This window comes from Lissotriton vulgaris, chromosome 9, assembly GCF_964263255.1.
Source record: "Lissotriton vulgaris chromosome 9, aLisVul1.2, whole genome shotgun sequence".
NCBI classification, from domain to species: Eukaryota; Metazoa; Chordata; class Amphibia; order Caudata; family Salamandridae; genus Lissotriton; species Lissotriton vulgaris.
In genome coordinates, this window is record NC_141697.1 from 8,616,447 (window position 1) to 8,688,535 (window position 72,089).

General features: G+C 53.5%; 1 protein-coding gene across 1 annotated transcript; it reads right to left on the reverse strand.

Moving 5' to 3' along the window:
* Positions 1-565: 565 nt before the first annotated feature.
* On the reverse strand, positions 566-52,698 carry CLEC14A (C-type lectin domain containing 14A). Its single transcript, XM_086936915.1, has 2 exons — positions 51,181-52,698; positions 566-1,401 (listed from the first exon to the last, which is right to left on the reverse strand). Exons 1-2 carry the CDS (start codon positions 52,592-52,594, stop codon positions 1,394-1,396), a joined length of 1,422 nt encoding a protein of 473 aa, XP_086793041.1. The 5' UTR covers positions 52,595-52,698; the 3' UTR covers positions 566-1,393.
* Positions 52,699-72,089: the final 19,391 nt, after the last annotated feature.

Consider the following 72,089-nt stretch of genomic DNA (forward strand, 5'->3'; position numbering starts at 1 on the left):
AAAGATGCAGCTCAGTAATAGATGCAGCTCAGTAAATGATGCAGCTTAGTACATGATGCAGCTCAGTAAATGATGCAGCTCATAAAATGATGCATCTCAGTAAAAGATGCAGCTTAGCAATAGATGCAGCTCAGTAAATGATGCAGCTCATAAAATGATGCAGCTCAGTAAATGATGCAGCTCAGTAATAGATGCAGCTCAGTAAAATACGCAGCTCCGTAAAAGATGCAGCTCAGTCCTTGATGCAGCTCAGTAAATGATGCAGCTCGGTAATAGATGCAGCTCAGTACATGATGCAGCTCAGTAATGGATACAGCTCAGTAGAAGATGCAGCTCAGTAAATGGTGCAGCTCAGTAAAAGATGCAGCTCAGTAAATGATGCAGCTCAGTAAAAGATGCAGCTCAGTAATAGATGCAGCTCAGTAATAGATGCAGCTCAGTAAAAGATGCAGCTCAGTACATGATGCAGTTCAGTAAATGATGCAGCTCAGTAAAAGATACAGAACAGTAAAAAATGCAGCTCAGTAAATGATGCAGTTCAGTAAATGATGCAGCTCAGTACATGATGAATGCAACTGGTTTAATGTCTAGATTTTATTCATTATGTTGGCATTGACACTTGACGAGGGTTTATTCCCTCACCCACACCGTGGTTGAATTACTCCGATGAGAAGTGTTTCCGGAGACATTCCTTCTCTGTAAATACTTTTGTGTAGCCCTAGTTCTGGATAACATTTCCACGTGCAGTTACTTCGGTGATTAATGATTTCTGGTCACTCAATCCAGCAAAAAATCATTCAGCTGCAGGTACTAAATCGAAAAATACTTTGGAAGCAGTCACTTCGGGAGAAGTTTTTTGATGCAATGATACTCCCAGTTCAGTCACTTCCTCATACACTACTCCAGTGAGAAGAACTCCAGGTGCGGTTACATCAGCAGAAACTACTCCAGTCCAGAACAGAGACTTGTTTGGGTGTGAATCTGCCATGGGGCAGACTGAGGGGTCCTTCCTCGGGCCCTACGCCTGGTTCAGGCGCTTCCTTCGCTCCTGCAGCTAGGGCAGCAGGTCCATGAGTCATACTCCTGGTGCAGTTCATTCCATCGGTCTACTCTTGGTTCTCATTCTACTGACCATACTCCTGAGACAGTTTATTTCCTTGGTCTTACTCCTGCCTCAGCTCCTTCCTTTAGTCTTACTCCAAGTGCAAGTTATGTCCTTGGTCTTAATCCTGGTGTAGATATTTTGCTTGGTCTTGCTCCTGGTGTACTTCATTCCTCTGGCCGTTCTCCAGGTGCAGTTCATTCTCTTGGTCTCCCTCCTGCTGTAGTTCCTTCCCTTGGTTTTCCTCCTCCTGCGGGCTGTTTCCAGGGCTGCGCTTCTGGTGAGTGTGCGTTAAAGACCTGAAACAACAGGACATCTTTCAGTTAATAACATTTGGGCCGATTCCCAAAAGTAATCTGAGACAAAATCCTAGGAGTATTAGGATTCTTACCTTTACTACAGCTACACTGGGACAAAAGCCTAACTTAACGTCTTTCAGTGTTCACAAAAGGCATTTAGGACTCCTAAAGTTAGGAATCCTAACCTTACTACTCCTAAATGCCTTTTGTGAACACCAAAAGTCGAAAAGTTAGGATTTTGTCTCAGATCAGTTCTGTGAATTGCGCCCATAGATTGCACTTTAGCACCGAACAGGAACGCAGTAACACTGGACACATTGAGTCTACTTGCCTCTCACTAGAGGTGGCACAGGACCCACGTTTGGGCATACTTAGGGTGACAAATGCAAAAAGAACAATTGTTAGGCAGAATGCCGCACAATGTCAAGCATTCACCCCAGTACAGAGATCTGGCCCTAAATCCATAAGCAGGGTCAAGACTGATTTGGATACGGGGTGGCCAAACTGGGTGGCATGGTGAGCAAAGAAAATAAGGGGCAGATTTACAAGCCCGCTACGCCACCAATTCATCACTTTTTGTGACGTACTGGTGGCGTATTTCACAGCTCCATATTTACAAGGACATAAAAAGCCACCCAGTGTGGCTTTTGCTGTCCTTGTAGATACAGTCCCTTTACACGCAGCACTTTGCATGAAAGTGGAGTTCCATGGGTTTTGCTGTGGGTGTTCCCAGGCAACACCCATGGAACCAGACACATTTCCAGATTTACGAGGAATCGTAAATCAGGAAATGCGTGTGAATGCTACCCCTCCACAGGGGAGGCGCAACGAGGAGTAATGTTTTCATTTCTACTCGATTGTTCCTCTTTCAATGCGTGCCGCATCCTACAGCAGCATTGAAAGAGGAAAATGCCTTTAGTGATTGTTTTCGTGCAGGAAGGGGCTCCCTCTGTGTATCATCTTTTTGTGTTACTAAAGTCACCGTAAGTGGGAAGGGTATGCCAAGACGAACTAACTCCAGCATGCCAGTGTGAGTAATTTGTCACAGGTGTCTCTCATGGAAAGAATTGCTGAACGTGCGCTGGTGCCAGAATCTTTCCCTGATACCTCTAGAGAACAGTCATTGCCTCCAGACAAGCTCACAAGCATCACATCCCATTCTGGCTCACACTGACGTTCACTCACACACTCATTCTCTCACTCACTCTCATTCATTCTTTCTCACTCGCACTCACATCCACTTACATTCAGTCTTATTCATTCTCACTCGCTTACGTTAGTCTTAATCTCACTCCTTCTCACTCACACTTACTGACACTCAGGCCCGGGTTTACTGATGCTTTGCACAGTCTTTGTGTCACGGCGCCAGGTCTTACGGTTGAATTTTCGATCCGGCGCAAATCCTGATTTGCTTTGGATAGAATCCGAAAATTACACCAAATTGTGCAATGTGCTTTGTGTTATTTTGAGTCAAGGGGGCATGGTGTACGGGTGTTCCATGGGCGTTCCAAGGGTGGTGCGTGGGCGTTTCAATGCAACCAACCATGGGTCTCTGTCCACAAACAGTGGTTGACAGGAATTTGCACCAAAATCATACAACTCCTCAAGGCAAGCAAAACGAGGACATTTTTTCTCCTACATGTGTGCTGCATTGTACCACACACATACAAACTGTGATAAGCCTTTAAAAAAAGTCTTTTTTACGCAAAGGGTCCCCTTCCAGCACAAAACTAATGCTTCAGAGAACGCACACACCCTCAAACTATGGCGCAATGTGTGTGTTGGCGCATGATTGTGTTAAAAACTAGATTACGATGTGAACATTATCGGCGCCATCTGTCCGACTTAGGCCTCTACGAGCGCGTAAGCGGCAGCCATTTTAAGATACCGTGGCCATCTCGTGCATTGCCAATCACCTACACGTCTCCCTGACCTCGCTATCATCCCCCACGCGCTGGCAACCCCCCTCCAAACACACATGCTAGAGTCAAAAAGCATCCTCAGCGCGACCCTGCCCCAGAGCCACTTCCCGTGCCAAACCCACATGCCCTTTCATCCCTTGCGCACGAATAGGCCCCTTTGATAACTTCTTCCCCTGCACCTGGTTTTTCGATCCGATCCCAGGCCATAACCAACCCCTGTGGATACAGTTTATTGCCCCCGTACAGTAGGATCTCACCTCCCATCAAAGGAGCCGGAATTAATCAATGCCACGACCCCATGAGATCCGACTGATTGCGCATATTTCAGCTCCTGCCGGAATGTCCAGCTACGAGATAGCCATCACCTGTTGAGATTGGGGTGAGAGACATTTACTGTTTGACTATGTGTGGAAACAAGCCTAAAGCGGGGATTCCAAAAATGTTTAACATACATCAAAGTGATGTCAGGAATGTATTACACTGCAATAAAGAGTCAAGATTGTGTATATAAGGCGAGGCCACAGAGATGCAGTTAGAGCACCTCGAGACAACATACTGCTTGTCTAATCTGATGTGCTTTCCTCTGGAGAAAATAAATCCGTTCCTTGCTTTCCAGTTTCCAGCGCCCGCCTCTTTATTTGATAATTACTGAGTGAATTAGAGGCGACTAACGCCAAGCAGTGCTTGAGGATACCTGGGGAAAATATGCTTCTTCAACAATTGGCGTCCCAACGCGGGGCCCATCAGCGACACGTGGGTCCGGTAGAGAGGGCCTAACGACGGGGTTAACATCTAAAAACTATTGGAGTATACCTGCCTTGAGAGGACCCTCGTCTGGCTGCCGATCAAATTAGTTTCACCGGTTTCGAGTGGACCTCTCTCGAGTGATCCACGGTCCTGACTGGGATCCCACAGGAGTGCCGCGGCAATAACGGAGAATAGAGGACGATCGGGCGCTGGAAGTGGAAGACAAGAAACAGTCCATACAGTCCGGGTAAGGTAGTGGTACACGACTATTGAATTGTTTGATTGATTGATTGATTGTTTGGTTCGGAAAATACTGGTATTACTCATTGATTGGTTCGTTTAGCCTTGTTTGCTACTCAAAATATTGGTTCTTTTTGAGATATTCTCTGTTTGCAAACAACAAAGAATAGAAATATTCCCTCTCTCTTTGCAGACAGTGAAGGATAGGTAGTGCAGACCTTTGTCCACCATTATTTGAGATCTTCACTTGTCCGATTATACGTCATTCCTATCTTCTCCCCACTGATTGGTAATTGGCTTAACCCGGATCCTTTATTAGAGGTAGATCATCCGGCTCCACCGGAGGGCACCCCTAATAAGGACATGTATATAAAGTATTGACTAGTCGCCGTAGCTTATAGTAAACTATGGCATACAAATATCAAGAAAGATCGAGAAATTCAGTGGCCACTGATGGGATCTTTTGACCTTGCTAAAATCGAAGCACTAGAAATAGCCCTTCGCAAAAAGAAAACTACGCCAACCATGCTCGATAGTCTCAGCATGTGGCAAAAAGAAGCAATGCCACGGAAAAAGAAAGACGAAGCGAGAATAGATAAGGAACTACGAAAATCAGCTTACGTAGCTGGTAAAAAGTTAGAAGAAGAAATTAGGGAAAGAGAAAAAGCTAGAAAAGAACGAGAATCAGAAATCTCAGGCCAATGCCCTGTCAGAACACCCTCCACGCTTTACCCTGAGCTACCATCGAAGCAAAAGATAGACGATGATCAACTCCTAGGTCCACTGATCATCTATATGCCCCCTCCTTATGCCCCTGCTCATCCTCTAGTACAACACCTAGAACCCCAGAACATAGCTGAAGGTAGCACCAGGGCCTCGGTACCCACGGCCTCCTCGCCGACCGAGCCTCTCGTGCTGAACACCTTGTCAAAAGATACCTCAGAACGGATCGTAGCAAAAGAGAAAGAACCGTCCAGAATCCCTCGTTTGAGCAAGAATGAGTGAGCCGGCATAGAGAAAATAGTTAAGACCCTGGTAGACAGGAAAGAAACGGAAGAGTGCATCACAGATACATGTAACTCCTACGTTGGCAATCACAAGTGATACTTCGTCGTGCGTTTTTGTTACCACACCCCCACAGCTTATGAAGACAAATACAAGAATGTAGGACCTGATCGACTCATGACTCTATATAGAAAGGTGGACACGGGAGTGAATGTGACGTAGCAAAACTCTTCTCCTACACCTTAGAAGTCTTCAGCCACCTCATAGAACAGAGGCGAACAGTCAAAGCGCCACCCCTGTAGTAGTCAAACCCCCGATAGAAAAATTAGACAACATGATGCCCATAAAGGAAGCTGCCCCCTACTGGGTCCCCCCTAGAGGACAGGGAACTCATGATGACATTAACCACCAGGACACCAAAGGAAGAGTAGTATACAACTGGGTGTATCAACCCTGGGATGGACAGGACATCCTGACGTTCTGCAAATCCTTGCCGGACTTGCGAAAGAATCCCACCGCGTTCTATACGGAGTTAGGTATCACTTTAGGATCGACAATCATGACCCTTGCCGACATTGATTTATTCTTTGGGGTATGTCTGCCAGCTGATGTGTGGAAGCAAATCCGGAAAGTCAACCACACTGACCTGCTTGGACATACCTGGGAACAACTCGATATGCTAGATAAGCAACGAAACACTGGACAGAAACCCCTGAAAGCCATACTAGACCTCCCAGATAAGATCGTGCAAAAAGTGAAGTCCCTAATCCCCCAGAAAAAGGTAGACTGGTCTATTGTAACAGCTTGCCGCCAGAAACCCCAAGAAGACGTCTCCGAATACTTCTCCCGGTTTGAAAAGGTGTTCTCCGATTATAGTGGACAAGACATAACCACTGCAACCGGACATCACTTGTTTGTACAGAATTATGTTAAAGGTCTGTTGCCGGAAGTATCGCAGAAACTACAGACTAGTGAAAGCAGTTGGGCTGCCTCAAAGCCAGCGACCATCCTCCAGATGGCCCAGTATTACAAACACAAGAAAAATGAAAGCGATACAGCTTCTGAAAGGAAAAAGAAAGATTTAAAAGAAAAAGTTATGATAGTGCAGCTACAAGGAGTAAATATAGGAAAAGAGCAATACAAGGGAGGTTATCAACAGAATACTCCTAGGAACCCACCGCCTAGAAGCAATGCACCCGCACCCTACGCTGGACGTAGAGACTTAGGAGAGAATCAGAGTGCATTTTGTAAAGAGTACGGACATTGGAAGTATCAATGCCTGGTCCTCATAGAAATGAGTAGAAACAAAGAGACAAGAGAATTAGCGAATGGACTAAGAAATAGAGGACGCAGACGAGGGTACACAAATGACGCTAGTGACGAGAGGCCAGGTAGAGCAAATACATTTGACCGTCCCTGACAGAATCAGTACCAGCAATCTGACTTCGACAATGCATACGACTATGCATAGGACTGCCAAGGGCAAGATCCAGTCGAGCTCTATGTTGACCAGCAAGGCCCTTATGTTACCGCAAAGGTCCTGGGCATGAAGACTCCATTTCTGGTAGACACTGGAGCAACACATAGTGCATTATCCAAACGACTGATTCCAAGGGCACCCTTGTCTTGCTCACACGTGACATCAATAGGATTTGATCGTATGCCCTCCACCAACCCCTTGTCCAAACCGATCCCTTTCGATCTTGAAGACAATATCATTGACACAACATTCCTACTCTCCTCCTATACCCCAGACGCCATTATGGGTCTTGACTTGCTGAAATATTTTTGGGCAACTATCAGGTGCTCGCCCGACGGAGTCCGAGTCATCCTATATGACAACCCCAACCAACTCAGACCTCGCACATCCTGACACATGTACCCCATTACTGAAGCAGACGTGTCCCTACTTGATATTTTGCCATCACACTTATGGGCGAAAGCTGACTCGGACGTAGGTCGAATGATGATAGACCCAGTGCATGTGACTATACGACAGGACGCGACCTTACCGAAAGTACCCGAGTACAAGATATCACCAGAAGGCGAGAAAGCATTGATAGAAATACTACAGTCACTAGTAGACGCAGGAGTGGTAGAGGAAGTAGTAAGCAATGTCTGTAACAGCTCAATTCTACCAATCATCAAAAGACAAGGAGAGGGAGATGAGAAAGCATACCGCTTCATAATCGACCTACGAGAGATCAACAAGATAGTTGTGCCACAGTACCCCTTAGTCTCTGATATCACCACCATCCTGACCCTGATCCCGTCCACTGCCACCACTTTCACTGCCATTGACCTAAAAAATGCCTTCTTTTCCATACCTATCCATCCAGACAGCCGCTACCTTTTCGGATTCACCCTAAGATCCTGCTGGTATAGATTTTGTCGAGCACACCAGGGGTACACCGAAAGCCCGAGTATCTATAGTCAGGCGCTCAAGAGACAGCTAGATGAAGTTCAGTTACCAGATGGGGTGGTGTTGATACAGTATGTAGACGATATCCTTCTAGCACAGACACCACCTCACTAGCAGTCACAGCCACCATCCAGCTCCTACACTTTCTTGCAGAGAATGGTCACAAAGTTTCCCGAAAGAAGTTGCAGTTTTGTAAACCCCAAGTGACTTATCTAGGACACCTCTTATCGAAGGAAGGGAGGAAACTCACACCTGACCGAATTCAGACCAATTTAGACACTCCCGTCCCTAAGAACCAGAAGCAAGTCCTCTCACTGGTGGGCCTCACCTCATTCTGTCGACAGTGGTTGCCGAACTTTAGCCTCATTGTCAAACCCCTACTTTCCCTTCTAGCCAAAGACGGTCCCTTCCCACTCCTGATGACTTCCTAACGCCAGACCGCGTTAAAAGAATTGCGAGACGCCCTTTGTTCGGCACCCGTTTTAGGAACCACAGACTACTCCAAGCCATTCTCCCTCTACACACACGAAAGAGAGGGATGTGCATCGTCCGTTCTGACACAATCGATTGGTCCCAAACAACGCCCCTGTGCTTATTTCCCAGCCACCCTTGACCCTGTAGCCAGAGCATTACCCACATGCCGACGTGCTGTAGCAGCTGCAGCAGAATAAATACGCCAGAGTGAGGGGATAGTACTCTCCAACCCCCTTACAGTGTTAGTACCCCATGCTGTTGACACCCTCTTGAATCACACTAAGACCCAACACCTGATTAGTGCACGACTGGCTGGATACAAGCTGACCCTATTAGCACCACACATTACTCTGAAACGATGCACCACTCTGAACCCATCTACATTGTTGCCACTGCCTGAAAACGACCCTAATATGACTCCCCTGCATGACTGTGTGACCCTCACTGACGAACAGACAAAGAGCAGAGTAGACCTCCGAGACACCGCTTTCCCAGAGCCTGACGGGGAACTATGGGTAGATGGCTCATGCATCAAACTACCGGATGGCACCACCTCAGCTGCGTATGCCGTCACCACAGTCTGAAACATTATTGAAACAGACCGAATTGCCCAACGATCCGCACAAGCGGCAGAACTGATTGCTCTCACGCGAGCATGTATTTTAGCAGCAGGGATGACAGTAAACATATACACGGACAGCCAGTATGCCTTCGGGGTAGTCCACCATTCTGGGCTCCTCTGGAGAGAAAGAGGGTTCTTGACCTCACACGACACACCCATCCTACATGGAAATCTAGTCTCCACCCTGACTGAAGCAGTCCTCCTCCCCAAGCAGCTAGCAGTAATCAAATGCCAGGCACATAAGAAAGTAACTGACATTATTGGACAGGGAAATGCATTAGCTGACTTTACTGCCCGAGCCACAGCTGAAAACAGAACAACAACACGAATGTATGAGACCAGATCACAGGAAGAGAAATGGACAGACGCTAGGACCACTATAAGAGATATCCAACTACCGAGTACACAACACGAACTGACTGAATGGGCTCGGTTAGGACTAAAAGACGACGAAGGCTGCTGGAGGACGAAAGACAGAGACAAATGGCTGCTACCTAACGCTTATCTGATCCCCATACTGACCATGGCACACTTACCCGCACACATAGGATCCGCTCCCATGACCGAACTGATTACTAGGGTATGGCATAATGACAAGATAGCAGATTCAGCAAAACGCCTAGTACAACAATGCATGGTATGCCTACAACACAACCCGGGGAAAGGGACAGTAGTACCTCGAGGAGGGTTTGGAGTTCCTGACCATCCCTTTGAGATCCTCCAAATGGATTACATTCAGTTAGAAAGGTGCCATGGTCTGAAATACGTCCTAGTTATTGTGTGCGCCTTCAGGAAATAGGTGGAAGCATACCCCACTCGTGAAAACACCTCCACTACCACTGCAAAGGTGTTGTTGAAAGAGTTTTCCCCCACTATGGCCTTTGTAGAGTTTTATGGAGCGACAATGGCCCCCACTTCGTAGCCGAAGTTATCCAACACATATTGAAAGGGTTGGGGGTAAAGCAAAAGTTTCACGCAGTTTTTCACCCCCAATCTGTAGGCCTGGTAGAGAGACACAATGCCACACTGAAACTAAAACTAGCAAAGGTAGTCGCCACCACTGGACTGAAGTGGCCTGATGCCCTCCCACTGGCATTGCTATCAATGTGCTCCACCCCAAACAGACACCACTTGACTCCGTATGAGGTTGTCTTTGGCCGGTCTATGAACATTTGGGCCGCGCCAAAGCCAACTTCCATCCATGATGTCCCAAACATACTAATGTCTGATTATTTGCACAAACTGACAACTGAACTAACTGTTTTCTACCAACAGGTGCAGCAAGCCATACCAGACGCATCCAGGGGCCCCGGACATGACATCCATCCTGGCGAGTTCGTTTTGATTCAGAACTTCCAGAGATCTAAGAGTCTGGAACCCAGGTGGACGGGGCCCTGGCAAGTCTTGATCACCACCCGAACTGCACTTCGAGTAGAAGGAAAGAAGAATTGGCTGCATACACATCATTGCAAGAAATATCCCCAACACTGACAACGAAAGAAGACGTGGACACCCAAGAAGAGCTCCTGACCAAGGATCGACCAGCCCTGAGTTGTTACCCAGAAACAGAGACACTTGAACTGTCAGAATTTCCTGATCCCACTGTGCCATTCAGAAAAGGGTACAACTTGCGATGAAAGGAGAGTGCCTCGACAAAGCAGACCACTAACTGAGTCAAAAGTCTCAGTCTCACACTACAAAGGGTACCAGGAGAAACGCTAGACAAAGTATGTGGTCCTGCCAGTCACCTAGCCTCTTGAAGATGATGGAAGATCCCGGACAACCGAAGACCCATCACAAAGACTCCAAGACTGCCAACCTGCATAGTTCAAAGACAATTGTACTTTTCATTGCATCCCTCATCTGCCTCTTGCTAATGGTCACAGTCTGGATCATGGAAGAGAGTGCCCCCGCTCACAGGACAATGTCACCCACAATGCAGCCCTCTACCAAGAAAGAACATTATCTGGTGTCACTGTCACCCAATCTTCGAGAACAACGCAAGGAGTGCTGGAACAACTCCTTTGTACAGCTACTGCATCAGCACAAACTTGCTGCCAATGCCACAAGCTGTTGGATTTGTGGTCTGCTACCACACGCAACTGAACATTCTATTCCCTTCATCTCTTCACCTTTCTCTGTTCATGGGTCCTGCCTTGCAAGTCAAGTCAAGTCAAGTCAAGATTTGTATAGCGCACTACTCACCCAGAGGGTCTCAAGGCGCTTGAGGGAGGGGGGGGGGTGTTCGCTACTTATCAAATAGCCAGGTTTTGAGTTGTTTTCTGAAGGAGAGGCAGTTCTGTGTAAGGGGGAGGTGGGTGGGGAGAGAGTTCCAGGTCTTGGCCGCTAAGTAGGAGAAAGATCTTCCTCCCATGGTAGCTCTTCGAATGCGTGGAAACGCGGCGAGGGCTTGATTGGACGATCGGAGTTGGCGGGTGGGGGTGTAAAAGGTCAGGCGCGTGTTGAGGTATTTGGGTCCTAGGTCGTAGAAAGCTTTGTGTGTGTGGGTGAGGAGACGGAATGTTATTCTCTTGTTTACAGGGAGGCAGTGGAGGTTTCTCAGGTGATCGGATATGTGATTGTGGCGGGGTATGTCTAGGATGAGTCGGGGGGAGGGTTTCTGAATGTGTTGGAGTTTTTTCTGTAATTTGGCTGTGGTTCCGGCGTAGAGGATGTTTCCGTAGTCCAGTCGGCTTGTGACAAGTGCTTGGGTGACTGTCTTTCTTGTTTCGGTGGGGATTCAGCGGAAGATCTTTCTGAGCATACGTAATATGTTAAAGCATGATGATGAGACGACATTGACTTGTCTGGTCATTGAGAGGGAGGAGTCTAGGATGAATCCCAGGTTGCGAGCATGGTCCGTTGGTTTGGGTGCGAAGCCAGTGCCTGTGGCCACCACGAGACGTCCCATGTGGAGGGGGATGATCCTAGGATGAGGACTTCCGTCTTGTCAGAATTCAGTTTTAAGCGGTTGTTCTTCATCCATTCGGCTACGTCTTTCATCCCTTCGTGTAGGTTGGTTTTGGCGGTGTTTGGGCCTTTGGTGAGGGAGAGGATCAGCTGTGTGTCGTCAGCGTTGGAGATGATGTTGAGGTTGTGCTGGCATGCGATGGGTGCGAGGGGGCTCATGTAGACGTTGAAGAGGGTGGGGCTGAGCGAAGATCCTTGTGGAACGCCGTATATGACTTCGGAGGCCTCTGATCTGAAAGGGGGGAGGCGGACTCTCTGGGTTCTTCCGGCGAGGGACGAAATAATCCAATCCGATGCTTTTCCTTGTATCCCGGCGTTGCTGAGGCGTTGTACTAGGGTGCTATGACAGACCGTGTCAAACGCTGCGGATTGGTCCAGGAGGATGAGGGCAGCTGTTTCCCCGTTGTCTAATAGTGTTCGGATGTCGTCTGTGGCTGCGATGAGGGCGGTCTCGGTGCTATGTTTGGCTCGGAATCCGGACTGTGAGGGGTCAAGGGAGCCGTTGGGCTCGAGGAAGGCGGCAAGCTGATTGTTGACGGCCTTCTCTATGACTTTGGCAGGGAAAGGGAGGAGCGAGATGGGGCGGTAGTTCTTACGTTCGGTGGGGTCTGCTGTAGGTTTCTTCAGGAGGGCACTAAGTTCGGCATGTTTCCAGCTTTCCAGGAAGGTAGCGATGTTGAGGGAGCAGTTGATGATATCTCGGAGATAGGGTGCTATGATGGAGTCGGCCTTGTTGAAGATGTAGTGGGGGCATGGGTCGGTTGGTGATCCGGAGTGAATGGAGTTCATCAGGCGGATGGTGTCTTTGGTGCTGATCGGGTTCCAGGCGCAAAGGGTGGTGGTGGGGGGCTTTAGTTCGGTGGTAAGGGGGGTGGTCTGGTCGCCGAAGCTGTTATGTATGTCAGCGATTTTGCTGTGGAAGAATGAGGCTAGAGAGTTGTAGAGGTCTTGAGAGGGAGTGATGTCGTTGGTGATGGCGCTGGGATTGGTAAACTGTTTGACGATGCTGAAGAGTTCTTTACTGTTGTGGGCGTTGTTGTCAATTCGATCCTTGAATGCTGATTTCTTGTAGGATCGGATCAGCTGGCGGGTGGCATCCTTGAGGGCGGACATGTTGCCTGTGGTTGGTTTTATTCGCAAGGTTTTCTCGAGGGTGCGGCAGTTCTTTTAGGTGTTCTTGAGGTCGTCATTGAACCAGGAGGCTTTTTTGCTACCTTGGTTGTTGTGATGGTTTTTCAGGGGTGCTAATTGGTCAGCGGAGTGGGTGATCCATTTTGCGAGATTGATGGATGCTTGATTTGGGTCCGATGATTTGGCTGGAGGGTTTTCGTTCGTCTGCTCCCTTCTGCTCTCTGACCACAAATGCAACCTTTCAAATGAACATTCCTGAAAAAGAACAAATTAAAATGCGGGTGTTCAATAACCCAGCCAGACCCACCTTCTCATATCTACGAAAATGAACTGCTGCAACTCTGACTGTGGCCCTATCTGTGGTAAATGTCTCAGCCCTGTCTGCATTGAGGGCCATGAAATGAAAATCGTGGGCCACAGCTCCTGCACTATAAAAAGGACTCTGAACACTGCTGATCCCCCATCATTTGTTGCCTCACCAAACATGTACTTTGTCTGCGGTACAAAAGCCTACACCTGGCTCCCAAAAGGCTGGGGGGGTACTTGCTACATGGCCTTTGTTCTTCCTCCAACGTGCATAGCAGCGGCAAGCCATCACGGGGAAAGGCGTTCTAAAGACACAGAGCAAGCAGACTCCACAGCATCACAGTTCCTCGATGCAGCAAAAGGACTCCTCCCTCTGTGGGGTCCGCTGGCAAACAGTCGAGCCATCCGACATCTGACCCAAGCAGTCGAAACAGCATTGAACATCACAGCTGGCATCCTCACCAACAACACAGCTGAGCTACAGGCGGTCCGCCTGGTGGCTTTACAGAACCGTCTTGTTTTAGACGTGGTACTAGCAGACCGTGGAGGAGCATGCCGCATCATCGGCGCCAGCTGTTGCACCTTCGTCCCAGATAACTCACCTTCTGTTTACAAAGCAATTGAACACCTTCACAGACTGGCATCAGAAATCCATCAAGAACAAGAGACTTGGACACTTGGCAGCTGGTTTTGGAACATTTTGAAAGACTGGGGCTGGAAACTGTTGATGATAATATTGGTGCCAGTTTTTGTAATATGTGGTTGCGGCCTAGGAATACAATGCATACCGCCCTTATGCTCTCTTTTTATGAACTCTATTTGCCCTAAGACTTTGGACACTAAGTTTGAATATATGTAAGCACTGTATGATAATGAGATACAGAATATCATGGAAATTGACATCAATTGACAAGCTGGCTTAAAAAAATGTTCAAAGGGCACACTGTTAAAAACTAGATTACGATGTGAACATTATCGGCGCCATCTTGTCCGACTTAGGCCCCTACGAGGGCGTAAGCGGCAGCCATTTTAAGATACTGTGGCCATCTCGTACATTGCCAATCACCTACACGTCTCCCTGACCTCGCTATCTTCCCCCACGCGCTGGCAGCCCCCAAGCACACATGCTAGAGTCATAAAGCATCCTCAGCGCGACCCTGCCCCGGAGCCACTACCCATGCCAAACCCACATGCCCTTTCATCCCTCGAGTATGAACAGGCCCCTTTGATAACCTCTGCCCCTGCAGCTGGTTGTTTGATCCGATCCCAGGCCATAACCAACCCCTGCGGATACAGTTTATTGCCCCCGTACAGTAGGATCTCGCCTCCCATCAAAGGAGCCAGAATTAATCAATGCCGCAACCCCATGAGATTCGACTGATTGCGCATATTTCAGCTCCTGCCGGAATGTCCTGCTGCGCGATAGCCATCACCTGTTGAGATTGGGGTGGGGAACATTTACTATTTGACTATGTGTGGGAACAAGCCTAAAGCGGGGATTCCAGAAATGTTTAACATACATCAAAGTGATGTCAGGAATGTATTACACTGCAATAAAGAGTCAAGATTGTGGATATAAGGCGAGGCCACAGAGATGCAGTTAGAGCACCTCGAGACAACATACTGGTTGTCTAATCTGACATGCTTTCCTCCGGAGAAAATAAATATGTTCCTTGCTTTCCAGTTTTCCCAGCGCCCGCCTCTTTATTTGATAATTACAGAGTGAATTAGAGGCGACTAACGCCAAGCAGTGCTTGAGGATACCTGGGGAAAATCTGCTTCTTCAACATCTGTCGAAAGTGTAGCAGTGCACAGGGAGAGAAAAAATGTACCATATCTTGGTACACACTGGGGATTTCGTCTAGTATCTCCCCCTTTGACAAAAGGCAGCACTGCAACTGTGGAGCAGCATTGCCTTGCGTCAAAGAACAGCACCTCCTGTCTCAATCTCACACATAGTGTAGAGGTGATAGTGACAATCCATCCAAACTGCAATTTGTTACTAAATGTAATGCAAAGTGTACAATGCGCTGCTTTACATTACTTTGCATCAGAAGAGCGTTCCATAGGTGGTGCGTGTGCATTCCATGGGTGGTGCATGGGTGGTGCATGGGTGTTCCATGGGTGGAGCGTGGGCGTTCCATGGGTGGTGAGTGTGCCTTCCATGGGTGGTGAGTGTGCGTTTCATGGGTGAAGCGTCGGCGTTCCCTTGGTGGAGCATGGGTGTTCCTTGAGTGGAGAATGGGTGTTCCATGGGTGGAGCGTGGGTGTTCCATGGTTGGAGCGTCGGTGTTCCATGGGTGGAGATTGGGTGTTCCTTGGGTGGAGGGTGGGCGTTCCATGGGTGGAGCGTGGGTGTTCCATGGGTGTAGCGTGGGTGTTCCATGGGTGGAGCGTGGGCATTCCATAGGTGGAGCGTGGGTGTTCCATGGGTGGAGCATGGGTGTTCCTTGGGTGGAGCCTGGGGGTTCCATGGGTGGAGCATGGATGTTCCTTGGGTGGAGGGTGGGTGTTCCATGGCTGGAGGGTGGGCATTCCATGGGTGGAGCGTGGGTGTTCCATAGGCATTCCATGGGTGAAGCCTGTGCGTTCCATGGGTGGATCATGGGTGTTCCTTGGGTGGAGCGTGGGTGTTCCAGGGGTGGAGCGTGGGTGTTCTATGGGTGGTTTGTGTGCGTTCCATAGGTTGAGCGTGAGTGTTCCGTGGGTGGAATGTGGGTGTTCCAGCAGTCGTGTGTGGGCGTTCCATGGGTGGAGCGTGGGTGTTCCATGGGTGGAGCACAGGTTTTCCATGGGTGGAGCGTGGACGTTCCATGGATTGTGCATGGGCGTTCCATGAGTGGTGCATGGGTGTTCCTTGGGTGGAGGGTGGGCGTTCCATGGGTGGAGCGTGGGTGGCACATAGGTGGAACATGGGTGGAACATGGGTGGAGCGTGGGTGTTCCATGGGTGGAGCGTGGGTGTTCCTTGGGTGGAGCATGGGTGTTCCTTGGGTGGAGCATGGGCGTTCCTTGGGTGGAGGGTGGGCGTTTCATGGGTGGAGTGTAGGGTGTTCCATGGGTTGAGCATGGGCGTTCCATGGGTGGAGCGTGGGTGTTCCATGGGTGGAGCATGGGTGTTCCTTGGGTGGAGGGTGGGTGTTCCATGGGTGGAGCGTGGGCGTTCCATGGGTGGAGCATGGGTGTTCCATGGGTGGAGCCTGGGTGTTCCATGGGTGGAGCATGGGTGTTCCTTGGGTGGAGGGTGGGTGTTCCATCGGTGGAGGGTGGGCATTCCATGGGTGGAGCGTGGGTGTTCTATGGGAGTTCCATGGGTGGAGCCTGGGCGTTCCATGGGTGGTGCTTGCGTGTCCCTTGGGTGAGCGTGGGTGTTTCAGGGGTGGAGCGCGGGCGTTCCATGGGTGGTTTGTGTGCGTTCCATAGGTTGAGCGTGAGTGTTCCATGGGTGGAATGTGGGTGTTCCATCAGTCGTGTGTGGGCCTTCCATGGGTGGAGCGTGGGTGTTCCGTGGGTGGAGCACAGGTGTTCCATGGGTGGAGCGTGGACGTTCCATGGGTCGTGCATGGGCATTCCATGGGTGGTGCATGGGTGTTCCATGGGTGGAGCGTGGGCAATCCATGGGTGGTGCATGGGTGTTCCATGGGTGGAGCACAGGTTTTCCATGGGTGGAGCGTGGACGTTCCATGGGTTGTGCATGGGCGTTCCATGAGTGGTGCATGGGTGTTCCTTGGGCGGAGGGTGGGCGTTCCATGGGTGGAGTGTGGGTGGCACATTGGTGGAACATGGGTGGAGCGTGGGTGTTCCATGGGTGGAGCGTGGGTGTTCCATGGGTGGAGCGTGGGTGTTCCATGGGTGGAGCATGGGTGTTCCTCGGGTGGAGCATGGGTGTTCCTTGGGTGGAGGGTGGGTGTTCCATGGGTGGAGCGTGGGCGTTCCATGGGTGGAGCATGGGTGTTCCATGGGTGGAGCCTGGGCGTTCCATGGGTGGATCATGGGTGTTCCTTGGGTGGAGGGTGGGTGTTCCATGGGTAGAGGGTGGGCATTCCATGAGTGGAGCGTGGGTGTTCTATGGGAGTTCCATGGGTGGAGCCTGGGCGTTCCATGGGTGGTGCTTGCGTGTCCCTTGGGTGGAGCGTGGGTGTTTCAGGGGTGGGGCGCGGGCGTTCCATGGGTGGTTTGTGTGCGTTCCATAGGTTGAGCGTGAGTGTTCCATGGGTGGAATGTGGGTATTCCATCAGTCGTGTATGGGCCTTCCATGGGTGGAGCGTGGGTGTTCCGTGGGTGGAGCACAGGTGTTCCATGGGTGGAGCGTGGACGTTCCATGGGTCGTGCATGGGCATTCCATGGGTGGTGCATGGGTGTTCCATGGGTGGAGCGTGGGCAATCCATGGGTGGTGCATGGGTGTTCCATGGGTGGAGCGTGGGCGTTCCATGGGTGGTGAGTGTGCCTTTCATGGGTAGTGAGTGTGCATTCCATGGGTGGTGCGTCTGCGTTCCATGAGTGGTGAGTGTGCCTTCCATGGGTGGTGAGTGTGGGTTCCATGGGTGGTGAGTGTGCCTTCCATGGGTGGTGAGTGTGCTTTCCATGGGTGGAGCATCGACGTTCCTTTGGTGGAGCATGGGCGTTCCTTGGGTGGAGAATGGGTGTTCCTTGGGTGGAGGGTGGGCGTTCCATGGGTGGTGCATGGGTGTTCCATGGGTGTTCTATGGGTGTTCCATGGGTGGAGAGTGGGTGTTCCATGGGTGGAGCGTGGCTGTTCCATGGGTGGAGCATGGGCGTTCCATGGGTGGAGTGTGGGTGTTCCATGGGTGGATCGTGGGTGTTCCACCCATGGAATACCCACGCACCACCCATGGAACGCCCATGCACCACCCATGGAACGCCCATGTACCACCTATGGAACACCCACACACCACCCATGGAACGCCCACGCACCACCCATGGAACGCCCACGCGTCACCTATGGAACACCCATGCACCACCCATGGTGTCAGAAATGGGATCCCTGGCTGGCCAGGGCTTGCGCAAAGTCAGTCAGAGACCACCATTCCTAAGTCAGGGCAAGGGAGTTACATGCCAAGATAACCCCTGCTCACCCTCTAGGTAACGTGACGTGAGCAGCAAGGCTATGTAGGTTAAGTGTTTGCGCACGCACCCAGCAACAACACCCAAGGCCCACCACAAAGGAAACTCCACACAAGGTTATATATAAAAAATAGCCTTTGTATTATACCAAAACACATTAGATAAGAACACACACTTTACAATGTGCCAGCAGGCACAGGCAGAATTTTCAGGGGATATGTACAAGACAGGGCCACCTGGACCACTGTCAGGAATAGGCACTTCTAGAACTAGCACTTAGGAGTATAAAATCACTGTAGCACAAATTAGAAAATGTAGCACACAACCAGTAATCCCTGGTAACAGGTAAGTACCACCTACGCAACCCAAACCACCTTAGGAAAAGGTCACGCAGGGAACCAGGACCTCACTAGCAACACCTGTACTAGGAGAAAGACACCCACCTAAGTATCACAATACCTGTAGGGGTATAAGCACATTACACATGATGCATCACAACATTCAGAGGTGTAGGGAAGGAAAACACCGGATGCATAAACATACATTCAGTGGTGTAAGAACAAGGCACATGACGCATAAAAACACATTCAGAGGTGCAGGAAAACACAATTGCTCCAAACTCACATGAGCCACCACCTGTGGCAGTCCCTAGGCCAACTGGCCTTGTTGGGGCTAGGACGCCCTGTGTCCCAAAGTCAGGGGGGCCTAAATGGAGCAGCTGCCCACTAAGTGCTGGGCAGCTGTGTGACAATGATGGGTCCAATGTTGGAGCCTTGCAGGCTCTGCCCAGATGACTGGCCCCTTTGGAGCCTCGCTGGGCTCTAAACAAATGTGGCACTCAAGAGTGTTGGCCCCTGCCTCGTGGCGTGGTCCCACTCCTCCCGCATAGCGGGTCCCGGACTACCTCGACCCCTGTTCCCCGGCCGAGAGCAGCACCATGCACCCTCCACGAGAGCCGCCCCTCCGGGCAGCCCCCAGCTCTCCCCCGTTGGAACTCGACAACCTCTCCTCAACACCCTCGGCTGGTCCGAACCCTATCCCGGACCACCATCTCAGGCTCAGACTCCATCTTGGGCCCTCCACAACCAGGCCTCGTGGCCTCGGCCCGACCCCAGCCGCAGACCCAGCGAAGCCCCGACATCGAGGCACCACGATCCGACCAGGGGGTAAAGAGACTACTTGACGGATCAATGGGGGAAAGAGTTTCGATGGTCCTCCAACCATCCCCCGATGCCTGGTTTCGATCGCCCCCAGCCTCCCTGGGAGCTGGCTCCACCCTCCTGCTGGGTGTCTGGACACGCACATCCCGGCCCCTCCGACCTCCTAGTCCGAGGATCCGGACATCAAAGGACGCCAGACCTATAACTGGGGCAGCTCCGGAGCAGGTCGGCAGTTGTATCCTGGAGTCGAGAGACACCGAGACGAACTCATCCGCGTGGAACCTGTAACCACCTTGGAGCCCTGCTGGCGCTGCCGCGGCTCATCTTCGCTGAAACCATCTCTGGAGCCCTGCTGACGCTGCAGTGGCCCATCTTCGTGAAATCATCTCTGGAGCCCTGCTGGCGCTGCCGCGGCCCATCTTCGTCAAACCATCTCTGGAGCCCTGCTGGCGCTGCCGCGGCCCATCTTTGTGAAATCATCTCTGGAGCCCTGCTGGCGCTGCCACGGCCAATCTTCGTGAAACCATCTCTGGAGCCAACCATCTCTGGAGCCCTGCTGGCGATGCCGCGGCCCATCTTTGTGAAATCATCTCTGGAGCCCTGCTGGCGCTGCCGCGGGCTATCTTTGTGAAATCATCTCTGGAGCCCTGCTGGCGCTGCCGCGGGCTATCTTTGTGAAATAATCTCTGGAGCCCTGCTGGCGCTGCCACGGCCCACCTTCGTGAAACCATCTCTGGAGCCCTGCTGGCGCTGCCGCGGCCCGTACAGAAGAACCCCCCAGCTCAAGGAGTGAGAGCTGAGCGCAGGGTATCCCTGTACCAGGCTGGTACCAAGACTGTCCCGCTACACCTTTCCTTCAGAGACTAAGTTTGAGAGGATCCCTGGATCCCGTTATCCCTGTATCATACGATAACCTGCCTAAAAGTACTGATAAAAACATTAAGAACCTATCTTTGTGTAGTGTCCATTTGTAGGGGGGTGATTGCTCATCTGTACGATCCTAGGAGAGGAACCTCGCCAGGAGGCCTCTCACCCTTGCTCGGCCAGCCCTAAGATCCCCTTTCCAACAAAGAGCCTCTCTGGGCTCGTAACAGCTGATGGCTGGGAGCCTCGCAGGGCTCAACAAATGTGCCCCCACAAGCCTCTCTGGCTCTAAAGAAATATGTCACCACTGGGGGAGCGGCCCGCTGCCAGCTGGGGCCTCTCTACCGCCAGAAATGCCCTGGGGTCGTGGGAGCCTCCTGGGCTCGAGAACCAAAATGCTCAGTGGAACCTCATGGGCTTTAAATCAGAACTGCCCCCACGTTGGAGTGCCTCGTGGACTCAGGAGACAATGGCCTCCAGAGCCCGCGGGGCTCTACGTACAACTGTGCCTCTTCCCGGCACTCCGAACCTGCCCGCAGCTCCCCCCAGCCCGACGACACTCATGTGCTGTTTTCGCGGGGACGTTTCCTCTTTGCAGGACCTCGCCGACGGCTGCAGGAGGGGGGCGGGAAGCACTGACGGTCTCTCTGTTCAGGCAGCGCGGGGCTCTCCTTCAGATACTGGAGCCTCGCCTGCACCTGCCGCCGCTCTGCTCCTTCGGTTGCCTTGGTGATGCGGGGCTCCCCCTCCACTCACGAGAGCCCCGATGGGGTAAGAACACCGGCTTCTTCCTTGTGGCGGCGCTCGGCTCTCCTGCAACTCCGGAGCCCCGCCTGCCCCTCCAGCCGCCCTTCTCCTCTTCTCGGGCTGCGGGGGCGGGACTTCCGCCTTTGACCCCCAGTACTTCCGGTTCGACGTGGGCAGCGCGGCAGCCCTCCCCCAGCACTCCCAGGCTGCACTCCTATCAAACGAGGGGTGTGCACCCTCGAGGCAGCAATTTGCGGGGCAATGCCGGGTGGGCACTGGCTGAAAAGATAAATAAAGCGCTCCCTGTGCTATAGAGAAAATAAAGCCCTCCCCACACTATAGGGCATTACTAATGCGCTCCAGAGCGCTATGGTGGTTGATTACAGCGCTCCCAGCGCTAAAAGACATGAAAGCGCTCCCAGGCACTTAAAAGGAAAGTAAAGCGCTCCCCAAGTGCTGTAGGCATAAAGTTTCAGCAAAAAGTTCCTCAGCTGAGCAAGGTAGGGTGGGGGGCAAGGCTGGGCCAGGGGCCAGCTCACTGGGCCCTCTAGGCAGGAAGGCAGTCCCAAGTGGCGGTTCCTCCTGGCGCCCAGCAGCAGCCCCCCTCAGGTAGGATCAGGCAAGAACATTTTGTCAGGGGACACAGCCCCTCTTATACTAGAAAATCCTTTGTCTCTGGGTGCAGGGTGGGGTAGAAACCAGTCGCAGCTGGTTTTGGAGCACCCTTGATGTGCTCAGCCTCTCACTCTATTCACTGGCAGGGCTAGGGTCATCAGTCGCACCACAGGGGGCGGAGCCAGCAATGTGTGGGGAAAGCCCAGCCCGATTCAGGACCCAGGTGCACTCCTCCCCAGCCATCAGCATGCTAATCTCCACACTCACCACCGAGCAGACCCATCCAGACTCCTGGAGCCAGGCTCACCAGCCAGCTCCAGCCAATCACGTGCCAGCACACTCACTGCACACGCACACCCATGTCTAGAAGTGGCACTTCCACACTAGACACATACACACCGCACATATTGCGCAGCATTCAATCACACGAGTCCGTACATGCCAAACTCGAGCCTGCACACCTCACGTATCAGGAACTACAAGGGACACAGACATTCCCCATACATTCCTATGGGAGGGCAGGCAAACCTTACTCCACGCACTCAGAGTGCGCACGCACTTTCCACTGGGACACAGTGAAAGTGTGCAGAAACCAAAAATCACTACCACTAAATCACATTCTAAAAGTAAAAGGTTTAGGGGTGAACCTGCCAGAAGGGCCAAGTCCAACACATGGGATGCCCGCGCTCCACCCATGGAACGCCCATGCTCCACCCATGGAACACCCACCCTCCACCCAAGGGAAACCCATGCTCCACCCATGGAACACCCACCCTCCACCCAAGGAAAACCCATGCTCCACCCATTGAACGCCCAGGCTCCACCCATGGAACGCCCATGGAACACCCATGGAACGCCCATGGATCACCCAAGCTCCACCTATGGAACGCCCATACTCCACCCATGGAATGCCTGTGCTCCACCCATGATACACCTGTTCTCCACCCATGGAACACCCACGCTCCACCCATGGAACGTCCACGCTCCACCCATGGAACACCCACGCTCCACCCATGGAAGACTCACGCTCAATCTATGGAACGCACACAAACCACCCATGGAACGCCCACGCTCCACCCCTGGAACACCCACGCTCCACCCAAGGAACATCAATGCTCCACCCATGGAATGCTGATGCTCCACCCATGGAATGCACACTCACCACCCATGGAAGGCACACTCACCACCCATGGAACACAGATGCACCACCTATGGAACGCATACTCACCACCCATGGAAGGCACACTCACCACCCATGGAATGCCCAGGCTCCACCCATAGAACACCCATGCTCCACCCATGGAACACCCACACTCACCACCCATGGAATGCCCAGGCTCCACCCATAGAACACCCATGCTCCACCCATGGAACACCCACACTCACCACCCATGGAATGCCCAGGCTCCACCCATGGAACTCCCATGCACCACCCATGAAACACCCACACTCCACCCATGGAACACCCATGCACCACCCATGGAACGCCCATGCACGAACTATGGAACGTCCACGCTCCCCCCATGGAACACCTGTGCTCCACCCATGGAACACCCACGCTCCACCCATAGAACGCCCACACACGACTGATGGAACACCCACATTCCACCCATGGAACACTCACATTCAAACTTAAGAACGCACACAAACCACTCATGGAACGCCCACGCTCCAACCCTGGAACACCCACGCTCCACCCAAGGAACACCCATGCTCCACCTATGGAACGCCCAGGCGCCACCCATGGAACACCCACGCTCCACCCAAGGAACACCCATGCTCCACCCATGGAACGCGCAGGCGCCACCCATGGAACGCCCATGGAACACCCACACTCCACCCATGGTATGCCCACCATCCACCCATGGAACACCCACCCTCCACCCAAGGAACACCCATGCTCCACCCATGGAACGCCCAGGCTCCAACCATGGAACACCCATGCTCCACCCATGGAACGTCACGCTCCACCCATGGAACACCCACCCTCCACCCAAGGAACACCCATGCTCCACGCATGGAACGCCCAAGCTCCACCCATGGAACTCCCACGCTCCACCCATGGAACACCCATGGAACACCCACACTCCACCCATGTAACGCCCACCCTCCACCCAAGGAACACCCATGCTCCACCCATTAAGCACCCACGCTACACCCATGGAACACCCATGCTCCACCCATGGAACACCCATTTTCCACCCCTGGAACACCAACACTCCACCCATGGAACGCCCACGCTCCACCCCTGGAACACCCACGCTCCACCCAAGGAACATCAATGCTCCACCCATGGAATGCTGATGCTCCACCCATGGAATGCACACTCACCACCCATGGAAGGCACACTCACCACCCATGGAACACAGATGCACCACCTATGGAACGCATACTCACCACCCATGGAAGGCACACTCACCACCCATGGAATGCCCAGGCTCCACCCATAGAACACCCATGCTCCACCCATGGAACACCCACACTCACCACCCATGGAATGCCCAGGCTCCACCCATAGAACACCCATGCTCCACCCATGGAACACCCACACTCACCACCCATGGAATGCCCAGGCTCCACCCATGGAACTCCCATGCACCACCCATGAAACACCCACACTCCACCCATGGAACACCCATGCACCACCCATGGAACGCCCATGCACGACCTATGGAACGTCCACGCTCCCCCCATGGAACACCTGTGCTCCACCCATGGAACACCCACGCTCCACCCATAGAACGCCCACACACGACTGATGGAACACCCACATTCCACCCATGGAACACTCACATTCAAACTTAAGAACGCACACAAACCACTCATGGAACGCCCACGCTCCAACCCTGGAACACCCACGCTCCACCCAAGGAACACCCATGCTCCACCTATGGAACGCCCAGGCGCCACCCATGGAACACCCACGCTCCACCCAAGGAACACCCATGCTCCACCCATGGAACGCGCAGGCGCCACCCATGGAACGCCCATGGAACACCCACACTCCACCCATGGTATGCCCACCATCCACCCATGGAACACCCACCCTCCACCCAAGGAACACCCATGCTCCACCCATGGAACGCCCAGGCTCCAACCATGGAACACCCATGCTCCACCCATGGAACGCCACGCTCCACCCATGGAACACCCACCCTCCACCCAAGGAACACCCATGCTCCACGCATGGAACGCCCAAGCTCCACCCATGGAACTCCCACGCTCCACCCATGGAACACCCATGGAACACCCACACTCCACCCATGTAACGCCCACCCTCCACCCAAGGAACACCCATGCTCCACCCATTAAACACCCACGCTACACCCATGGAACACCCATGCTCCACCCATGGAACACCCTTTTTCCACCCCTGGAACACCAACACTCCACCCATGGAACGCCCACGCTCCACCCATGGAAAGCCCACGCTCCACCCATGGAACGGCCATGCACCACCCATGAAACACCCATGCACCACTCATGGAACACCCACGCACCACTCATGGAACACCCATGCTTCACCCACGGAACGCCCAATGATCCACCCATGGAATGCCCACCCTCAACCCATGGAACACCCACGCTCCACCCATGGAACACCTACGCTCCAGCCATGGAACACCCATGTTCCACCCATGGAGCACCAACACTCCACCCATGGAACCCACATGATCCACCCATGGAACGCCCACGCTCCATCCATGGAACACCCACACACCACCCATGGAACGCTCACGCACCGCCCATGGAACGCACACACGCCACCTATGGAACGCCCAGGCACCACCCATTGAACGCCCACACTCCACCCATGCAATGCACATGCACCACCCATGGAACGCACAATCACCACCCATGGGACGCACACGCACCACCTATGGAATGCCCACGCACCACCCATGGAATGTACATACACCACCTATGGAACGCCCACGCACCACCCATGGAACGCCCACGCACCAACTATGGAACGCCAACCCTCCACCCATGGAACGCCAACGCTCCACTCATGGAACACCCACGCTCCACACATGGAATGCCCACACTCCACCAAAGGAATGCCCACGCTCCACCCATGGAACACACATGCACCACCCATGTGTTACCTATGGAACACCCACGCACCACCCATGGAACACCCACGCTTCACTCATGGAACGCTCACGCACCACCCATGGAACACCAATGCTCCACCCATGGAACGCCCATGCACCACCCATGGAACGCCACGCATCACCTATGGAACACCCAAGCACCACCCATGGAATGCCCGCGCTCCACCCATGGAACACCCACGCTCCACCCATGGAACGCCCAATGCTCCACCCGGTGGAGCGTGGGTGTTCCAGAGGTGGAGCGTGGGCATTCCATGGGTGGTTTGTGTGTGTTCCATAGGTTGAGCGTGAGTGTTCCATGGGTAGAGCATGGGTGTTCCACAAGTGGAGCACAGGTGTTCCATGGGTGGAGTGTGGGCATTCCATGGGTGGAGTGTGGGCGATCCATGGGTGGAGCGTGGGTGTTCCATGGGTGGTGCGTGGGTGTTCCATAGGTGACGTGTGGGCGTTCCGTAGGTGGTGCATGGGTGTTCCATGGGTGTAGCGTGGGCGTTCCTTTGGTGGAGCGGGGGTGTTCCATGGGTGGAGCATTGGCATTCAAAGGGGTGAGTGTGGGCATTCCATGGGTGGAGGGTGGGCGTTCCATAGGTGGTGGTGGGCGTTCCATGGGTGGTGCGTGGGCATTCCATGGGTGGTGCGTGTACATTCCATGGATGGTGCATGGGCGTTCCATAGGTGGTGCATGTGCATTCCATGGGTGGTGAATGTGCGTTCCATGGTTGGTGCGTGTGCGTTTCATGGGTGGAGCGTGGGCATTCCATAGGTGGTGCGTGGGCATTCCATAGGTAGCGTGTGGGCGTTCCATGAGTGGTGTGTGGGCTTCCATGGGTGGTGTGTGGGTGTTCCATGGATGGAACGCCCACGCTCCACCCCTGGAACACCCACGCTCCACCCAAGAAACACCCATGCTCCACCCATGGAACACCCAGGTGCCACCCATGGAACGCCCATGGAACACCCACACTCCACCCATGGTATGCCCACCATCCACCCATGGAACACCCACCCTCCACCCAAGGAACACCCATGCTCCACCCATGGAACGCCCAGGCTCCAACCATTGAACACCCATGCTCCACCCATGGAACGCCACGCTCCACCCATGGAACACCCACCCTCCACCCTCCACCCAAGGAACACCCATGCTCCACCCATGGAACGCCCACGCTCCACCCATGGGACGCCCCCGCTCTACCCATGGAACACCCATGGAACACCCAAACTCCACCTATGTAACGCCCACCCTCCACCCAAGGAACACCCATGCTCCACCCATTAAACACCCACGCTACACCCATTGAACACCCATGCTCCACCCATGGAACACCCATGCTCCACCCATGGAACACCCATGTTCCACCCATGGAACACCAACACTCCACCCATGAAACGCCCACGCTCCACCCATGGAAAGCCCACGCTCCACCCATGGAACGCCCATGCACCACCCATGGGACACCCATGAACCACTCATGGAACACCCACGCACCACTCATGGAACACCCATGCTTCACCCATGAAACGCCCAATGATCCACCCATGGAATGCCCACCCTCAACCCATGGAACACCCACGCTCCACCCATGGAACACTCACGCTCCACCCATGGAACACCCATGTTCCACCCATGGAACACCAACACTCCACCCATGGAACACCCATGATCCACCCATGGAACGCCCAAGGTCCATCCATGGAACACCCACACACCACCCATTGAACGCTCACGCACCACCCGTGGAATGCACACACGCCACCTATGGAACGCCCAGGCACCACCCATGGAATGCCCACACTCCACCCATGGAATGCACATGCACCACCCATGGAACGCACAATCACCACCCATGGGACGCACATGCACCACCTATGGAATACCCACGTACCACCCATGGAATGTACACGCACCACCTATGGAACGCCCACGCACCACCCATGGAACGCCCACGAACCAACTATGGAACGCCAACCCTCCACCCATGGAACGCCAATGCTCCCCCCATGGAACACCCACGCTCCACCCATGGAATGCCCACACTCCACCAAAGGAACGCCCACGCTCCACCCATGGAACACACATGCACCACCCATGTGTTACCTATGGAACACCCACGCACCACCCATGGAACACCCACGCTCCACTCATGGAACGCTCACGCACGACCCATGGAACGCCAATGCTCCACCCATGGAATGCCCACGCTCCACCCATGGAAAGCCCATGCTCCACCCATGGAATGCCCATGCACCACCCATGGAACACCCATGCACCACTCATGGAACACCGACGCACCACTCATGGAACACCCATGCTTCACCCATGGAACGCCCAATGATCCACCCATGGAACGCCCACCCTCAACCCATGGAACACCCACGCTCCACCCATGGAACACCCACGCTCCACCCATGGAACACCCATGTTCCACCCATGGAACACCAACACTCCACCCATGGAACACCCATGATCCACCCATGGGACGCCCAAGGTCCATCCATGGAACACCCACACACCACCCATGGAACGCTCACGCACCACCCATGGAACGCACACACGCCACCTATGGAACGCCCAGGCACCACCCATGGATCGCCCACACTCCACCCATGGAATGCACATGCACCTCCCATGGAACGCACAATCACTACCCATGGGACGCACACGCACCACCTATGGAATGCCCACGCACCACCCATGGAATGTACATGCACCACCTATGGAACGCCCACGCACCACCCATGGAACACCCATGAACCAACTATGGAACGCCAACCCTCCACCCATGGAACGCCCACACTCCACCCATGGAATGCCCACACTCCACCAAAGGAACGCCCACGCTCCACCCATGGAACACACATGCACCACCCATGTGTTACCTATGGAACACCCACGCAGCACCCATGGAACACCCACGCTCCACTCATGGAACGCTCACGCACCACCCATGGAATGCCAATGCTCTACCCATGGAACGCCCATGCACCACCCATGGAACGCCACGCGTCACCTATGGAACACCCAAGCACCACCCATGGAATGCCTGCACTCCACCCATGGAACACCCACGCTCCACCCATGGAACGCCCAATGCTCCACCCGGTGGAGCGTGGGTGTTCCAGGGGTGGAGCATGGGCATTCCATGGGTGGTTTGTGTGCGTTCCATAGGTTGAGCGTGAGTGTTCCATGGGTGGAATGTGGGTGTTCCATCAGTCGTGTGTGGGCGTTCCATGGGTGGAGCATGGGTGTTTCACAAGTGGAGCACAGGTGTTCCATGGGTGGAGCATGGGCGTTCCATGTGTGGAGCGTGGGCGTTCCATGGGTGGAGCGTGGGCGTTCCATGGGTGGAGCGTGGGCGTTCCATGGGTGGTGCGTGGGAGTTCCATAGGTGATGTGTGGGCATTCCGTGGGTGATGCATGGGTGTTCCATAGGTGTAGCATGGGCGTTCCTTTGGTGGAGCGGGGGCATTCCATGGGTGGGGCATGGCCATTCCATGGGGGGAGTGTGGGCATTCCATGGGTGGAGGGTGGGCGTTCCATAGGTGGTGCGTGGGCGTTCCATGGGTGGTGCGTGGGTATTCCATGGGTGGTGCGTGTACATTCCATGGATGGAGCATGGGCGTTCCATAGGTGGTGCATGTGCATTCCATGGGTGGTGAATGTGCGTTCCATGGTTGGTGCGTGTGCGTTTCATGGGTGGAGAGTGGGCATTTCATGGGTGGTGCGTGGGCGTTCAATAGGTAGCGCGTGGGCGTACCATGAGTGGTGTGTGGGCTTCCATGGGTGGTGTGTGGGTGTTCCATGGATGGAGAGTGGGCGTTCCATTGGTGGAGCATGGGTGTTCCATGGGCGTTCCGTGGGTGGAGCCTGGGCGTTCCATGGGTGGATCATGGATGTTCCTTGGGCGGAAGGCGGGTGTTCCATGGGTGGTGTGCGGGTGTTCCATGGGTGGATCATGGGTGTTCCTTGGGTGGAAGGCGGGTGTTCCATGGGTGGTGCGCGGGTGTTCCATGGGTGGAGGGTGGGCGTTCCATGGGTGGTGCGTGGGTGTTCCATGGGTGGAGGGTGGGTGTTCCATGGGTGGATCATTGGGCGTTCCATGGGTGAAGCATGGGTGTTCCATGGGTGGTGCGTGGGTGATCCATGAGTGGTGCATGGGTGTTCCATGGGTGGTGCATGGGCAATCCATTGATGGAGCGTGGGCGTTCCATGGGTGGAGCGTGATCGTTCCATGGGTGGAGTGTGAGTGTTCCTTGGGTGAAGTGTGGGTGGGAGGAGCGTGGGCGTTCCATGGGTGGTGCCTGGGTGTTCCATGGGTGGAGCATGGGCGTTCCATGGGTGGTGCGTGGGTGTTCCATGGGTGGAGCATTGGGCGTTCCATGGGTGGTGCGTGGACATTCCATGGGTGGAGCGCGGGCGTCCCATGGGTGGTGCATGGGTGTTCCATAGGTGACGCGTGGGCGTTTCATGGGTGGTGCGTGGGCGTTCCATGGGTGGTGCGTGGGCGTTCCATAGGTGGTGCGTGGGTGTTCCATGGGTGGTGCGTGGGCGTTCCATTGGTGGTGCGTGGGTGTTCCATGGGTGGATCATTGGGAGTTCCATGGGTGAAGAATGGGTGTTCCAAGGGTGTTCCATGAGTGGTGCATCGGTGTTCCATGGGTGGTGCATGGGCGTTCCATGGGTGGAGCGTGGGTGTTCCATGGGTGGAGCATAGGAGTTCCATGGGTGGAGTGTGGGTGTTCCTTGGGTGAAGTGTGGGTGTTTCATGGGTGGAGTGTGGGCGTTCCATGGGTGGTGCATGGGCGTTCCATGGGTGGAGCATGGGTGTTCCATTGGTGGTGTGTGGGTGTTCCATGGGTGGTGCGTGGGTGTTCCATAGGTGACGCGTGGGCGTTCCATGGGTGGAGCATTGGGCATTCCATGGGTGGAGAGTGGGCATTCCATGGGTGGAGCGCGGGTGTCCCATGGGTGGAGTGTGGGTGTTCCTTGAGTGAAGTGTGGGTGTTCCATGGGTGGAGCATGGGCGTTCCATTGGTGGTGCATGGGCATTCCATGGGTGGAGCATGGGCGTTCCATGGGTGGTGCGTGGGTGTTCCAAGGGTGAAGCATTGGGCGTTCCATGGGTGGTGCCTGGGCATTTTATGGGTGGAGCGTGGGCGTCCCATGGGTGGTGCGTGGGTGTTCCAAGGGTGAAGCATTGGGCGTTCCATGGGTGGTGCCTGGGCATTTTATGGGTGGTGCGTGGGCTTTCCATAGGTGGTGCGTGGGCGTTCCATGGGTGGTGCGTGGGCAGTCCATTGGTGGTGCGTGGGTGTTCCATGGGTGGTGTGTGGGTGTTCCATGGGTGGAAGGTTGGCGTTCCATGGGTGGATCATGGGTGTTCCATGAGTGATGCATAGGTGTTCCATGGGTGGTGTATGGGCGTTCCATGGGTGGAGCGTGGGCGGTCCATGGTTGGAGCATGGGCGTTCCATGGGTAGAGTGTGGGTGTTCCTTGGGTGAAGTGTGGGTATTCCATGGGTGGAGAGTGGGCGTTCCATGGGTGGTGCATGGGCGTTCCATGGGTGGTGTGTGGGCGTTCCATGGGTGGTGCGTGGGTGTTCCATGGGTGGTGCGTGGGTGTTCCATGGGTGGAGACTCGGCATTCCATGGATGGAGGGTGGGTGTTCCATGAGTGGATCATTGGGAGTTCCATGGGTGAAGCATGGGTGTTCCATGAGTGGTGCATGGGTGTTCCATGGGTGGTGCATGGGCGTTCCATGGGTGGAGCGTGGGTGTTCCATGGGTCAAGCATGGGCGTTCCATGGGTGGAGTGTGGGTATTCCTTGGGTGAAGTGTGGCTGTTCCATGGGTGGAGCGTGGGTGTTTCATGGGTTATGCATGGGCGTTCCATGAGTGGAGCATGGGTGTTCCATTGGTGGTGTGTGGGTGTTCCATAGGTGACGGGTGGGTGTTCCATGGGTGGAGCATTGGGCGTTCCATGGGTGGTGCGTGGGTATTCCATGGGTGGAGCGCAGGTGTCCCATGGGTGGAGTGTGGGTGTTCCTTGAGTGAAGTGTGGGTGTTCCATGGGTGGAGCGTGGGCATTCCATTGGTGGTGCATGGGCATTCCATGGGTGGAGCATGGGCGTTCCATGGGTGGTGCCTGGGCTTTCCATGGGTGGAGCGTGGGCGTTCCATGGGTTGTGCGTGGGCGTTCCATGGGTGGTGCGTGGAAGTTCCATAGGTGGTGTGTGGGCGTTCCATGGGTGGTGCGTGGGCGTTCCATTGGTGGTGCGTGGGTGTTCCATGGGTGGTGTGTGAGTGTTCCATGGGTGGATCATTGGGCATTCCATGGGTGGTGCATGGGTGTTCCATGAGTGGTGCATGGGTGTTCCATGGGTGGTTCATGGGCGTTCCATGGGTGCAGCGTGGGTGTTCCATGGGTGGAGCGTGGGCGTTCCATGGGTGGAGTGTGGGTATTCCTTGGGTGAAGTGTGGGTATTCCATGGGTGGAGCATGGGTGTTCCATGGGTGGTGCATGGGTGTTCCATGGGTGGAGCATGGGTGTTCCATGGGTGGAGCATGGGTGTTCCATTGGTGGTGCGAGGGTGTTCCATGGGTGGTGCGTGGGTGTTCCATAGGTAATGCGTGGGCGTTCCATGGGTGGAGCATTGGGCGTTCCATGGGTGGTGCGTGGGCGTTCCACGGGTGGAGCATGGGCGTTCCATGGGTGGTGCTTGGGCGTTCCATAGGTGGTGCATGGGCATTCCATGGGTGGTACGTGGGCATTCCATGGGTGGTACGTGGGCGTTCCATGGGTGGTGCGTGGGGGTTCCATGGGTGGTGCGTGGGCGTTCCATAGGTGGTTCATGGGTGTTTTATAGGTAACGTGTGGGCGTACCATGGGTGGTGCATGGGCGTTCCATGGGTGGAGCATGGGCGTTCCATGGGTGGAGCGTGGGCATTCCATTGGTGGTGCGTGGGTGTTCCATGGGTGGTGTGTGGGCATTCCATGGGTGGAGCGTCGGCGTTCCATGGGTGAAGGGTGGGTGTTCCATGGGTGGATCATTGGGCATTCCATGGGTGGTGCATGGGTGTTCCATGAGTGATGCATAGGTGTTCCATGGGTGGTGCATGGGCATTTCATGGGTGGAGCGTGGGCGTTCCATGGTTGGAGCATGGGCGTTCCATGGGTGGAGTGTGGGTGTTCCTTGGGTGAAGTGCGGGTATTCCATGGGTGGAACGTGGGCGTTCCATGGGTGGTGCATGGGCGTTCCATGGGTGGTGTGTGGGCATTCCATGGGTGGTGCGTAGGCGTTCCATAGGTGGTGCATGAGCGTTCAATGGGTGGTGCGTGGGCGTTCCTTGGGTGGTGTGTGTGCATTTCATGGGTGGTGCGTGGTCATTCCATTCACTCTAAATTGGATCCCCCACCACTGTTTGGCGGGCCAGGCTCCTCGGGTGGGATTTGAATTTGGGCGCCATATTATTGTGGTGCTTTCAGGATCAGGGTAGGTCGGCGAGCGCTCTAGCGCTCTGGCTGAGGCGAGGGACGCCTACTTAAAGCTCCCTCAACCGCGCAGTGGATCAGCGCAGTGGGCGCGCCTTCTCTGCGCCTGAGTCGCGCCAGAGTCCTGCCCGTCTGCGCCAGTCAGCGCTAAGGAAGCGCGGGGTAAGGCAGGACTCTGTCTTTTACGGCTCACTACATGGCCTCATCCACTATCAGGTATTACAGAGAAGATCTGCTGGCTATACGAGAACGGCTCTCTACCTGCTCCCTACCGCTTGTAGCACCGCTATGTGGCCCTTACCGCTGCACTTGCTGCTGCTGGCGACTACCTTCCCCCTCCCGTATCTGCTCCTTAGAAATACCATCCCGGCAGATTCACGTGTCTGGGGTGAGTGCTATTAGTATATATAGCTTAAATGTCAGATCTCTGGCCAAACATCATGCGGAGATCTTTGATATCCTTACTAATGATTCTCCGGATGTGTTTTTTATGACCGAGACCTGGCTACAGGATGCAGATACGTCGATACTAAACTTAGCCTTCCCCCCGGACTATGCCGTGGTTACCCTTAATCCCGGCTCGAGAGGGGGTGGAATTGCCATGGCAGTGAAGCGCCGTTACCCCTGTGAATGGAAAGAATTAAAACTTCCGGGATGTGAATGTGCCCGGTTTAAAATTTCCTTCACTCACTGCTATTGCTTTACTGGTCTTTTAATATATCGGCCTCCGGGTTGCGATGCCGCCTTTAGGGCCGCTCTCCCGGACGTTATCAGCTCAGAGGCTCTTGGCTGTGCAAATTTTAATGTGTTAGGTGACCTTAACCTGCACTTCGATTACTCATCCCAACCCTCCATTCGGAGCTGTCTAGCCGATCTAGAAGCCTTGCAGCTTTCACAGAAGGTGACTTCCCCCACTCATCAGGGTGGGCATATACTGGACTCGTTTTTCACTAATTTAGAGGAAATAACTATATGCCCACCTATCCAGCTGATATGGACTGACCATATGCTGGTGAAGGCATCTATTCCTATGTCTGAACCCCTCTTTTTGCTGCAGAATGAAATCACCCTCATACGACAGTGGAATAAATTAAAGTTAGAAGATTTTTATCTTCTACTGGAGAAGGCACCCTTGCCTCCCTTCTCTGATGTCAATTGCGGCTACGAATCATTCTGTAACTGGATTGTGACGGCCCTTGACTCGTTAATTCCTCTGGTCCGATCCAACTGTCGGACTAAAGTCCACAGTCCTTGGTATGATGAGACCTTAGCGTCTCTTAAGAGAGACTGTAGGCAAGCAGAAAGACGGTGGAGAAAATCTTTTGACCCTGCGCTTAAAACCTGCTATTTAACTCAAACTAAGGCATACCATAGAGCGATCTGTAGAGCTCGTGCCGCCTACTATGCACAGGAGTTTCGGAATAGTCCCAACCCCTCTAAACTGATTTTTAAGGTCCTAAAGGACCTCATGACCAAGAGGGCCACCGCAGCGGAAATATGCACAGACTCCCACTGTGAAAGTCTGGCATCCTTCTTCATCGAAAAGGTGCAAGCAATTTACCGCACCTTTCCAACTAATCTGCAACATTCGGATCCAGCTGATTGCCCTATGGGCGATGATGTGATTCTGGACCTGCTGGCCCCTCTCTCCGAGGAGGGGTTTGATTTATTTAGCCAAAAAATTAAATCTGGCTCCCCTGTGGATCCACTCAAACTTGCCCAGTTTAAGAACATGCAGGCGACATGTCGCACACCCGTGCTAGCTCTTATCAACCTGTCGCTGGCCTCAGGGACTGTGCCTATCAGATGGAAGCAAGCGGTAGTGACACCTATTTTTAAAAAGCCTTCCCTAGATCCGGTAAAACCTGAGAATTACCGCCCCATTTCACTAGTGCCGTGGGCCGCCAAAGTCACCGAGGCCCACGTGAATGGGATCCTGGCTGACCATCTCGCCAAAGCCAACATGTTGGACCCCACTCAAAATGGATTTTGGGCGGGCCACAGCACGGAGACTGCCTTGCTGTTTATGGTTGAACATCTGCGCTCCGTGCTGGACACCGGTCGAACAGCGGCACTCCTGTTATTAGATCTGAATGCCGCGTTCGACACGGTCTCTCACAAGATCCTTTTGCGGCGGCTAGAGGAAGCAGGCGTTAGGGGGTCCGCCTTGTGTTGGTTCCGGTCCTTCCTCTCTGACAGATCATTCCAGGTCACTATCCCACCCAGTAAATCTACCTCCTACCCGCTGACACTGGGGGTCCCACGGGGATCATCTTTGAGCCCCACCTTATTCAACCTATACGTTAGACCGCTGGGTGCGGTAGTCAAGCGTTGGGGCCTGACAATGGTATCCTACGTGGATGACACGCAGCTGGCGGTCACGTTGAGTGGGGACTCAGATGTGTAGGCCCTCAGGTTTCGCGAGGGGCTACGTGCGGTGGCCAATTGGATGAATCAGAACTGTCTCCAATTGAACACTAAGAAGACTGAGGTTATGGTGGTTGGAAAGCAGGCAGGATGGTGGAATGATAACTGGTGGCCTCCCGAATTAGGAATGACCCCTTCTCCTGTAATGGAGATAACAAATCTTGGGGTCTGGCTGTACTCTACTCTTAGTTTCACCTGCCACACTAAGAGGGTGGCAGCCTCTTGTTATGGCATTATTAGGGGCCTTAGACCAATACTTAAATTCTTCGATGCCCCCACCAGACAGTTAGTGGTCCAAGCCTCAGTACTATCTAGGATAGATTATGCCAGTGCGCTGCTAGAAGGAACAAACCAGGCTGAACTCACGCAGCTGCAGCGAGTGCAGAACGCCGCAGCCAGAGCGGTGGTGGGCTTGCCCAGGTGTTGTCCGGTTTCAAGAACACTGCAAGCGCTCCACTGGCTGCCTGTTGGTCGGAGGATTGAGTTTAAGGTGCTTTGCTTGGCTTTTAAAATCTTAAAAGGCACGGCCCCCCCTATATTGGCGAACCTACTGACCCCTTATGTCCCCTCTCGGTACTTGAGATCATTGGGTCAGAACCTGTCTGTTGTCCCATGTTTCTTGTTGAGTAGGACAGGTGGTCGCTCCTTTCGAAGAGTGGCCGCAAAACTGTGGAACTCTCTTCCTGCTGAAATTCGGGCATTGGACGACTTATTCCAGTTCAGACGTGCCATTAAAACCTTCCTTTTTAATAAAAATCTCTGATTACGTATCTTTTATGCTGTGTTGTGTATACCTTCTTATGGCGCCAGGACGCCCCTTTGCTGGGGCAGCTGTGCGCGGTACAAAAACAGTTAACATAACATAACATAACATAGGTGGTGAGTGTGCGTTCCATGGGTGGTGCATCTGTGTTCCATGGGTGGTGCATCTGTGTTCCATGGGTGGAGCGTGGGCGTTCCATGGGTGGTGTGTCAGTGTTTCATGGGTGGTGCGTGTGCGTTCCATGGGTGGAGTGTGGGAGTTCCATGGGTGGTACGTGGGCATTCCATGGGTGGTGTGTGGGTGTTCCATGGATGAAGCATGGTCGTTCCATGGGTGGAGCATGGGTGTTCCATGGGCGTTCCGTGGGTGGAGCCTGGGTGTTCCATGGGTGTTCCTTGTGTGGAAGGTGGGTGTTCCATGGGTGGAGCGGGGTCTTCCATGAGTGGTGCGTGGGTGTTCCATGGGTGGAGCATTGGCGTTCCATGGGTGGATCATTGGGCATTCCATGGGTGAAGCATCGGTGTTCCATGGGTGGTGCGTGGGTGTTCCATGGGTGAAGGTGGGCGTTCCATGGGTGGATCATTGGGCATTCCATGGGTGAAGCATCGGTGTTCCATGGGTGGTGCGTGGGTGTTCCATGGGTGAAGGTGGGCGTTCCATGGGTGGATCATTGGGCGTTCCATGGGTGAAGCATGGGTGTTCCATGGGTGGTGCGTGGGTGTTCCATGGGTGGATTGTGGGCGTTCCATGGGTGGAGTGTGGGCGTTCCATAGGTGACACGTGGGCATTCCATGAGTGGTGCGTGGCCATTCCATTGGTGGTCCGTGGGCGTTCTGTAGGTGGTGCGTGGGCGTTCCATGGGTGGTGCATGGGCGTTCCATGGGTGGTACGTGGGCGTTCCATGAGTGGTGCGTGTGTGTTCCATGGGTGGTGGGTGTGCGTTCTATGGGTGGCGCTTGTGCGTTCCAAAGGTGGAGCATTTAGCGTTCCATGGGTGGTGAGTGGGCGTTCCTTGGGTGGAGCATGCGTGGGTGTTTCATGGGTGTTTCATTGGCATTCCATGGGTGGTGCGTGGGCGTTCCATGGGTGGAGCATGGGTGTTCCTTCGGTGGAGGGTGGATGTTCCATGGGTGGAGCATGGGCGTTCCATGTGAGGTGCATGTGCGTTCCATGGGTGGAGGGTTTACGTTCCATGGGTGGAGCGTGGGCGTTCCATGGGAGGTGCATGGGCTTTCCATGGGTGGAGCGTAGGCGTTCCATGGGTGGAGTGTGGGCGTTCCATGGGTTGTGCGTGGGTGTTCCATGGGTGACACATGGGCATTCCATGGGTGGTGCGTGGCCATTCCATTGGTGGTGCGTGGGCGTTCCATGGGTGGTGCATGGGCGTTCCATGGGTGGTGCGTGGGCGTTCCATGGGTGGTGCGTGGGCGTTCCATGGGTGGTGCGTGTACATTCCATGGGTAGTGCGTGGGCGTTCCATGGGTGGTGCGTGTGTGTTCCATGGGTGGGGGGTGTACGTTCTATGGGTGGCCCTTGTGCGTTCCAAAGGTGGAGCCTTTGGCGTTCCATGGGTGGTGCATGGGCGTTCCTTGGGTGGACCATGCGTGGGTGTTTCATGGGTGTTTCATGGGCATTCCATGGGTGGTGCGTGGGTGTAGCATGGGCGTTCCATGGGTGGAGCGTGGGCGTTCCATGGGAGGTGCATGTGCGTTCCATGGGTGGAGGGTTTGCGTTCCATGGGTGGAGGGTTTTCGTTCCATGGGTGGAGCATGGGCGTAGCATGGGTGATCCATGGGTGGAGCATGGGTGTGCATAAACAAATGGATTCTATCAATGTGAAGTGACTAAAAATATAATATTAATTTCTGTGAATTGTGGGAAGATTCACTCTCTCTTAAGGTGGTAAAGATGAGAGCACAATGTGCTTGTTAAAATACCCCTCACACACTAAAAAAATCCAATAGTGTCATGCTTCATCATTGGGGTCTTCCCGTCCCTCTACGGGGCGGGGCGTGCTACGACCTGGCGAACTACGCGGGAGCACTGATAATGTGACAAGGCTATGTGATGGTGCAAGGTGAGGTGTGTCAGTGAAGTGTAGGGACCTAATAATGTGTGGGAAAAACAAAAAGTTAAAAATCCTCTGGCTAGTGGAAAAAAACAATTTATTCACTTCCCTAGCTGGGGACGTTAAGAAGGGGGTTTTGGGGTAGATCAAATAGCCACTACCAGGTAGTGGCTATTTGCTCTTCACTTCACAAATAGCCACTACCAGGTAGTGGCTATTTGCTCTACCCCAAAACCCCCTTCTTAACGTCCCCAGCTAGGGAAGTGAATAAATTGTTTTTTTCCACTAGCCAGAGGATTTTTAACTTTTTGTTTTTCCCACACATTATTAGGTCCCTACACTTCACTGACACACCTCACCTTGCACCATCACATAGCCTTGTCACATTATCAGTGCTCCCGCGTAGTTCGCCAGGTCGTAGCACGCCCCGCCCCGTAGAGGGACGGGAAGACCCCAATGATGAAGCATGACACTATTGGATTTTTTTAGTGTGTGAGGGGTATTTTAACAAGCACATTGTGCTCTCATCTTTACCACCTTAAGAGAGAGTGAATCTTCCCACAATTCACAGAAATTAATATTATATTTTTAGTCACTTCACATTGATAGAATCCATTTGTTTATGCATATCTAATTGGAGGGTGATTCTATCAGTACCTCTCTACTTCCTCTTGTGTTTTGGAGCATGGGTGTTCCATGGGAGATGCGTGTGCATTCCATGGGTGGTGCGTGGGCGTTCCATGGGAGGTGCGTGTGCGTTCCATGGGTGGTGCGTGGGCATTCCTTTGGTGGAGCAGGGGCGTTCCATGGGTGGAGCGTGGGCATTCAATGGGGGGAGTGTGGGCGTTCCATGGGTGGAGGGTGGGTGTTCCATAGGTGGTGCGTGGGGGTTCTATGGGTGGTGCGTGGGCATTCCATGGGTGGTGTGTGTGCAGTCCATGGGTGGTGCGTGTGTGTTCCATGGGTGGAGCGTGGGTGTTCCATGAGTGGTGTGTGGGCGTTCCATGGGTGGTGCGTGTGCGTTCCATGGGTAGAGCGTGTGCGTTCCATGGGTGGAGCATGGGTGTTCCATGGGCGTTCAGTGGGTGGAGCCTGGTCGTTCCATGGGTGGATCATGGGTTTTCCTTGGTTGGAAGGTGGGTGTTCCATGGGTGGAGCGTGGGCGTTCCATGGGTGGAGCATGGGCGTTCCATGGGTGGAGGGTGGGCATTCCATGGGTGGATCATTGGGCGTTCCATGGGTGAAGCATGGATGTTCCATGGGTGGTGAGTGGGTGTTCCATGGGTGAAGGGTGGGCGTTCCATGGGTGGAGCATGGGTGTTCCATGGGTGATGCATGGGCGTTCCATGGGTGGAGCGTGGGCGTTCCATGGGTGGATCGTGGGGGTTCCATGGGTGGTGCGTGGGTGTTCCATGGGTGACACACGGGCATTCCATTGGTGGTGCGTGGGCATTCCATAGGTGGTGCATGGGCGTTCCATGGGTGGTGCATGGGCGTTCCATGGGTGGTGGTTGTGCATTTTATCGGTGGCGCTTGTGCGTTCCAAAGGTGGAGCCTTTGGCGTTCCATGTGTGGTGCATGGGCGTTCCTTGGATGGAGCATGCGTGGGTGTTTCATGGGCATTCCATGGGTGGTGCATGGGCGTAGCATGGGCGTTCCATGGGTGGAGTGTGTGCGTTCCATGGGTGGAGCATGGGCGTAGCATGGGCGTTCCATGGGTGGAGCGTGGACGTTCCATGGGAAAGTGCGTGTGCGTTCCATGGGTGGTGTGTGGGCGTTCCATGGGAGGTGCGTGTGCGTTCCATGGGTGGTGCGTGGGCGTTCCATGGGTGGTGCGTGGGCATTCCTTGGGTGGCACGTGCACATTCCATGGGTGGTGAGTGTGGGTTCCATGGGTGGTGCTTGTGCGTTCCATGGGTGGTGCGTGGGTGTTCCATGGGTGGTGCGTGTGCGTTCCATGGGTGGTGAGTGGGTGTTCCATGGGTGGTGCGTGTGCATTCCATGGGTGGTGAGTGGGCGTTCCATGGGTGGTGCATGTGCATTCCATGGGTGGTGGGTGTGCGTTCCATGGGTGGAGTGTGGGCGTTCCATGGGTGACGCGTGGGCATTCCATGGGTGGTGCGTGGGCATTCCATTGGTGGTGCGTGTGCATTCCATAGGTGGTGCGTGGGCCTTCCATGGGTGGTGCGTGTGCGTTTCATGGGTTGTGCGTGTGCGTTCCATGGGTGGAGTGTGGGCATTCCATGGGTGGAGCGTGGGCGTTCCATGGGTGGAGCGTGGGCGTTCCATGGGTGGAGTGTGGGCATTCCATGGGTGGAGCGTGGGCGTTCCATGGGTGGAGCGTGGGCGTTTCATAGGTGGAGTGTGGGCATTCCATGGGTGGAGCGTGGGCGTTCCATGGGTGGAGCATGGGCGTTCCATGGGAGGTGAGTGTGCGTTCCATAGGTGGTGCGTGTGCATTCCATAGGTGGTGCGTGTGCATTTCATGGGTTGTGCGTGTGCGTTCCATGGGTGGAGTTTGGGCATTCCATGGGTGGAGCGTGGGCGTTCCATGGGTGGAGTGTGGGCATTCCATGGGTGGAGCGTGGGCGTTCCATGGGTGGAGCATGGGCGTTCCATGGGAGGTGAGTGTGCGTTCCATGGGTGGTGCGTGTGCGTTCCATGGGTGGAGCATGGGCGTTCCATGGGAGGTGAGTGTGCGTTCCATTGGTGGTGCGTGTGCATTCCATAGGTGGTGCGTGTGCGTTTCATGGGTTGTGCGTGTGCGTTCCATGGGTGGAGTGTGGGCATTCCATGGGTGGAGCGTGGGCGTTCCATGGGTGGAGCGTGGGCGTTCCATGGGTGGAGTGTGGGCATTCCATGGGTGGAGCGTGGGCGTTTCATGGGTGGAGCGTGGGCGTTCCATGGGTGGAGTGTGGGCATTCCATGGGTGGAGCGGGGGCGTTCCATGGGTGGAACATGGGCGTTCCATGGGAGGTGAGTATGCGTTCCATTGGTGGTGCGTGTGCATTCCATAGGTGGTGCGTGTGCGTTTCATGGGTTGTGCGTGTGCGTTCCATGGGTGGAGTGTGGGCATTCCATGGGTGGAGCGTGGGCGTTCCATGGGTGGAGCGTGGGCGTTCCATGGGTGGAGTGTGGGCATTCCATGGGTGGAGCGTGGGCGTTCCATGGGTGGAGCATGGGCGTTCCATGGGAGGTGAGTGTGGGTTCCATGGGTGGTGCGTGTGCGTTCCATGGGTGGAGCATGGGCGTTCCATGGGAGGTGAGTGTGCGTTCCATGGGTGGTGTGTGTGCGTTCCATGGGTGGTGCTTGTGCGTTCCATGGGTGGAGCGTGGGCATTCCGTAGGTGGAGCGTGGGTGTGCCATGGGTGGAGCGTGGGTGTTCCTTGAGTGGTGCTTGGGCGTTCCTGTGCCACCATCCATGTGTTTTTACACAAATTCCTATCTGCAAAGAATTGTATGCTGAGGTTGGTGCAAAAATCCTGAGCCTCCTTGAGGCTGGTGTGCTGTGAAAGGAGAAAGGTTTTAATTTCTCCTCATTTGTCCTTCTTTACATGTGTGCTGCACTCTACATGTGTGCTCCTATTACCTGTGTTATGCCCTCCCTCCCCTGTGCTCCGCTCCTTTTATCTTGTGCTCTCCCTTTCCTTTCCTGTGCTCTACTCCTGTTACCCTGTGTTCTGCCTCCTTGCCCTGCACACTACCCCTCCTGCACTGTGTTCTGCCCACTTGCCCTGACACACACTGCCCATCCGGCACAGTGTTCTGCCCCTCCTGCCCTGTGTCGTGCCTCTCTTGCCCTGTGTTCTGCCCCTCCGGCACAGTGTTCTGCCCCCTTGACCTGCTAACAGACCCTTCTTCCCTGTGTTCTGCCCCCTCCTGCCCTGTGTTCTGCCCCTCCTGCACTGTGCTCTGCCCCCTTGCCATGCACACTGCCCCTCCTGCCCTATGTTCTGCCCCCTTGCCCTGCACACTGCCCCTCCTGCCCTGTATTCTGCCCCTCTTGCCCTGTGTTCTGCCGCCTTGCCCTGCACACTGTCCCTCCTGCCCTATGTTCTGCCCCCTTGCCCTGCACACTGCCCCTCCTGCCCTGTATTCTGCCCCTCCTGCCCTGTGTTCTGCCCCCTTGCCCTGCACACTGTCCCTCCTGCCCTGTGTTCTGCCTCTCCTTCCCTGTGTTCTGCCACCTTGCCCTGCACACTGTCCCTCCTGTCCTGTGTTCTGCCCCCTTGCCCTGCACACTGCCCCTCCTGCCCTCTATTCTGCCCCTCCTGCCCTGTGTTCTGCCCCCTTGCCCTGCACACTGTCCCCCCTGCCCTGTGTTCTGCACCTCCTGCCCTATTTTCTGCCCCCTTGGCCTGCACACTGTCCCCCCTGCCCTGTGTTCTGCCCCTCCTGCCCTGTGTTCTGCCCCCTTGCCTTGCACACTGTCCCCCCTGCCCTGTGTTCTGCACCTCCTGCCCTGTGTTCTGCCCCTGGCCCTGCACACTGTCCCTCCTGCCCTGTGTTCTGCTTCCTTGCTCTGCACACTGTCCCTCCTGCCCTGTGTTCTGCCCCTCCTGCCCTGTGTTCTGCCCCCTAACCCTGCACACTGTCCCTCCTGCCCTGTGTTCTGCCCCCTTGCCCTGCACACTGTCCCTCCTGCCCTGTGTTCTGCCCCTCCTGTCCTGTGTTCTGCCCCCTAGCCCTGCACACTGTCCCTCCTGCCCTGTGTTCTGCCACCTTGCCCTGCACACTGCCCCATCTGCCCTGTGTTCTGCCCCCTTGCCCTGCACACTGTCCCTCCTGCCCTGTGCTCTCCCCCTCCTGCCCTGTGTTCTGCCCCCTTGCCCTGCACACTGCCCCTCCTGCCCTGTATTCTGCCCCTCCTGCCCTGTGTTCTGCCCCCTTGCCCTGCACACTGTCCCCCCTGCCCTGTGTTCTGCCCCTCCTGCCCTGTGTTCTGCCCCCTTGCCCTGCACACTGCTCCCCCTGCCCTGTGTTCTGCCCCCTTGCCCTGCACACTGTCCCTCCTGCCCTTTGTTCTGCCCCCTTGCCCTGCACACTGTCCCTCCTGCCCTGTGTTCTGCCCCCTAGCCCTGCACACTGCCCCTCCTGCCCTGTGTTCTGCCCCCTTGCCCTGCACACTGCCCCTCCTGCCCTGTGTTCTGCCCCCTTGCCCTGCACACTGTCCCTCCTGCCCTGTGTTCTCCCCCTCCTGCCCTGTGTTCTGCCACCTTGCCCTGCACACTGTCCCTCCTGCCCTGTGTTCTGCCCCCTTGCCCTGCACACTGCCCCTCCTGCCCTGTATTCTGCCCCTCCTGCCCTGTGTTCTGCCCCCTTGCCCTGCAACTGTCCCCCCTGCCCTGTGTTCTGCCCCTCCTACCCTGTGTTCTACCCCCTTGCCCTGCACACTGTTCCCCCTGCCATGTGTTCTGCCCCTCCTGCCCTGTGTTCTGCCCCCTAGCACTGCACACTGTCCCTCCTGCCCTGTGTTCTGCCTCTCTTGCCCTGTGTTCTGCCCCTCCTGCCCTGTTTTCTGCCGCCTTGCCCTGCACAATGTCCCTCCTGCCCTATTGTTGGACAGGCCACATGACGGGCCGCTCTCCCCCGGCTCGACCAGGCCCGAGCCCAGTCACGCAAGCACCACACACCACCATTGCACGCCCTACGTCCCCTCAGGGACCCCTGCCCTCGAACATGATAACCTCGTGGGTCCGATCCACTGCCGGCCCATGCACCCAGCCCGGGCCGCCATCTTGGACGCCTCGCCACGAGGCCGCCTGGCCCCCGATCGACCTCAACCCTGGGCCTAGCCCAGCCTCAGACAATCCGGCACCACCCTCCACCCAGGAGGTGAGCGGGCTACTTGGCAAGTCAATGGGAGAGAGAGGTGCCGATGGCTCTCCCCCCGCCCAGTGCCGCTCGCCCATCGCCTCCCCGGGCGCTGGCTCCACCCCCCTGCTGGGTGTCTGGACTCCCTCATCCCGGACCTCCCGACCTCCAAGTGCGAGGGTCCGGACATCAAAGCACGCCAGCCCTATAACTGGGACAGCTCCAGAGCAGGAAGTCAGTTGTATCTTGGAGTCGAGAGACGTAAGAGGAACTCATCCTGGACGGACTACTGGCGCTGCCGTAGCTCTGTCCTGTGCACCATCGTCCTGCCTGTTGGCGCTGCCACAGCCGTCGTAACCTTCATTCTTCACCGTCGTCCGGATCTGCTGGCGAGGCCGCGGACCGTTGTAACCATCATCTTCATCGGGACCTGCTTGGCTTCTCCACGGCCCGTCGACCATCCTTCATCCATCTCGGGACCTGCTTGGCTCCTCCACGGCCCGATCAGCAACCACGCCGAGCTCGAGGATTGAGAGCTATTTAACTCATTGGTAACTAAGACTGTCCCGCTACCCTTTCTCCTCAACCAGAGATCAGAACCGAGGGGACCCCTGAGTCCAGACCTCCTTGTATCATAGCGACGTAACCTAAGAATTGCATATAAAGTCTCGTTAACCTTCAATCTTGTGTGGTGTCCGTCTGTGGGGGGGGAAGTTACTTACCTGTACAGTCGTTGGAGACGGCTCTCCCTGGAGACCTCTCCCCGTAATCTCGGCCGACCCTCCCGGTCCGTCTAACATTGGTGGCCAGCGGCGCGATCCGAATCACCGCATAACGTACAGAGAGTAGCTCACCCCACAACGAACAACAATGTCGACTAAAGAGAGCGGATCAACTGAGAAGTTCCAAATGGAAAAACTAGAGGAATACAGCCATCGTGAACTAAAGCAGTTCTGCATCGAACTAGGTATCGCTACCACCGGACTAAGTACCAAGGACGATTTTAAGCATGCCCTAGAATCTTGGGCAGAGACCGGGGATGTCGAAACCCCTGAGCAAAGCACCGCGAAAAATACCAACACGGCCCCTGAGGGGCAAAGAACCAGTCTCTCGCAAGACGAGATCCAAGAAAGAGAAAAAGCCCGACTACACGAACTCGAAATGGCCCGACTCAAGATGGACATAGAACTCAAATTGGCCGAGCAAAAAATAAACTTAGAGCACCTTCGCCTCCGAGAAGAAAGAGAGGAGAAACAGAGGCAAAGGGAGCTCGAGGAAAAAAGACTAACGTACGAGCACGAACGGAACCTAGCCGAGATCAACCTGCGCAAACAAAATAAAGAGTTAGGGGTGCCCGACAGACCGTCCACCCCAGGGACCGCGGAGAAAAAAGTGCACATCCCCAAGGATGTGGTCCGAGAATATTTTCGAGAAGACGACATCCAGCAATGGTTTAAGGCCTATGAAATCGCGATGACTGCGCACCGGATCGATAGAACCGACTGGGGAGCCGGCCTATGGGGCAAATTCCTCAATGAGGGCCGCGATACTCTGTTACAGCTCCCAGACCACCAGATGACCTCCTACGACCATATGAAAGCGGCCCTCCTCACCCGCTATGGCCTCACGCCCGAGATGTACCGTCAGAGGTTCCGAGACTGCACACGCATTCCAGGTACAACTTGGGTGGACTATGTAACGTACTTTAGCCGAGCCTTCGAAGGCTGGATCAGAGGGAACAACGTCACGACCTACGAGCAGCTGTTCAATCTGATGGTATGGGAGCATCTGTCCAACAATTGCTTCATTGAACTACGCCAACACCTCCTCGACAGCAAGTTAACCGATCCCCGGCAGCTCGCAGCCGAAGCTGACCGGTGGGAGATCACCAGAGTGGGCCGGAATGGGTCCTACGAGCAGAACAGGAACAACAATGGTCACTACCGACCCAGAGGAGGAGGAGGGGGCCAAGGACGAGGAAGAGACAATACTCCGGCCGCCCCCGCTACCAGCACCACCCCCCCGGCCAACCGGGGCAGCACCCCGGCGCGACCGGGATACAGAGCCAATGTTACATGTCACCGATGCCAACGAGTCGGCCACTATGCAAACGACCCAAGCTGCCCGCAGTATCAGAGTCCAAGACCCCGCCAGGTGGCCGCCGCGGCACTAGGGGAAGAACAGATCTCCGAGGAACAAGAAACAGGCGAGCAAGAGTATCAAGAGTGGGAGCCAGCCGCCATGACTCTCGCGTGCTTAGGGGGAAGAGACATGGTCCCGCGGGTCCCCCTACCCGCTAACACCCAGAAGTACAGCCAATGGGTGAGCATCAATGGACAACGGGCCGAAGCCCTTCGAGACACCGGGGCCAGTGTGACAGCCGTCCGCTGTCATCTGGTGACCCCAGAACAATATCTACCGAACGTTCTCTGCCCTGTGCGATCAGCCGACAACTCGGAAAGTCTGTGTCGGATGGCCTGCGTCCCCTTTGAGTGGGGAGGGGTCTCCGGCATGTTGAAGGTAACGGTCCGAGACGACGCCCCCGTGGAATGCCTCCTCGGAAATGACCTGGAAAGCTCCCCGTGGGCAGCCGTGGAGCGAAAAGAACACTTGGGGATGTTGGGCGTCCCAGACTGGGCGTGCGTCACCACCCGGTCCATGGCCGCCCGTGCCAACCATCACCCGGAAGAACCAGAATGGCCGGCGCCACCGCCTCCGGTCGCCCCCGCCGAGACCCCCGACCATGGCATCCCCCTCGAACTTGCTCAACCTTCCGACCTCGCTAATCTTGATCAGTGGGCTCAAGAAGGGGGACCCACACAAGAACAATTTCGTCAGGAACAGAAGACCTGTCCCTCCCTTGAGGGACTCCGACAACAAGCGCTCGCCCAAAGCGCCGGGGATACCTCCGGAACTCATTGGGTCTACTGGGACAATGATCTATTGTACAGCGAGCAACGAATCGCCGAGCTGGGGGCCAACCGAGTACTAGTGGTGCCCCTCCGCTTTAGAGACTTCCTGCTAAACCTGGCCCACGATGCCCCCCTGGCAGGGCACCTGGGACAGGATAAAACCTACAGCCGCCTAGTGACCCACTTCTTCTGGCCCAAAATGAGAAACGATGTGCACCAGCATTGCCGATCTTGCCCCACGTGCCAAGCCAGTGGGAAGAGCGGCCGCAAATTAAAGGCTCCCCTGCAACCCTTTCCAGTAGTCACAACCCCATTTGAGAGGGTCGGGATAGACATTGTGGGACCCCTGGACCCGCGTACAAGACAAGGCCATCGCTTCATCCTGGTACTAGTGGACCACGCCACCCGCTACCCTGAGGCTATTCCTCTCCGGACCGTGACAGCCCCAGTGGTCGGCCGGGCCCTGATGGGGATCTTCTCCCGTGTGGGGTTCCCCCGAGAAGTCGTCAGTGACAGAGGCACGAACTTTATTTCTAAATATATGAAGTCCCTCTGGCAACAGTGTGGGGTCACCTACCGCTTCACGACCCCCTATCACCCCCAAGGAAACGGACTTGTTGAGCGGTTCAATCGCACGCTAAAAGGGATGATCGGGGGATTGGAAGAGCCCCTCCGTCGCCAGTGGGACGTGCTGCTGCCGTGCCTCCTCTTCGCCTACCGGGAGGTCCCACAGAAGTCCCTAGGCTTCAGCCCCTTCGAGCTGCTCTATGGGCACCCAGTACGGGGGCCACTCAGCCTGATCAAAGAAGGCTGGGAGATGCCTCCGGCCAAGAGTCCTCCAGATGTCTTCCGGTACCTCCTCACCCTCCGCAACCAGTCCCGGCGGTTCAGAGACCTAGCAAAAGCCAACCTAGAGGCCAGTCAAGAGGACATGAAGAAATGGTATGACCAGAACGCCTCATCCATTGAATTCGAGCCGGGGCAACAGGTCTGGGTAATGTCCCCCACCGAACCGTGCGCTCTCCAAGACAAATGGACGGGACCCTTCAAGGTAATCGAGCGCAAGGGTCCTGCCACCTATCTGATCGATATGGAGTCCGCCCGGAATCCGCTCCGAGTCCTCCACACCAACAGACTGAAACCCCACTTTGCACGAACAGAACTCAGCCTCTTGATGGCCACAGACAATGGGGTTGAAGACGACTCCGAGCCTCTCCCTGACCTCTTGCGGACCCAGGAGCAAGACGGCTCCGTGGATGGGGTCCGACTCTCGGAGACCCTCACCAGAGAACAACGGCAAGAGTGCCAAGCCCTCCTATCACGGTTCGCCAGTCTGTTCTCCCTCACCCCGGGTGTCACTTCCTGGTGTGTGCACGATGTGGACACCGGAGACAGCCCTCCTATCCGCCACCGGGCCTACCGCGTACCTGATCGGGTACGGGCCTGCATCCAGGCGGAAGTAGCTAAGATGCTCACGCTCGGGGTCATCGAGCCCTCAGACAGTCCATGGGCCAGCCCGGTCGTACTGGTCCCCAAAGCAGCCGCCCCCGGGACCACACCAGAACTCCGGTTCTGTGTCGACTACCGGGGTCTGAATGAAGTCACCAGAACGGACGCACACCCCATCCCCCGGGCAGATGAACTGGTCGACCGAATGGGCGCTGCCCGCTACCTCAGCATCTTCGACCTGACGGCAGGTTATTGGCAGATCGGCCTCACACCCCGAGCACAAGAACGCTCTGCCTTCTCCACCCCCGATGGCCACTATCACTTTACGGTCATGCCCTTCGGCATGAAGAACGCCCCAGCGACGTTCCAACGGCTCGTCAATCAGGTCCTGGCGGGGCTCGAAGAGTTCAGCGCCGCCTACCTGGACGACATCGCTGTGTACAGCCACCATTGGACCGAGCACCTCCACCACCTCCAAGCAGTGCTGCAAGCCCTTCAGCGAGCTGGCCTCACGATCAAGGCCAGCAAATGCCAAATTGGACAAGGGTCGGTGACCTACCTCGGACACCAGGTGGGAAGCGGCCTAGTGGCCCCCCTACAGCTGAAAATTGCCGCCATCCAGAACTGGCAACCCCCTATCACTCAAACTGAGGTGCGAGCCTTCCTGGGCCTCACGGGCTACTACCGAAGGTTCGTGAAAGATTATGGTACCATCGTGGGGCCTCTCACCGAACTCACGTCAAAAAATCAGCCCAAGAAGGTGAACTGGACCCCAGAGTGTCAAGCGGCATTCGAACAGTTAAAGGCCGCCATGTGTTCCGCTCCTGTGCTCCAGGCCCCAGACTACAGCCGGGAGTTCGTCGTCCAGACGGACGCCTCCGACCAGGGCATTGGGGCGGTCCTGTCCCAAGTGAACACCGAAGGCCTCGATCAACCGGTGGCCTTCATCAGCCGGAGACTCCTACCCCGGGAACAACGCTGGAGCACCATAGAGAGGGAAGCCTTCGCTGTGGTATGGGCCCTCAAGAAGCTCCGGCCCTACCTTTTTGGCACCCACTTTCGGGTGCAGACTGACCACCGACCCCTGCAGTGGTTGATGCATATGCGGGGGGAAAACCCAAAATTGCTACGCTGGTCCATCTCCTTACAAGGTATGGACTTCACAGTCGAACACCGGCCTGGGTCCGACCACGCCAACGCCGATGGCCTGTCCCGGTTTTTCCGCCTCGACGAAGAGAGTCCCCAAGAGGATGGGTAACTCTCCCCGCCTTCAGCTGGGGGGGACGCATGTTGGACAGGCCACATGACGGGCCGCTCTCCCCCGGCTCGACCAGGCCCGAGCCCAGTCACGCAAGCACCACACACCACCATTGCACGCCCTACGTCCCCTCAGGGACCCCTGCCCTCGAACATGATAACCTCGTGGGTCCGATCCACTGCCGGCCCATGCACCCAGCCCGGGCCGCCATCTTGGACGCCTCGCCACGAGGCCGCCTGGCCCCCGATCGACCTCAACCCTGGGCCTAGCCCAGCCTCAGACAATCCGGCACCACCCTCCACCCAGGAGGTGAGCGGGCTACTTGGCAAGTCAATGGGAGAGAGAGGTGCCGATGGCTCTCCCCCCGCCCAGTGCCGCTCGCCCATCGCCTCCCCGGGCGCTGGCTCCACCCCCCTGCTGGGTGTCTGGACTCCCTCATCCCGGACCTCCCGACCTCCAAGTGCGAGGGTCCGGACATCAAAGCACGCCAGCCCTATAACTGGGACAGCTCCAGAGCAGGAAGTCAGTTGTATCTTGGAGTCGAGAGACGTAAGAGGAACTCATCCTGGACGGACTACTGGCGCTGCCGTAGCTCTGTCCTGTGCACCATCGTCCTGCCTGTTGGCGCTGCCACAGCCGTCGTAACCTTCATTCTTCACCGTCGTCCGGATCTGCTGGCGAGGCCGCGGACCGTTGTAACCATCATCTTCATCGGGACCTGCTTGGCTTCTCCACGGCCCGTCGACCATCCTTCATCCATCTCGGGACCTGCTTGGCTCCTCCACGGCCCGATCAGCAACCACGCCGAGCTCGAGGATTGAGAGCTATTTAACTCATTGGTAACTAAGACTGTCCCGCTACCCTTTCTCCTCAACCAGAGATCAGAACCGAGGGGACCCCTGAGTCCAGACCTCCTTGTATCATAGCGACGTAACCTAAGAATTGCATATAAAGTCTCGTTAACCTTCAATCTTGTGTGGTGTCCGTCTGTGGGGGGGAAGTTACTTACCTGTACAGTCGTTGGAGACGGCTCTCCCTGGAGACCTCTCCCCGTAATCTCGGCCGACCCTCCCGGTCCGTCTAACACCTATGTTCTGCCCCCTTGCCCTGCACACTGCCCCTCCTGCCCTGTGTTCTGCCCCGGATCGCCCCAGCTCTGCACTCACCGTTCTCCTCCGGGTGGTCCTCCGAGGACATGTGCTGCCCCTCCGGGTCGGTGCCCCCTGGGGTTGGCACCTTCTCCCGGCTCCTGCCTCCTCTCCGCCTGCAGCACATGGTGTAGAGGGCGACGAGGAAGAGCGCGAGGATGCCCAGCGTGACGGCGGCGAGGATGGCTGGCACCAGCACATGGGCGAAGGAGCTGGCACCGGAGGCGCCCCCCTCCGCTGAGGGCCCGGGGCCTGGAGTCAGGGGCACCCCCTCTGCTGAGGGCCCGGGGCTCGGGGTCAGGGGCACCCCCTCTGCTGAGGGCCAGGAGCCTCCCTCTGCTGAGAGCCCGGGGCCTGGGGTCAGGGGCACCCCCTCTGCTGAGGGCTCGGGGCCCCCCTCTGCTGAGGACCCGGGGCCCCCCTCTGCTGGGGTCAGGGGGCCCCCCGGGGCGGAGGGTCCTGGCTCTGCGCGGGGCCGGGGTGTGGCCCCCTGGTCGCCCCCTGGCACCCTCGCCTTCTCCGTGCCTCCGGGTGCCAGTCTGCTGCCAATCTCTGCCGTGGCTCCATCAAGGGCTGAGAGGCCTCCTGTGGTCCCCGTGGGGGGCCCCTCGAGGCAGGTGAACCCCCCCGGGGTGCTGTGGCACCCGCGCTCTCCACAGGGTGCCCCTGGGCATCCATCGGCGTGGGCGCAGTGCCTACTCCCAGCGGGGCAGGGGCAGACGGGGTGCAGCCCCTCGGGGGTCACCCACCGGTACCCCCCCGCTTGCCACAGACAGGTCACGGCCACCCTCCGGGGGGCGCTGTGGCACACGGCCGTGGCCTCGGTGCCAGGGGGGCTCAGCACGGGGCCCCAGGGCCCCAGGAAGGGCCGCTGGTAGACCAGTTGGCCATGGTGCAGGTCCAGCGAGGAGCAGAACCCCCGGTGGTCGTGCCTGCAGATGTAGGAGTAGCGCTTGGTGCAGGAGAACTCTTTCCAGTGCCAGTCTGCGCCCCCCTCGGACCTCTGCAGGGCCACGCACTTGGCACTGGTGCAGGTGGGCTGGGGGCTGGCAGCCCAGAGGTCCACCTCGGAGGCCTCGTCTCCAGGGGCCCACTGGAAGCCCCGCAGGGGCCTGCCCTCCACCACGCACTGCGCGGGGGGCTTGGACAGCCCGATCCAGGCCCGGGCCAGGCCCGGGGGCCCCCCCTCCAGCAGGGCCAGGATGTTGCGCTTCTCCTCCTCGTCCTTCATGGGGGTCAGGCGGCCCTGGGGGGCGCAGGCGGCCTCGGCCCCCGAGTGAGCACGGGCCTCGGAGTGCAGGCTGTAGCAGACGCCTAGTGGCGAGCAGAGGGTGGCCTCAGGGGCCCCCGGGTCCTGGCCTCCTGGGGCCTGGCCGGGGACCCCCAGGGAGGCCACCTGGAGCAGCAGGCAGGAGAGCCCCAGAGTCCTCATGGCGCAGGCGGCACACTGCCCCTCTACTGCCCTCTGCAAGGGCCCCACAGACCCACGACTCCCAGGGCCACTCCCTGCCCCTCTACTGCCATCTGCAAGGGACACACAGACCCACGACTCCCAGGGCCACTCCCTGCCCTTCCTCAGGACTTCCTGCCCAGAAGATGCCGTCATCCGGGGCAGGAAGTGACCGGTCCCTCCTCACTGTGCGCGGGACTCAGATTGCACTCAGCAGGCATCCTGCCTTTGTGAGGGTAAGGGTGGGTGGGGGAGGGGGGCGAAGGGCTGAAGCCAAGACTGCTGCAGGAATGCCCCTCTACCCCCTGGAGAACGTACTGACCTGCTACTCACCTGTCCACCAGTGCCCCCGACTCACTCTGCCCAGCAGTGCCCCCTACTCACCTGCCCAACAGGGCCCCCAACTCACTCTGTCCACCCATGTCCCTTACCCACCTGTCCAGCAGTGCCCCCACTCCCTGTCCTGCAGTGCCCCCACTAGCCTGTCCAGCAGTGCCCCCACTCACCTGTCCAGCAGTGCCCCCACTCACCTGTCCAGCAGTGCCCCCTACTCACCTGTCCACCAGTGCCCCTACTCACCTGTCCACCAGTGCCCCTACTCACCTGTCCAGCAGTGCCACCACTCACCTGCCCACCAGTGCCCGATCTCACCTGCCCACCAGTGCCCGATCTCACCTGCCCACCAGTGCCCCATCTCACCTGCCCACCAGTGACCCCCTACTCACCTACTCACCAGTGCCCCCTACTCACCTGCCCAGCAGTGTCCCCTACTCACCTGCCCTGCAGTGCCCCCTACTCACTCTGCCCACTAGTGCCCCCTGCTCAGCTGCCCACCAGTGCCCCCTACACACCTACTCACCAGTGCCCCCTAATCACCTGTCCACCAGTGTCTCCTACTCACCTGCCCTGCAGTGCCCCCTACTCACTCTGCCCACCAGTGCCCCCTGCTCACCTGCACACCATTGCCCCATATCACCTGCCCAGCAGTGACCCCCTGCCCACCTACCCACCAGTGCCCCCTAATCACCTGCCCACCAGTGTCCCCTACACCCCTGCAGTGCCCCCTACTCACTCTGCCCACCAGTGCCCCCTGCTCACCTGCCCACCAGTGCCCCATCTCACCTGCCCAGCAGTGACCCCCTACTCACCTACTCACGAGTGCCCCCTACTCCCCTGCCCAGCAGTGCACTCTAAACACCTGCCCAACAGTGTCCCCTACTCACCTGCCCATCAGTGCTCCCAACTCACTATGCCCACCTGTGCCCCTGCTCACTCTGCCCAGCAGTGCCCCCTACTCACCTGTCCACCAGTGCCCCTACTCACTCTGCCCAGCAGTGCCCCTACTCACCTGCCCACCAGTGCCCCTACTCACCTGCCCACCAGTGCCCCCTACTCACCTGCCCAGCAGTGCCCCATCTCACCTGCCCACCAGTGCCCCTACTCACTCTGCCCAGCAGTGCCCCTACTCACCTGCCCACCAGTGCCCCCTACTCACCTGCCCAGCAGTGCCCCATCTCACCTGTCCACCAGTGCCCCCTACTTACTCTGCCCAGCAGTGCCCCCTACTCACCTGTCCAGCAGTGCCCCCACTCACCTGCCCACCAGTGCCCCCTACTCACCTGTCCACCAGTGCCCCCTACTTACTCTGCCCAGCAGTGCCCGATCTCACCTGTCCACCAGTGCCCCCTACTTACTCTGCCCAGCAGTGCCCCCTACTCACCTGCCCAGCAGTGCCCCATCTCACCTGTCCACCAGTGCCCCCTACTTACTCTGCCCAGCAGTGCCCCCTACTCACCTGCCCAGCAGTGCCCCATCTCACCTGTCCACCAGTGCCCCCTACTTACTCTGCCCAGCAGTGCCCCCTACTCACCTGCCCAGCAGTGCCCCATCTCACCTGCCCACCAGTGCCCCTACTCACTCTGCCCAGCAGTGCCCCTACTCACCTGCCCACCAGTGCCCCCTACTCACCTGCCCAGCAGTGCCCCATCTCACCTGTCCACCAGTGCACCCTACTTACTCTGCCCAGCAGTGCCCCCTACTCACCTGTCCAGCAGTGCCCCCACTCACCTGCCCACCAGTGCCCCCTACTCACCTGCCCAGCAGTGTCAGCTGCTACCTGCCCATCAGGGGACGCTACTCACCTGTCCACCAGTGCCAGCTACCCCCTGCACATCGGGTTCAGCTGCTACCTGCCCATCAGGGGCAGCTCCCTCCTGCCCAGCAGTACCCGTGACCCACCGCTCAATAGTGCCAACTTCTACCTGTCCATCACTGCCAGGTACCGTCAGCCCATCAGTGACAGCAACTCACTGCCTCACCAGTTCAGGGGTGTAGACATCAGTGGTGCAGCAGGTGGAGTGGCACCGGGGCTCAGGGCACAGCGGAGTCCACTACACCCAAATTAAAGAACTTTTTTTTATCGAACCAGCAGGTGGGGGCACTTTTCTTGCCTGGATTAAGGCCCTTGAAACCCCAAGCCCCTCAACCTTTACTCACTGGTGCTAACTTTTCATCCCGTGGACCATTCTCACTTACTCACTCTGCCCATTAGTAACAGCCACTCACAGCCACTTATTCCTGGTACTCACTCTGCCCTCTAGCACCAGCCACTCACAGCTACAGATTCCTGGTACTCACTCGGCCCTCGAGCACCAGCCACTCACAACCACTGATTCCTGGTACTCACTCTGCCCTCGAGCACCAGCCACTCACAGCCACTGATTCCTGGTACTCACTCGGCCCTCTAGCACCAGCCACTCACAGCCACTGATTCCTGGTACTCACTCGGCCCTCGAGCACCAGCCACTCACAGCCACTGATTCCTGGTACTCACTCTGCCCTCGAGCACCAGCCACTCACAGCCACTTATTCCTGGTACTCACTCTGCCCTCTAGCACCAGCCACTCACAGCCACTGATTCCTGGTACTCACTCGGCCCTCGAGCACCAGCCACTCACAGCCACTGATTCCTGGTACTCACTCTGCCCTCGAGCACCAGCCACTCACAGCCACTTATTCCTGGTACCCACTCTGCCCTCGAGCACCAGCCACTCACAGCCACTGATTCCTGGTACTCACTCTGCCCTCGAGCACCAGCCACTCACAGCCACTGATTCCTGGTACTCACTCGGCCCTCGAGCACCAGCCACTCACAGCCACTTATTCCTGGTACTCACTCTGCCCTCTAGCACCAGCCACTCACAGCCACTTATTCCTGGTACTCACTCGGCCCTCGAGCACCAGCCACTCACAGCCACTTATTTCTGGTACTCACTCTGCCCTCGAGCACCAGCCCCTCACAGCCACTGATTCCTGGTACTCACTCTGCCCTCAAGCACCAGCCACTCAGAGCCACTGATTCTTGGTACTCAACCTGCCCTCGAGCACCAGCCACTCACAGCCACTGATTCCTGGTACTCACTCGGCCCTCGAGCACCAGCCACTCACAGCCACTGATTCCTGGTACTCACTCTGCCCTCGAGCACCAGCCACTCACAGCCACTTATTCCTGGTACTCACTCTGCCCTCTAGCACCAGCCACTCACAGCCACTGATTCCTGGTACTCACTCGGCCCTCGAGCACCAGCCACTCACAGCCACTGATTCCTGGTACTCACTCTGCCCTCGAGCACCAGCCACTCACAGCCACTTATTCCTGGTACCCACTCTGCCCTCGAGCACCAGCCACTCACAGCCACTGATTCCTGGTACTCACTCTGCCCTCGAGCACCAGCCACTCACAGCCACTGATTCCTGGTACTCACTCGGCCCTCGAGCACCAGCCACTCACAGCCACTTATTCCTGGTACTCACTCTGCCCTCTAGCACCAGCCACTCACAGCCACTTATTCCTGGTACTCACTCGGCCCTCGAGCACCAGCCACTCACAGCCACTTATTTCTGGTACTCACTCTGCCCTCGAGCACCAGCCCCTCACAGCCACTGATTCCTGGTACTCACTCTGCCCTCAAGCACCAGCCACTCAGAGCCACTGATTCTTGGTACTCAACCTGCCCTCGAGCACCAGCCACTCACAGCCACTCACAGCCACTGATTCTTGGTACTCACTCTGTCCCATCAATAACAGCTACAAACTACAAACAGAAAACTCTAGCTGTATGATTGAGCTATGCTATACGTCAGCTTATAATTTAACCACTCCAATTGTGCTTAAATGACCATGCTCTTCACAACAAGTAAGTTGATATAAACATTACTTTATTTTTTCATTTTAAAACAATTTGATGTGTTGCAGTGAAACATCAGATAATAAAGATTGCAAAAGAACCAGGTCCCATTCACTCATTCATCACTCACAGCATACATACAGTATCATACTCAGACATCCTTGCCCATACCACATAAAAGAGCATAGCAATAATTCTAGAAATGTGCTAAAAATTCAGGTTCCCATGTATGAAACAATAATGTACAATCGATTTAACCAACAACTGTCTCCATCTTGGTGCTCAAAAACATCAAAAAGATTAATGTTGCAAAATAATATCAAAAGATGAAGAAAGATTCAACATTAGAAAATACTTTGCAAATGTATTACTCAATTATCCAGATTGAGTAGAATAAAACAGTTCATAAAGGGAACTCATTCAAGCGCCAACGCGTTTCGGTTAGACACCCCTTCGCTGGGTATGACCTTCTTCAGGGCACATATGGCGGTTAAAGAAGACGAATAGGCAAGGCGGACCTGTCTGGAATAAACACAACATGTTTGGTATGTCAATTATATGAACGCATGATAGTAATTCATACCATAGATGTGTACATTACGTAATTTTGCACAAAGGTATTCTATTTCTTAATCACAGAGAACATGGTCATTAGCACAGAGGGTAATGGTTTGATTTAGAAGTGTAAAAACATTTTAATCAAAAATTGAGAACCGAAGCACACAAGCCAAGATTAGAGGAAGATAAACAAAAAATAGGGAAAAATACACAAGGTTGATGCATAACCAGTGGCTAGTAGAGTGGCGGTGTAAAGAAGATTTCTCCAATGGCGGGCCTTCTGTACTTAACTTACCACCCAGATTTGAATCCAACAATAGGGATAAAAGAACAAAGGGACTGGATGAAAAGGGAAGTAAAGAGGGCCCTTATCAAGTAATGCTCGATGATGGGCATTAAATATCGTAAGAACATTCCTATATTGATAGGGATGAACAGCGGTATCGAGGAAAAGCAACTCCTCAGTCGCAATTTATAGGGCTGCGTCCATTGCTTACCAATACTGCCTAAAATGGGGGCTTAATAGGAATAAGCAGGCAGCGTACTAAGTCAGTGAATATAGTGCAAAAAGAATGGCTAAATAGATCCATAGCCGACCTACCAGGAACGTGATATGGAGGTATAAACCTCCTCTATTGAAAATATTTAGGGACCGTAATCGAACTTTCCGGAGAAGTATTACTTGGGAAAAAACACAATTCAGGTGTCAGGCAGTCACCAATATTGATGAATCTATTGGTGAATATAACAAGACTGTTGCATAAATCACTTACCAGGAGAGTGCTGTGCGAATTTAAAATTTCTGATTCCAATCGTAGGATTAGGTAGGGGCTGTGCTGTCACAATTGAATGATGACAGTCAGGACCATCCAGAAGCTTTTATTAGCAGACGGCTGACCCCCAGAGAGAAACGTTGGTCAGCTATTGAGAGGGAGGCCTTTGCTGTGGTTTACGCTCTGAAGAAGTTGAGGCCATACTTGTTTGGCACTCACTTCTCTGTTTAGACAGACCATAAGCCCCTCTTATGGCTAAAACAAATGAAGGGTGAAAACCCCATACTTTTGAGGTGGTCCATTTCCCTACAGGGGATGGACTTTACAGTGGAACATAGACCTGGGAGTAACCATGCCAATGCAGATGGACTTTACAGATATTTCCACTTAGAACATGAAGTCTCAACTGGTCAAGGTTAATTTAATGTCCCTGTGTTTGGGGGGGGGGGGTGTAGGAGAGTAGGATCTGCTTCCTATGGTTACCCCCACTTTTTGCTGGTGTTTCACAGTTTTTTTTACTTTAGTCTGTATCCAGGACCCCAGCCCAGCTGCTTCCTCTCTAAATTGATTGCATGTACTATAGGTACACTCCAGTTTGGTTACTGGGGTACCCTTGTGAGTCCCGAATATTTGGTACCATAGGTACTCAGGGCCTAGGTACCCCAGAGGGCTACCAGGGGCTGAAGCATGTATTATGCCAACCCTGGGAAACCATCTAAAATGGCACAACAGGACTGCAACTGCAGCCTTGGTAAGGTGGTGCATGCACCCCTTACTAAGATATAGGTTACCTATATCTCCCTTTAATCACTGACACATATAAGCCTGTCAGTCACTCCTATGGCAGGCATTATCAATTCTGAAGGCAGAGTGCTTGGTTTAGTGTGAGAGGGTGCCCATACATGAGCTGGGCCCCTCTGCAGCTTTTGGAGCCTATTCTCTGATGCTGTTCTGTGATGCAGCCAGACCATATACTCTTAAGTGCATTATAACCTCGCGGTAAATGCTAACTTTGGAATGGCTACATGGAAACATGTGGTGTTTGGTATCAAACACTTTGGAATCCTACCCCCCGCCAGTCCTGGTGGCGGGGGTAGAATTCCAATAAGTAGAAAAGGGGCCCCCTGGGGACACGAATATAGGGCAGACAAGCAGGGGAAACAACAGCTAATTCAAGGAACAAAACAGTCTGCCCCCTCTGATTTATATTGAGGCTCTATTTGAGTCCTATATTTACGCTTAGCAGGAATAAGCTCACTGAAACCAGAAACAGAACAACTTTAGTCAGAGTGAAAACATTATAGGATAACATTCATATTTTATTTCTTTTCTTCAGTATAAATATATCATTTTTTCAAAACAACAAGACAAGATTTACAAAACATAAACAATGATAATATACACAGAAATATTTCAGAAACATCCCACACACCCCACCGTACATTCAATCAAACTTCTCCACAAACACACACATTCTTTAAGCATCCAAAAACTCAATAAATTCTAACATACTCATCCCTTCTTCAATCATCCCATACACAGCATACTTCAGTAGCCAGATGTTGAACATGTATTGCGTCCTGGGCAGTCTCCAAGCATAAGATAGGAGACTAGATGACAAAATAACAGGACAAACTCAAAACGCCAACGCGCGTTTCGGTGCGATGCCAGGTCTAGGACCACACCTTCATCAGGGCACACAGAGGAGGGGAGTGGGACGAAAGAACAGCATACAATCTGTAGTAAGTAAAAACATATTTCTTTTAAGATACACACAATTCCTCTAGACAGTTGTTCTCACAGAAAGTAACAAAACAATTATTGAAGGATAAGCATTTCCCAAAGTGGCCTCACAATAATGCCAAAGTTCTGGTTAGGACAGTGAGCTTAAACACTGCATGAAAAATCAAGGATATGAGATAAGAAAAATAAGAAATAAGAAGTCAACCCCCAGGACCACATGTAAAACATACACCAACATTTATACTAACCTCTTTGCCACCAAATACAAAGATTATGGTAAATAGAGTGAGCAACCCAGTGAACCTTTGGGGGCTTGGGTAAAAGTATAATAGGAAGGGTAAAGTTGCCTCCAAAGGAGTTTGTTATCTTTGGTTGAGTTGACTTAATTATGGAAATGAGTTAAATACAGGTAATTTAATTATCCTGAACAAAATTAATTCCAGTTGATTTGAAAAAACACATTCATACAATTATAACTGATTAAACATGACAATACTTTACAGTGAGACAAAGACAAATAGACATGTGTATAGGCAAAAAAGTGAATTTTATCAAAATTAGGTCACAAAGGGAAATATACAATGCAAAAGAAAATATGCAAAACAGGAATACAGGATATATATTCTGAAAATAAATCAAGATCTCTGTAAGGCCTGTTAGCCGCCTATCCAAAATGCAGATTAAAAAAATTTCCTTTTGGATAAAGCTGAGAGTCGACGTTTCGGTCTTTATGGGCAACTCTTCAAGACCATCATCAGGACAGTGGATAGTAAATATTGTAACTCCCTAGTAAAAATAGAATGAAACAATTTGACTATGGTCTAATAACTGATTTGAACATTCATTATTGCACTATACACATTTACAAATAACATATATACTAACTAATGAGAGATTAAAAATTTGTGTCCTGATGATGGTCTTGAAGAGTTGCCCATAAAGACCGAAACGTCGACTCTCAGCTTTATCCAAAAGGAAATTTTTTTAATCTGCATTTTGGATAGGCGGCTAACAGGCCTTACAGAGATCTTGATTTATTTTCAGAATATATATCCTGTATTCCTGTTTTGCATATTTTCTTTTGCATTGTATATTTCCCTTTGTGACCTAATTTTGATAAAATTCACTTTTTTGCCTATACACATGTCTATTTGTCTTTGTCTCACTGTAAAGTATTGTCATGTTTAATCAGTTATAATTGTATGAATTTGTTTTTTCAAATCAACTGGAATTAATTTTGTTCAGGATAATTAAATTACCTGTATTTAACTCATTTCCATAATTAAGTCAACTCAACCAAAGATAACAAACTCCTTTGGAGGCAACTTTACCCTTCCTACCAAATACAAAGGACACTAAAAAGTTGCAGCTTAATCTTTCACAAACTTCACAGCGACAAGTGTTACAAATGGAAGGAAGTCTCAAGGGAGTACATTGGTTCCATCAGAGATGGTCTATCCCCACAAGACTCTAAAGATTCCAAAGAGTAGATTAAAGCCGATACCTACCAGAACAAGCAAATTAACTTTCAAAATTTTCCTGGCGGGATTTCCCTTGAGATGTTCCACGCGCCTCTAGTCCTTACGGTGTTGTGACGGCAAACCCAAGAAGTTTGAGAGTAAGTATTCTGCAGAGGGGACATGAAACACGCGCCTAGTATTCGTAAATCAAAGTTCATACTCTAAAAGCCAAGGCATGAGATTCATTCTAGCTAATTTAAAGCTATTCGCCCACTGGGATATACTTACCCAAGTAATCCAACAAAAACGACTCGAGGGCGGTTTTTCAACAAGGAATGCGCACCCACTCAACGATGGTAGCTGCAACCATCCACTTGGACTCACAAAGGACTCGAATCCGATACTGCAGGGTCTAAAAATAATTTATAAACAGTGCCAGGACATCCAGATTCCCCTAGATCGCGAGTGTATGCGTTCCGGACGGTATGTAGAAAACCAGGGTAGACAAGGTTTCAAGGGTTGAGCATAGGGTGGGGTTTAAAAAAAAAAACCTTATCCCAGTTTCAAAAACCTAGAAGGCCCACACTCACAAAAGGGAACACCCACCCTTTCTCTACAAGAATCTGAAATGCTTTCAATAAGGAGAGCAAAGCGTTTATATGGTTCGAGATGATTTAGATACAAAGTAATATGATCAGCATAAACACGCTGATAGATTACCTGGTCGTGTTAGGTGAGAGTACGTATATTCAGAAATGCCAAATGGGGCTGTTTTTCAGTCTTTCAATCAGCTCCTGTAGAAAGTAAAAACAGAGCCGACGGTAAAAAACCAAGCAAATGGCAGTCTAGGTGGGAGGCCATCTTTAGCAGATCCCTGAATTAACCGTAATGTCAATAAAGTTTCTTGAAAAAACGCGATGGAGAAATGGAGGCTCTCCCCTCAGTACTACATCGTTTTTTATCCGACCAGGCAGAGGTTACAAGCAATTCGAACCCCACCCGCTCATTGTCAGAATCATGAAAGGAGCTTGAGAGCTAAAATTTAAAAATGGATCCATCGCTTGTGAGGCTATGTGCCATAAACCCACGGTTCGCCCACCTTAACCCAAAATCAAAGATGGAGAAACGCATCCTATTGCCCCCCCCTTATGACAAGAATGGGCCACAGGATTACAGGCTGGAGGAATTTCCATACCTTAAAGCCGTTACGATATCCCAGATATAGCAGATCCTTCCAACGTGCGGAGATGCTAACTTTAGAATGGCTGCATGGAACCATGTTGTGTTTGGTTTTAAACACTTTGGAATCCTACCCCCCTGCTAGTCCTGGTGGCGGGGGTAAAATTGCACCCTTCTAGAGTGAGAGACATGTACACACTGGTCTAACCGGTAATAGTTTAAAAGAGCCCTGGCATCACAAAATGGATGCTGCAGCCACAGACGCGAGTCTGGCCTCCTGCTGCTGACGGAAACTCCGGCAGGGGAGGCCTGGACAATAGTTTTCCTGCCAAAGGGAGGTGTAACCACCTCCCAGACAGGCTTTAGTGTATTGGGGCTGGGTTGGTGCACTCTCCAGGAGTGCTTTGAAAGTCTGCACTGGGGGAACATCTTTCTTTGGAATTTTCTTAGAAGTTAAGCCATTAAGGGGTGTCACAATGAAAGGATACCCTTGACAAATTTTCTGTAGTACCCAGTCAGGCCCAAGAAAGCTCTGACCTGTGTCTGTGGTTGGAGGTGTCCAGTCCTTTATGGTCTGGATCTTGCGCTCCAATGGTTGAACCTGACCTCCACCTACAAGGTGGCCCAAGTATACAACCTTGTTCTGCCCTATCTGGCACTTGGCAGCCTTGATAGTTAGGCCTGCCTCTTGCAGGGCCTCCAAAACATTCTTCAGGTGGATCAGGTGATCTTCCCAAGTGGAGCCACAGACAGCAATATCCTCAATATGAGCTGCACAGTAGTCATCCAGACCTGAGAGGACTTGGTTCACCAACCGTTGGAAGGTGGCAGGTGCATTTTTCAGACCAAAGGGCATTACCACAAAATGATAATGTCCTCCTGGGGTTGAAAATGCTATTTTGGCTTTTGCATCATCAGCTAGTCTGATCTGCCAGTAGCCAGCTGTCAAGACAAATGCACTCAAAAACTTGGCAGAAGCCAATCTGTCAATGAGTTAATCTGCCCTTGGTGTTGGGTGGGCATCTGTCCTAGTGACAGCATTGAGGACCCTGTAAACCACGCAAAACCTCATCTCTCTCTTACCATCTTGGGTGTGAGGTTTAGGCACTAGGACTACTGGACTAGCCCAAGGGCTCTCTGAGGGCACAATGACTCCCAACTCCAACATCTTTTGGACCTCTGTCCTGATACATTCTCCAACATGATCAGGTTGCCTGTAAATATTACTTTTAACAGGCAGACTGTCCCCAGTGTCCACTTCATGAGTGCACCAGGTAGTCTGACTTGGAGTCAGAGAAAACATATGTCTGTAGGACTGTAGAACTTGTCTGCAGTCCTGCTGTTGTTGGTCAGTGAGACTGCCTGCCAATGCTACACCATCAACTGAACCATCATCAGGGTTCTGAGAAAGCAGGTCTGGGAAAGGGTCACTCTCCTCCTCCTGTCCCTCATCTATAACCATGAGCAAGCCCATGTCTGGACTGTCAACATATGGTTTCAATCTGTTGACATGAAGCACCCTGTGGGGGCTCCTGGGAGTTCCAAGGTCAACCAAATATGTGACTTCTCCCTTCTGTTCAACAATAGTGTGGGGTTCACTCCACTTGTCTTCGAGAGCTGCTGGGACCACTAGCTCCAACACCCACACTTTCTGTCCTGGCTGGCAAACAATCAGCACAGCCTTTTGGTCATGCCAGGCCTTTTGCAATTCCTGACTAGCCTCAAAGTTTTTTTATGTGCCTTTTTCATGTACTCAGCCATCCTGGAGCAGAGACCAAGTACATAGTCCACAGTGTCTTGCTTGGGAGGATTGAGAGGTAACTCCCATCCCTCCTTCAACAGACAAAGGGGTCCCCTTACTGGGTGGCCAAACAGAAGCTCAAGTGGGCTGTAGCCAACCCACTTCTGTGGGACCTCTCTGTAAGCAAACAAAAGGCAGAGCAGCAGGATGTCCCATCTCCGCCTAAGCTTTTCAGGGAGACCCTTAATCATGCCCATTAAGGTCTTGTTGAATCTCTCCACCAGACCATTGCAGTGTGGATGATATGGTGTGGTGAACTTGTAGTTCACTCCACACTCCTTTCACATAGCAGTCAAATATCCAGACATAAAATTTGCACCTCTGTCTGAGACAACCTCCTTTGGAAAACCCACTCTTGAGTAAACTCCCAGGAGGGCTCTTGCCACAACAGGTGCTGTTGTGGTCCTTAGGGGAATAGCTAGCTTCTGGGTATCTATTGGCATGATCCACTTCCGCCAGAATAAACCTGTGCCCAGAGGCTGTTTGGAGATCCATTGGTCCATCAATGTCAATCCCAACTCTTTCAAAGGGGACCCCCATCACAGGTAGTGGTATTAGGGGGGCCTTTGTGATGCCACCTGATTTGCCACTGGCTTGGCAGGTGACACAGGAGCGACAAAACTCCTTGGCATCTTCTGACATGTGTGGCCAGTGAAAGTGAGGGAGAAGCCTGTCCCAAGTCTTGTTCTGGCCAAGATGTCCTGAAAGGGGAATATCATGGGCTAGTGTGAGAAGGAAGTTCCTGAATGCCAAAGGTATGACCAACCTCCTGGAAGCACCAGGCTTGGGGTCTCTAGCCTATGAATACAGGAGCCCATCATCCCAATAGATTTTGTGGGTCCTACTAGCATTCCCAGCAGCCTCAGCAGCAGCTTGCTGTCTGAGGGGTTCAAGAGAAGGGCAGTCCAACTGCGCCTTCCTCAGATCTGCCCTGGAGGGTCCCTCTGTCCCAAGAAACTCAACCTGATCATGCTCAAGCTCTTGTAGGACAGTTTCCTCCTGGGTCTCACAATCAGCTTCCTGAGAAGGCTGATCCTCTTCCTGAGGCAGGGGGGAAGGCACTGCCTTAACCCTACTGCTTCTCCTCCTGGTAGGTAACTGGTCCATTATTCCAGGATCCAGGGCCTGTTCAGTGTTGTAATTTTTGACCTGTGACCTGGTCACAGCAAGGACATTTACTGATATACCTAACGTCTCTGCATGTGTCCTATACTCCACTTCAGACCAGACTGAAGATTCTAGGTCATTGCCAAGCAAACATTCTACAGGGAGGTCTGAACTAACAACAACTCTTTTGAGGCCAGTTACCCCTCCCCAGGAGAAATTAACAATTGTCATGCAATGGATGGTAGTGACATTGCTTGCATTGGTCACTAGGTAATTGTCACCTAGTATTATCTGTCCAGGGTCCACAAAGGTGGGTGTCACCATGGTGACACTGGCACATGTGTTTGTTATTAATTAAAGGTGTCTGTCTGTACTTGCCCAAGTTACTGGGGCTCACAGTAGAGGACATAGCCATGTCCATATCACAGACAAGAACAGCTTGAGTTGGTACTCTGACTAGGCCAGAATCCACCTCAGTTCCCAGGGTTAATCCTACTATACCCTTCTGTTGAGAACCACCACTATTAGCTGTACTAGGGGGAACGGTTGCCTTAGGGGCAATGGTGGCTGGAGCTGCCTCCTTCTTGGTGCACTCACTGGTCCAGTGAGTATTTACCTTACATACTTTGCAACATGGTTTCTTATGACATTCTTTCTTTTTTGATTGTTGGGGACCCCCACCATTAGAAGCTTTTTGGGGACCTTGAGAAGACTTCTGGTCTTTTGCTTTCTCCCCACCCTTTTGGTCTTTCTTCTTCTGATCACCACCTTGGTTTTGTACCTTCTGCTTCACCCTGGTTCTGACCCATTTGTCTGCCTTCTTACCCAATTCTTGAGGAGAGGTCAGATCAGAGTCAACCAGGTGCTGATGCAATAACTGGTTCTGACAGTTGTTAAGAATTTGTTCTCTCATTATAAGGCTATATAATCCTGTATAGTCACTTACTTTACTGCCCAGTAACCAGCCTTCCAGAGCCTTAGTAGCACAATCTACAAAGTCAGTCCAGTCCTGAGTCTGTGTCTTTTGGGTGTCTCTGAACAGCAACCTGTACTGCTCAGTGGTTAAGCCAAACCCATCTATCAGAGCACTCTTCAGGACAGTGTAGTTGTCAGCATGCTCATCACTAACTGTGAGGAGCTTGTCTCTCCCTTTATCTGAAAAGGAAAGCCATAAGATTGCTGCCCACTGACTCTGGGGTACCTGCTGTACTTTGCAGGCCCTCTCTAAAGCAGTTATCCACTTGTGGATGTCATCCCCACGCTTGTAGGGAGGGACAATTTTGTTCATGTTTTTATGGTCATGAGAACTTTCCCCATCTCTAGGAATTGTAGTCATGGTGTGCTAGACCCTTAGGGGCACATGCATCAACCTATTTAGGAAGTGCAAACGGTGCGAATCGGTAAATTCGGCCGTTTGCACTTCCTAAATACGTTTTTGGGATGCATGAAACAATTTTTCAAAATTCGCTTTTTTTTGCATTTCCTAAAAATGCAAATGCATTTAAGGAATCGCATTTGTGCGATTCCTTAAATGCAATGCATCTATTTTTTAAAAAAATGCAAATTTTGAAATAGGAAGTGCTAATTAACACGAGGCTGACCCTCGTGTTAATTTGCGAAATTCTTTAAAAAAGCAAAAAAATGCATTTTGGAAAGTGTCATGTTACAGACACACATGTCCTTAGTACATGTGTGTGTGAAACATGCACTTTAAAATACATTTCAGGGGTGCAGGGGGAGGTCCTTTGGACCCCCCTCTGCACCCTTGCAATGCATCAACAAATTGCGAATTCCAAAAAAAAGAAATGCAAAACGGCATTGATTCCTATGGGCCTCTAGGCCCATAGGAATCAATGTAATGCCATTCCTTAATTGCGATTCGCAATTAAGGAATCGCAAATTCCCAAAATTAAGAAATCCTAAAAAAAATTAGGATTTCTTGATGCATAGGATTTTGCAATTCCTAAATTGTGATTCCTTAATTTTCGCAATTTAGGAAATGAAAATTCCTACAATGATGCATGTGCCCCTAACTACCTACAACTGCTAAGTTCAGTAGAACCTATGAATTATAATAACTTGATTTATAGGCACCTACAGGTACCTTAATGTGATCTTTCAAATGATATATTAAGACTATATGGTAAAACAACAGCAAACTCTTATCCCATCCGCTGCACACCAATGTGAGAAGTTAGCCTGGCATAAGAATTCCACTATTATAGAGGGCACCTTGCACCAGTCTAATCCACCCTTATTGATGGTGGTTGTAAAGTCAACCTTATAGACAAGCTATCCTAGTGGTAGCATGGACCAGCAGTCAATAGGCTAAGACTTCAGAGAGCATGTGAAGCCAGCTGTTTTACCAATTATAATCCCTTGAATACCAAATGAAAGGACACCACACAAGGTATATCTATATCTATACTAATATAATAAAGAGAGAGCCCAAACCTTTGAGGCGGGTAATCTCAGGAACCACAGCACCAATCACAACACCCAATACAGCGTTGGAAAGGGCAGTTGCAGCAGAAGGACATAGTCTATGCAGACGCCCACCATCTACATTTAAAAGGTAAAAGAACAGTGCCAGCAAAGTAGTCCCTTGTGGGCGTGTCTGCGTTGTGCTGTGGGCATGACAAACACTGGGGGCGTGTGGTACGTTCCGCCCTTCATGCCATGTCTCATATCATGTGTTGTGGGCGTGTGCTGGGGGCGTGGGCATGTGCGGGGCACAGGATTACGGAAAAAAGCGAGCGTTGTGCCCAATATTTCATTGTTTTTTCTTCCCAGGTTCTGTACATTCCAGCTCCGGGTGTCCACCCTGCTCCCTTTAAATACATAATCATAACCCACTCTTACTCCTTAAAATACCCCAACACCCTTAAACACTAACCCATCTTAACCCTATAAATATACCCTGTACCCCAAAACCCAAACCTATCCCTAAACCCTAAAAATACCCATGTATCCCAAAACCCAAACCTATCCCAGAACCCTAAAATACACCTGTACCCCAAAACCCAAACCTACCCCTGAACCCTAAAAATACCCCTGTACCCCAAAACCCAAACCTAGCCCTGAACCATAAAAATAACCCTGTACCCCACAACCCAAACCTACCCCTGAACCCTAAAATACCCCAAACACAAACCTAGCCCTGAACCCTAAAAATACCCCTGTACCCCAAAACCCAAACCTATCCCTAAACCCTAAAAATACCCCTGTACCCCAAAACCCAAACCTACCCATGAACCCTAAAAATTACCCCCATACCCCAAAACCCAAACCTAGCCCTGAACCCTAAAAATACCCCTGTACCCCAAAACCCATACCTATCCCTAAACCCTAAAAGTACCCCTGTAACCCATAACCCAAAACTATATCTGAACCCTTAAGATACCCAAACACCCCAAAACATATACCTCAGTACCCCAAAACATTTACCCCTATACCCATACCTACCTTATCCAAACATTTAAAAAAACATGCTTTTACCATTCATGCATTTACAACGAATTTCGTTGTAAATGTATGCGTGGTAAAAGCATCATGCGTTATAATGGCATTGCGGAGTCATGGTACTTTCGTAATGAAAGTATGCGGAGTGATGGTATGCGGAAAGAAAGTTGCGGAATAATGGGCGTTTACCCTCCCCCGGTAAGTACATTGGTGGCACGGCGGCCCACATCTCCAGCAACATACTCATATTTTTTCACCACCAATTTGAAAAATGCACAGGTCGCTCTCATTGATGGCTAGCACCGACATGCACTTTTAAACACACCTCCCGCCACAAGTTCTGTGAATTGCGAACTTTTGAGCTGGGGATCTACGTTCAAATCTCGGCATCAGCTCAACATCCTGTGATTCCAGCCAAATCACTTTGTCTCCCCGTGCCTACCACAAATGAATGTGTTCTTCTGTAATGTAAATTGCGCTCAAGCCATGCTGTCAAGTTTGCGCTATATAATATTGCAAGGAAAAATAAAGTAGGGAAACTCGAGTTCACACACTACTGAACGCACACTCTTAAGTGTATCAGCAGTGCACTGTGAATCGGAGCATTTCACCGGCCTGTCACAGATAAGAAATGCTATCAAAACGAAATCCTACAAAACAATATACTACTGGCCGGCAGCAATTCATATCTGCACACCGTCGGGATGGGCTGCTAGTATCAAATATATATGTATTTATTTCTAACACAACCCCTCTGCACTCTTTATGAGGTCAGAGGGCAAAGTACATCACAAGTTACTCAATTAGCATTTGATATGTTGCACATATACAGTTATGCCCTAGGGGCCTTACGAACCATATACTAAGAAAGTGGTATAAGAACCACATGAGAGTTAGAAAGCAGGCCTAGGGCCTGTAGAATCACTGGGACTACACTAAACAGCCAAAGGTTGGGAAGTAGGAGGCCCACGGGAGACACGTGCAGTGTCTAAACACAGTCGCAAGTTACTATTGACTTATAATGGAAAACGAAGATATTACAAAGTTACTGTTTAAGGACACTTCCGGATGGACTAGGATGGAACCCTTTTAAACTAGGACACTTTGAGAGTCAAGACCCACGGGAGCACCGGAGTACTCGTGTTACCTCACCCAGGGAAGCCGGGTGCATAGGTGTCTTTTCGTGTCGGTTTTCGTCATCGTTTTCTATGGAGATCTGCAAAGAAGTGCTGCAGGCGACCAGAGGAAAAGTGTCCGGGTGGACCCATGGGTGGATCAGTGGTGTGAAGAACCTAAAAGCAGAGGAGACAGAGTCTGGGTCACTAGCCACTGACCAGGAAGGAACCAGGAAGGAACCAGGCGATGTTGCGTGCTTAAAGGTGAAGAAGGTGAGTTTGTCTCTTCAGCCGCGAAGTCCAGGAGGGATCGACGATAACCATGCGCTGGATTCGAGCTGTCCCACAAAGGATCTAGTTGACTGCGGTGTTGGTATCCGGATTGGACCCAACAAGCCTTGGCAAACGCAACCCACACAGGATGTTAAGATTGGCTCTGTTGCAGACCAGCAAAGTCTGTGGCACTTCTCCTTTGGAGGGAAGCTGAAGCAAGCCTGGGGTAAGCAGAAAAGAAGGTTAGTTCAAAAGAAAAGTCTTCAGAGGGCTCATTAGCCAACAGGCAAGGAACCGGTGAGACGCATCAAGCTGAAATGCAAGAGCGGGCCCCATGCGGCACTCATGAAGTGTGGAGAGCTGAGCTTTGGTGCAAATGGTACTCAGGTCTGGGGCTTCTCGTACTTCAATGCACAACTGCGAGTTTTCTCAGGAGTCAATGCAGTCAGCAAAATTCAGGATGTCCAGGGTGTTCGGTCCCATGTCTCTCGTGTCCGCCACAGGTCTCAGCTTTGCTGTGGATGTGGGTCGGAGTTGAGGAAGTCTGAAAATCTAGTTCCTGTGTCATTGAGTCTTCGAGTTCTGGTGGCAGCGTTGACAAAGCAGACTGGCAAGTTACTGGTGGTGCCTGTTTGCACAGGTTGGTCACTCCTTGACCACAAGGGAGATGTCTTCCGTCTTCTAGTCAGAATGGAATGTCGAAGGTCCAAGAGTTCTGTATCAAAGTTTCTTTCCAGGATAATCTGATGTCCTGGGGACACAGCTCCTATACTTATACTAAGCTAAGGGGCTGGATTACCTACCTAGGTCCCTCCTATGGGTGGACCTGAGAAGGGGGTGGTTACAACCCTTTCCTTTTGTCCAGTTTTGCACCAGAGCTGGGGCTGGAGTGCCCCAGTGACTGGTTTGAATCGGGGTATGCATGGAGCACCTTGTGTGCCCCAGGCAGTGTCTCAAAAAGTATCTGCTAATGCAGCCCTCCGTGTCCCAATACACATCTGCCTGTCAGGAAACCCATTGTCCAGGCCTCCCCTGCCGGAGTTTCGTCCAGCAGCAGGAGGTCAGACTTGTGTCTGTGGCAGCAGCATCCATTTTGTGATGCTGAGGCTCTGTTTAACTTTAACCGGGTAAAGCAGTAACATACATGTCTTTTCCCTCTAGAAGGGTGGAATGCTACCCCAGCCGCCAGAATTGGCGGTCAGGGTAGTATTCCAAAGTGTTTGACACCTTACACAACATGTTTTGATAAAGCCAAACCAAAGTTAGCATTAACAGTGAGGATTATAATGCACTTAAGAGTATATGGTATGGCTATATCATAGAACATCTATAAGGAGATGGTTCTTAAAGCTGCAGAGGGGCTCAGCTCATGCTAGGGCACCCTCTCACATAAAACCAAGCACTCTGCCTCCAGTATTATCGAGGCCTACCATAGGAGTGACTTATAGGTGCATATGTGTCTATATATAAGGTAGATATAGGTATACTATATCTAAGTAAGGGGTGATTACACCACCTTACCCAGGCTGTGTGAACAGACCTGTGGTGTCAGTTTGGAAGGCAAACCAGGGTTGGCACAATACATGCTGAAGCCCCTGGTAGGCCTAGGGTACACCTATGCCCTGTGTACCTATTGTACACTATACAGGGGCTCACAAGAGTGACCCAGTAACCAATCTGGTATGTACCTAAAGTACATGGTATCAATTTAGAGAGAATCACAGCAAAAATTGGGGGTGGCCATAAGAAGCAGACCCTGCTCTCCTACACCTGTGCATAGCCCAGTTCAAACCGGGTGCAGGGGCTACCAGCCCCTGCT

Bases quoted from the DNA above. Each gene is read 5' to 3' on its own strand.
- CLEC14A (XM_086936915.1), bottom strand. From the start codon at position 52,594: ATGAGGACTCTGGGGCTCTCCTGCCTGCTGCTCCAGGTGGCCTCCCTG.